We start from the raw sequence: 72,089 nt of genomic DNA on the forward strand, positions 1-72,089 counted from the left end.
TATTGCATTTTACGAAATGCCTAAACAAAAGTATTTGACAGGTGCTGAAAAAATACAAATTTGTTTATATCGTGGCTCAGAAATCTCACCAGCACTTTCTATACAAGAAATAGCAAGAAAAATTGGAAGATCTGACCATGTTGTACGAAACTACATTGCAAAAGGTGACAATTACTGTGTAAAAAAAGCAACAAACGGCAACAAAGTATTAACAAATCGGCAAATTAATCGAATTCGCTTCGAAGCAACCAAAAATAAATTGAATGCAACACAAATAAAGGATAAATTAATATTGCCTGCCACCAATAAACATGTTGCACATATTCTACGTACAACACCAAACGTAAAGTGGAAGAAACCACACCAAAAACCAATGTTAAAAAAACACCATAAAATTGCTAGATTACAGTTTGCTATAAACCATATGCATTGGACTCATGAGTGGCAAAAAGTAATATTTTCAGATGAAAAAAAGTTCAATTTAGATGGTCCGGACTCTTACAGTTGTTATTGGCATGATAAGAGGAATAAATGACCCACAAACAAAACGAAATTATGGAGGAGAAAGTTTAATGGTTTGGTGTGGATTTTCTTATTCAGGAAAATGGACTCTGTGTTGTAGTTTACATAAAATGAACTCGATAAAGTATACACAAATGTATGATGATGTTCTCATAACTTATATGGATGAAAACATGGACGATAATACCATATTTCAGCAAGATAATACTGCAATTCACACATCTAGGCATTCTATGAAATGGTTTAAAGACCACAACATCCCGGTTCTCGAATGGCCAGCTTGTAGCCCGGACTTAAATCCAATCGAGAACGTGTGGGGAATGCTATCAAGAAAAGTTTATGACGCTAAAGCAGCCGGACACCAATTTAAAACTGTTACTGAGTTAAAGTGTAAAATCCTTAAAGCATGGTCCGAGTTGGATCAAACTACACTTCAACGACTAGTGGAGTCAATGAAAGACAAGAATTTTTGAGGTGATTCAGTGCAATGGAGGACATACGCATTACTAATTTCCATCTTTTAATGTCAAAAATATGACTGCGTCTATAGATATATTCCAATTAAAAAATGTACTTTTGTATATCAAACATACTCTCATGTTAATAAAGACACATGGAAAAAATTTTTGTGTGATTTTTATTAGCCCACAACACAAAAATTATTTTGATAATAACTTGCTTGCATATCAGTTGACAATTCATAGAAAAAAATTAAGACAAAGAGAAAAAAATTGATGCGTCTAAACAAATATGCCTCAGTGTAGATTCAATCATATCGAATTTGCTATTCCAGCGAATAGCTATACTCTGTACTAACTTTATTTTAGTTTCATATCGAAGTGTTTCTTGAACTTCTCTTAACTTTTTTTGTACTAACTCCGCTTAAATGCTTAAATGAACCAACAATGTGCCTACAGGATGAAATTACCTTGGCGATTCCCAATTTGCCTTCGTTAATTTTTTCAATTTCTTTAACTTCACATTCTGTAATTTCTTTATTTATTAATTTTCCATTACCGTCGTAATCCTTTACTTCGTAACACTTTGAACCATTTTTTAATTTTTTTACTTTTATATCTCTCGTGTTTAAAAGATCGTTAACCACAAGATTCAAACGATGACCAGCACATGGAATCTTAAGAACATTTTCATCAAATTTATTTACTGCAAAGAAAATGTTTGCACCTGAGTCAGTAACTAGTGCAAAAATCTTATTACTGATTGACCATTCACTGTAGATTTCGTTTAACGTATTAGATAAATATTCAGCTGTTTTCACTTGAGACATAAACATAAGATCCAGGTTTCGGTCAACCAGAATCATATTTTTGTCAATAAAATGACAAGTCACACCGAGGTAGCTGTTTTTACTCAATGATGACCAAACAACACAAGTAATTGTAATGAAATGACATCCCTTCAATTCCAGCATTAAATTTGATCTTAGATTTTCCGTAATTGATGGAATTAATTTTTTGCTCACCGTATTTATGCATGGCATTTTGTAGCTTTTGTTTAACTCACTAACTAAATTTACAAAATCTGGATGACGTACTATCGAAATCGGCTGATTAGTACCAACAATAAAGTTCATCAAAAACTTGTTTAATTTTTTATGACCAGTCTCTTCAAAACTATTTTCATTACCGCTCTCAATATCGGATATATCGTCATCGTTGAGTAAAATTGTTGATTTTTCAGATATTTTTGAATTAATGCAATGATCAATTGATAAACGGGATTGCACTGAACTGGTCGAACTGTTGTAAGGTAGAATCTTATGACATATGCTGCATTTTGTTTGATTCTTTTGGTCTTTTTCAAAATATGTCCAAACGAAGCTTCGTTTTCTTATTCCTTTCTTAATAACGGATTTATTTGTTTTTGACATGTTTATTCAAACTAAAAAGCAAAAGGTTTTTTTACTCGTAGGCATACAACAAATATTAATAAATTAGTATCTTATGTTATTTGTAAATGTGTAACACGTGTTACTTCACTTAGGTTACCGAGCGGTTAAGGAGATTATTATAACATTAGTTACATTTTAGAGTTATGTAACAAAAAGATTGCTAAGATATAAATATAATTGTTTGAAATCGTTGTAAATCTCATCTAAATAACCACTAGAGAGTAATTAGGCGTTTACTTTGCAACAATGATTTCATATACTTGCGTTGGGGGCCCTTAGGGAATTGCACATTATAACTTTTAAACATCATAATTATATTATTTAGAAAAAGCGCACGAACTTTTATGTAAATTCTAAATCTAAGGTTTAAACTTACGTTATGCAAATTTAAAATTAAAAATTGTTTAAATTAGTGTTGCTACCGACATCGACTAAATCGATTAAAAGTCTACTAGTCAAAATTAGTCGACTTGGAAAAATCTAATAGTGGATCTAATCGACTTTGGATTATCTACTAATAGACTAAAAGTCGATTTAGTCGAATAATAGTACTTATACATGCATTTCTAATATCTTTTTATTTAATTGAACATTATAAATCTTTTTAATTTTATTTTGTTTATCAAAAGCAAATATGACTGTTGAATAGAATGTAGTTTTTTTAGAGCCGGAATATAATATGTACCTCCCTTCCTTTCATATTAAATTAAAATATAGTATCTCCCTCAATCCCAACGACCTCTCTCCTAATCCAGAAATCAAAATGACTTTTTCACAATACTAAATTTGGACCTAGCAAAATTTATCCTGCATGGCGTTCATATTGTTTTGCTTCATTAATATTTGAGTTGTATAATTTAAAAATATACAAAACAGACGTAAATTACTTGGTTTCTTTTATTACTCCCCCCCCCCCCCCACCTCACATTTTTCCTCTCCCACCTCACATTTCGACTAAATCGACTTTTAGTCGACTTAGTTGATTTCAAAGAGTGTTAGTCGTTCAAACTATAATTTCAAAATATAATTTGAAAAATTTTAATATAAGTTCAAAAGTGGACTTTGGTTGACTTTTGAAAATATATTAGTCGACGGTCGAACTTTTTAATAACATCACTAGTTTAAACATACTTAAACCAAAAAAAGTGTTGAATTTTATTTTGAATTACAAGTTCAAATTTTTTTTATTTAATATTGAATGAAGATGCTTTTAAGCATCATTATTTAATATTTAATAAGTAAAAACTTGAATAAGTGAATAAGTAAAAATTTAAAAAATTATACGTTCAAAATTTACAATTTAAATTGTAAACAAAAACACTTAAGTAGCTTTTGCTATAGGTAGGTTTTATTCACTTTAAGAGAGCTAATATTTTATATGAAACATTTCACCATGTAGATGTAAGGGGTCATTTGCAAATTACGTCACGCAAAAAACTTTCCAGATCCCCCACCTTCCTTTTCCACAAAATGTCACAAAACATCAACTCCCTATCTTATCCTGAGGTTTCTAATCCCTGCAAAAGAACCGTTGGGGTTCTAATCCCTGCAAAAATATTTCGAAACAAATTTTACAATTTCGAAAGTGAAAAATTGTTTCGGTAATATTTTCAGAATTTCGAAATCAAAATAATATTTCGAATTAAATTTTACAATTTCGAAATGAAAAAATTCATAACAAGACAGACATTACAATCTTATTTGCGGATTTATTGCATCAGCACGTAACTTTAATAAAGAAAACAATCGGGTAGAAACCTCTTTTTGAAGATCTGAAAATACATGGGACAAAAATAAAATAGACAGGTTTGACTTGGTAAACAGAATATTGTTAGCAAGACATTAATAGTTTGAGGACTATGAAACGGAATTCGCAAAGCCAAAACTTTGTCACAAACTGCCCAGCGTTTTCCTTCAATGACCCACTGTTTACATCTAAAAGTTAAACAATAAAAGAATATGTTTTAAAATACTACAATAATAATTGTATAAACCTTTTATGAAAAAAAAAGGTTTTATAAATGAGTTAGCTTGCCTTTTTTCGTTTTTAGGAAAACGAAAAAATGAAATACCTTAGCAGTTTTTTCCACTCTTATTTCCACAGTTTATAGCAGCACAAAATGATGGCATTGTTATAACTAAGATCAAAATTCTTTTTGGTACATACAAAAATAACTATTCGCTACTTAATATTATAAATTCTAAGTTCAGTAGGACAACCTAAAGTGCTTTGCGATAAAAATACAACAAGATATATGAAATTATGTCTGACTGGATAGGCTTTGATTTTTATCTTTGTATTTAATTTTTTCGTTTAAATTTAGCCGCGAAAAAAATACGGCAACGTATGTAAGTTTGCCGCGCAATTCAGGATTACCAATGAATTGTTTTAACTTTGAAAGGGGGACGTAGAGGGGTATGATTTTAAACATAAATAGTTAAGTGATTCTTAATCAATACTTAAAAGTTTTTACAGAATTGGACAAAGACCAGAAATTCAATATTTCTAAGTTTTTTTTTTAATTTGGTCAATTTTGAAAACGATGTGGCAATCTTTACTCTCTGTGACTTTCAAGACAATCCTTTTACACTGAGCTTCTTTTAAGAATAATCTTGCTGCAAATTATCTACAAATTTGCAGCAAGATTATTCTTAAAATAAAACTGGAATCAAAATTACACGGCGATTTTTTTTGATTGATTTTCTCCCACTTGCTATGGTTTACGAGATTTTCGGATACTGATGCAACGAAAACAGTTTATTTTATTTTTACGCGCCAAGTAAATAAATTTTCTCCGAATAACGTATTGAAAAATTCGAAATGGTACCATCTTTTTATCCATGTGAATTTTATCATCCTGAACCATCTTTTTATCCATAAAGTAACCTCCTATCAAACTCGTGGATAGATTCGATCCATGATGCATCTTATGATCTAAAAATTCACACGTGGGTTTATAATGTGTATATCTAGGATTCCAGTTTACAATACATACCTTCTGATGACTAATGTCGTAAATATATATGTGTCTTATTAAAAAACAGTGATTTCTAAGTCTATTTTGCTTAAAACTACTATTTAACTGTAACTTAGACATAAATTTGTAAACTGGAATTTGAGATTCAAATGAAATTTATCTTTATAAGTAATAACATTGATAGTTAAGGAAACCGTCATTTAGTCTATCCAGCTAATTATTTCTAGTTTTTGTACTAGTTTTTTAAATAATTTGAATTTCAATATCTATATAACTTTTAAAGAGCAGATTTTATAAAAAAATGCATGATATATATTTACACTATAATAAAGATTAAAAAAAATAAATACATAAGTTAACATTTATAGCCCTAATTCAATGTTAAAGATGGCAATTTTTTGCAACTTTTCATAAAAATCAAAAAATTGCGGACGTTTTGGACCAAATTTCGTATTTCTTCAAAAAAAGCTTTGGGAATTTTCAAGGCAAAAAAAAATCGCCGTGTTAGGGTGTTTCATATTTTATCAATTTTTGAAATTTAACTCGCGAATCGATTTATAAATTGACCATTTATGTGAGATTAAGAGCAAAAAAAAATTACTTTTAGGGTTCTCGCCAGTTCGATTTTGGGCAAAATTGTTGGGTGCTTTAAACGCCTGGCGGGGACCTTAAAATTTATCCTATAAAACTTTTTATTCTTTTAAATAATATGTATTGAATTGAATATTAATTACATAAAAGGAGCATGTTGAAAAAACTAAGATACGCCTCCGAGTTATAAAATAGATCTTTTTAAAGAAATTTTTTTTTTTTTAACCAATTTTAGAAGAATCTGTAAAATAACTTCTTAATTTTTTCAACATGCTTCTTTTACGTAATTAATATTCAATCCATCATATATAATTTAAAAGAATAAAAAATTTTATAGGATAAATTTTAAGGTCCCAAGGCGTTTAAAACACCTAACATTATTCCCAACAATCGAACTGGCGGGAACCCTAAAAAATATATATATTCTTATTGTATATATTCTTATATTTATATTATATACTTATACTTATATTATATACTTATACTTACAGTGCTGTGCAGTACTTATACTTATTATATACTTATACTTATATATATTCTTACTGTATATAAAAATTGTATATATTCTTTTTGCTCAAACTTATTTTCATATAAAAGGTCAAATTATAAATCAATTCGCAAGTTCAATTTCAAAAATTGATAAAATATGAAACACCCTAATCAACATATTAAAAAAATTAGCCTTAGACAGTAAAAATATTTTGATATTTTTCAGTTTCTATAATTTTATTTCTACCTTGGCTTCTTTAACGGGACGAAATGTAATAATTCAGTGCACTAGAAAGAAATTATTGCAAGTATACTTCCTTAAAGGTTTGAAAATTATTTAGTCATAAAAATTGAGTTTGTTTTTAAAAATTAGTATTTTTAAATTATTTCGCATTTTCAGGCATTTTTGACCACTGTTAAGTGGCCGTAACGAATTTTAGTAATTGGCGGCGCCTCTGATCTATAACAATGCGTTAAACGTCCATCTATTTATGCGTCCTTGATCCGACGCATGTAAAAACATAGCAAAAGTTGATAGATATTATTTTCGAAATTGTCGTTGAATCAGTTTATATTACTCAAAGTTTATTCAATGTATATGGACCAACGATAATCCAATGTTTTCAACGCAATGTTGCGAGTGTAAAATTATAAAATCTTTCGTGAATATTGAAAAATCAAACGACAAGCAAAACAAACGTGATTAATGTTAATTTAATCCATGAATGGATAGAAGTTTTTATTTGCTGCAATTTAGCTTTTACTATCTCTCTTTTCCTTTCTCTATATGTACATATGTATGTATGTATGTATGTATGTATGTATGTATGCATGCATGCATGCATGTATGTATGTATGTATGTATGTATGTATGTATGTATGTATGTATGTATGTATGTATGTATGTATGTATGTATGTATGTATGTATGTATGTATGTATGTATGTATGTATGTATGTATGTATGTATGTATGTATGTATGTATGTATGTATGTATGTATGTATGTATGTATGTATGTATGTATGTATGTATGTATGTATGTATGTATGTATGTATGTATGTATGTATGTATGTATGTATGTATGTATGTATGTATGTATTTATTTATTTATGTATGTATGTATGTATGTATATATATATATATATATATATATATATATATATATATATATATATATATATATATATATATATATATACATACATTTACAACGTTGAATCAACTTAAAATATTACACTTCGCAAACTTAGAATACGGCGTTGTGCCAACATTGGTTTTTTGTATTATTAACATAAAACGCAGCTTGCATAATTATAAAAAAAACATAAAATTTCATTATGTATTTACACATAACAAAACTTGTACAACTATAAACAAAAATAAAGTATAATATACAATTGCAACAAATAACTACATTTTGTCTGGTATGTTAAAAATTCATTGAATTATTTGGAAAAAACATAAGTTTCATGTGTAGAAGTAATATAAAAATATTAATTGCATAATTCACAAATTCACTTTATAATATATAAAGTATTTATAATAGGATCTCTCTATATAACTAAACAAATAATAAATAAAAATATTAAAAACAATTATATAATACATAAATTAAATTCACTTGACAATATTTATAGTATATATTTATAAATAGTTGTTTTACCGTTTAACTATTTTATACTATATGGTTCATAAACACATTTTCTGTTTTTTCTTATTTCGGAAATTATGTTAAATATTAAATATACTACACGAATATATATATATATATATATATATATATATATATATATATATATATATATATATATATATACATATATACATATATACATATATACATATATACATATATATATATATATATATATATATATATATATATATATATATATATATATTATATATATATATATATATATATATATATATAATATTAAAAGTCTAAAACAAGTAAAATTAAGTAATAACTTATATAGCTTTAAAAAAATGTCAAAGTATATAATAACCTAAGTGCAAGTCAATTCACAGAGATATATAAATTTCTCTAGTTTAATGAAAGTATATAATAAATAAGTAAATGATAATTTCTATTTTAAAAGCTTAAACTTGCAAAAAATAAATCAATTTTAAACTCTTTGAAAGCAAGAAGTGTTATATCAGATATATGTTAAAACTGACTTGAAGTTATTCTGCAGTTACAAAGAGTATTTTAATGTATAATATTGCTGAAGATTAAAATTAAGGATAACCATTTCTAAACAAAAAAGAAGTAAAAACAATCAAAATAGACACAAAAAATATCGATAACAATAATAATAATAATAATAATAATGAAAATAATATATTTAAAAGAGAAAAGCATGTCAAAACGGATGCAAACTTTTTAAGCAATAATAAGCAAGATTTGGTCTTAGTGCTATGCACAACCTTGTTTTCCCAACAAAAAAAATTATTTTTGTTACCACAATTTGCATATTTTTATACGAGTAACATTTGTAAACCCTATTGTGAAAAATTAGCTCTCCCCCATTTCAAATGTTCTCCATTATATTTTATCATCACCATCAAAACAACTCAAAAATTCAATTTTTATCATTATTATCTTTTTGCATAATTGTTTACATAATTATGTAGACAATTACGCAAAAAAATAAATAATGATAAAAATTGAATTTTTGAGATGTTTTGATGGTTTTCTCAATATAACATAACGCGACATCCGACTGGTTTTGGTCAGATGCGTCACATTTTAGTTCATGTCTAAGTCCGGCATACAAGCTTCGAACGTTTTGTTCAGGAATTTCTTTCACAGTTGTGTGGTCCACGAGATACAAACTACAATTTGTTTTGAATCAATTTATTTTTACTTAAAATTGATTTACCATTGGTGTTAACGCAATTTTAAATAACCATTATTGAAAACCATGTTAATCATTAACACCTTATGATTTTCGATTTACATTTATCGAAACTAACTTGACTTGCCAATAATTACTAAACTTTACTTATTATTAAACTCAATGTCACTATTTGCTAACCTCCTACTTAGTTACCATACTTCTTACAATAAATAAGCTCTTAATTGTTATAAGAGTTTAACGATAATCTTGCTTTCTGATCCGATGCGATTAAGTATTGAATCTCTCATCTGGGTTAAACTTTGAACGTTTAACTGAACTTTAACATGATACTTCGTTGTCAAACTTTCGGGAAAAAATAATTGTTAGACAAATGAACCTAAAATATCTACAAACAGTTAAATCAACTGATGCATTATTGCTTTAAACTCATTCGATTTGAAAGAATCAGCCACTAAAGATTTTAATATGTATAGGATTAAAAATGTAATTTTTGTATATGTTTTTCCAATAAAATGAAATTTAATGCATATTTATATGAGGAATCTCAACAATAAAGCCAAAGAAATGTCAATCACTTTCAATGCTCTAGTATTCCTAAAGTTTGTTTACTAAAAGTATAATAAATTTTCAATATTTCCTATTGAACAAATCGTTAGATTTAGCAATTTTAAATTTTTCTTGTTTTTATAACTAATTTACTTACTTTATAGAGTGTAACTTTATACTAAATGATACATTCATATTAAAGTCATTGTAAAGTTTGCCAATCTAAATCAATATTCAAACTTATTATTGATTAATATATATATATATATATATATATATATATATATATATATATATATATATATATATATATATATATATATGCACACATAAATAGATAAAAAAACAAGTTACTGATTTTTCTATATGATCTTTAAGGTTTGAAGAAGTAGGATAATACAGGTTAGAATAATCCTGTTGGTATTTCTCATCCAGAAACAAAACTTCCAAATTTAAGTTGATTCCTACAGTAACATAAGCATGCAATCAATTATTTTATTTATAGTATTTATAAATATTTTAAATTCTAAAATACTTTAAAAAAATATTTTTTCACTTAAAAAATAAAATTTAGGGTTTCTTTATTTTCAAGCTCTATCTTTTTTTGACAGTATTCAATACTTTATATTTTTAAAGCATTTAAAAATGTTTTGTTGATGATTTGTCTTTCTATATGCTACAAGCTACATCAGGAACATGGGTGTCAACAGGATTTATTAATATTTCAGATATGAAACATTAATAATACTTTCAGGCATTATGCAAACTCCAAACTTAAGTATACTCACATTTATGTCCAATAAGAACGTCTAGCAAAAATTTGTAGCTATGTCTGGGAACAAAAATATCACAAAATACTTAACCTCCCCTGTCCAAACGTGAGGCTAGTAAGTTAATAAAATGTTAAACTTTATGTTCTTAAACAAAATTTAAACTCAATGGCAGTTTTTAAATCTTATTTAGTAATCTTTTAGTGTTTAAAAGTAAAAATCATTTAAAGTTTTTATATTCTCCAAAATTAGAGAGATGTTCATGTTTTTAACTTTTGAACACTGAAAAAAACTTGGTTGCAATTTATAAATTGCAACCAAGTTTTATAACAAAATTTATAACCCTTGTCAAAGGGTTTAAATTTTGTTTAAGATAGTAAAGTTGACTATTTTATCAACTGAATTTTCTGATGTTTGGGCAAAATGGTTTGGGATATATTTGTTCTAAGGCTTCCATCACAATGGTATTTTGCAATACATTCTCACTTGGCATAAACATAATTAAGTTTAAGTTTGCATAATGCCTGAAAGTGTCTAAATATTTGAAACATCAAAATATCCTATGGGATTATCAGGATGGTTGCATAAATCTACTTTTACCAAATTCATATATGATTGTGTTGTACTATTGTGTTTTAATATAATAATAATCATATAGTGGAATATATTTTAATGTTATTATTATTTTAATGTCATATGGGCAGGTAACGCTAAGATGCTTACTTATTGTGACTATTAGTGAATGCAATGGTGTAATGGTAGAGTGGTATGGTTGGAGACTTAGTATACACAAGTTATGAAAATGAAACCAATCATGTCTCTGTTATTACTGTGCTTTAATAGTTTTTTGAGAATCTTATTCCTCAAAGCTCATTTTAGTTTTAGATGTTAGATGAGAAAAAGTTAAAAAAGACACTTTAGAAAAAAAACTCTGATTTAAAATCCCTACCTAAATGAATAGGATAAACTTTAAATGCTTATTGTTTTAATTATGGTGTCATTATAAAAACATTCATTCATGATCTGCAAAAAAGGTCGACACTGGAAATCATAGAAACTCATGATATAAATAAAATTATAAAGAGCTATTTAAATGTCATCTTGTTAGCCTTAGCTACAGAAGTAAATATTTAACTTGAACAAACTTTATTAAGAATTACAGTAATTCCAAAAATATAAAACCCCTCAGTTCCAACTGCTATTCAGAAATTTAAAATCAAAAAAAATTTTACTTCTGCAACTTTTCCAGAGGCAAGCAGTAGTTTCTGTACTATTTCCATAGCAGGGCGAGCCACCATATTTTGGAGAAGGCTTGGAGCAACTACGAAATTTTGACATTGCACCACCTTCACATGGTTGATTACATAATGACCATTCAGACCACTCAGACCAAAAACCATTTACTATAAAACACATCAAAATTATTAAAATTATCTTGCAAATAAAAAAATAAAAAAAAATAGATAAGGTAATATGCCTACCTGGACAAATGGCATTACTATAACATTCATCTGTGTAATTGCTAATACCAATGCAGGTTTTTCCATTATGTGTTGGAGAAGGGTGATCACAATTTCTGCTAAATGTAGTTATTCCATAACCACAAGTTGTTGAACATGTTGAATTTTTCCAATCACCCCACATCCCATCCACTAAAATTTTATATCTATTATTATTACTGTTTATTGTTGTTTAAATAAATTTTATTTTAATTTAACTTTACAAATGAAATTTATGTTCTCACTTATTAAAAATTTATGTACCTCTTCTCGCTTATTAAAAATTTATTTCATTTCTTAATGTTTACACTGTTGTTCTCTGTATTGTATGTGATTGTAAAAAATTTTAAATTGAGCTTTAAAAAAATAAGTTCTTGCTCATAAAAGAAAAATATCACAATGCATTACGATGCAAGATTTGTTACTCTTTAATAATCTTTGAAGTTTGATGTTTTATAATTCTTCTAATATAAACATTTATCCTATCTTAAGTGGATTTTTAAAGTAGTATTTATAATTGACGCGTGTAATAAAGAAGTTTTTATTAGTAAAATGTGAGTGAAAAATACTTTTTTTAATTAAAGAAATTAGGCTTTTTGTTACTTTACAATTTTCTAAAAATTAAATAAAAAATTAAATTAAAAATTGAATTTTTAAAAATTGTAAATATTGCATAGTGCAAGATGAAACTCCAGAACATATGTTTTCATTGCTTATTTTCTAACATGGAGGCATGAACTAGAAACTGCAGAAATCTTGTGAATCAATACTAAAAGCATTAGTTCAACAATTACTTGGTAATAAATCAAATAACAATATATGCTAAATACATTGTTATTACATAATTAATTATAACAATTCACAACTTCTTGTTTAATATTTTTTCTATAATTTGAATTTTTTGATGTTTAGACATTCTTCCTGATGAACCTACTGATGGCGAAACAATTTGTCGAAGAAAAAAATTAGATAAGTGTTTTTACTACTTTATTGTTGCTCTCTTCTTCTAAGAACATTGCGCACTCTTTTTGTAGAATACATACAATAACATAATTTGTGTATATATATATATATATATATATATATATTTATATATATATATATATATATATATATATATATATATATATATATATATATATATATATATATTGGTTGAAGGTTTGAAATTTTGCATTGATTGGTCAATTAGTCTATAAAGCAGCAATTCTAATAGTACTACCTAATTGCAACTAGTTAGACAAAAAATATTGTGATCTGTACAGGATGTATGTGCATGCACATACATTCATATACAGTCAAATTGAATTTTTAATTTGAGAGTGAACATTTTAAACAAGGAAATCAACTTAGAAAAATTTATAATAATTTTTGGACTAAAGTTCATCAATTTATAACACAGAAATATGGGGTTAGAAAAATGTCATAAAGATATTACACACACAAATATACACAGAGACACACACACACAAACACAAACAAGCAATGTATATATTTGTGTTAATACCTGGACAGCTAACTATATTGCAAGGTTCAATAACAGGATTCGTTAACATGTTTATGAAACTTCTACCTCTAACACCATCTCCACATGTTACAGAACATTCACTCCATTTTGACCATTCTTAAAAGAATCAATAAGTTTAATAACTTTATCAAATTATCGTTACCATTGGTTACCAAATTTTTATGTTATCAATTTAAGTCTTATTAAACTTTAATTTTAAGAAAAATGCAACACACATATTGGAAGAGGTAAGCTTACTTTTATTTGTTAACTTTTTATATTTGGTAAATTTACTTAGGAGAAGCATTTCATTTAACTAAATAGCTGATTTTATGCGGCCCTTGGAATTAGGGTCATCATTCAGCAATGCTGACATAACTGCCAAAATAAAAGTGTTTGAGGTTGGCAAAAAATTGCCAACCTTGTTTCTATGTTTTATGGTTACTCCTATATGTCAAATTTTTTTTGCCAACCTCAAACTGTTAGAGCTCAAACCTTTTTATTTTCTCATTCCATGGGTTGTTTTATGATTTACTTGTAAACTTGTTTACAGAATTAACTTAGTAATTTGATTGTGGTAGTCTATAAATAAAACCAATAAAAATAGTTAAGAGCTTTAATTTTGATTTCACACCAGATAGATTCAATTATAAATATTTAAAACTTTGAACTTAATTTCTAGAGATGGAATGTCTTTGCTTATGTAAATCATTTTTTGTTTGTTTATTGCAATATTGACTCCCATTAGTTTCAGCAACTTTACCAGTAGGAGCTAAATTTCTGGTATTTAGGATTTTCTTTATTTTATTGGCAAATATTAGTTTATTTTCAGTTTTTTTGTAATAAAAGCATTTTTAAAACTACCATTTTGTTTAATTTATTGAACTTTGTAGTAGAAATTATTACTATTTAACTTCAAAGATTTCATTCGTTTTAGAAGCTCTTAAACAATTAATGATTTTTTTTAACACCATTTGTAAATATTTTTGGTGGCATCACCAATTACACCATGAATTACCATGCACTTTTGCTCTTCAAAACAACCATATTTCCATGATTATTAATTTATTTTAAGATTATCAGAAAATTTATTAAAACAGATAAGAAAAACAATAGACCGAAGATTTTATTTCATGGTTATCCAGAGGTTACTGAAAATAAAAGAGTGTTGCCATTAAAGACTGAAAGTAAAAAGAAAAAAAATTTATAATTAAAAACTTTACTATATACACTATATGAATCGATGTATACAAAAACGTTCAAAGTCATAAAAACCATTTTTTCGGGGAAAGAGAAAAAACTTATTAAACCCAAAATTATTACTTTAATAAATTCAAAAAAAATCTGGGTGCTTTTTGACATCTTTAAATATTAGATTTGTTAAAATATATATCAAAATTTGTGATACATATATGTGTTATACATAGTTAAAGTTGTCTGACTTAGAACCTTTTTGTTTACATTTGTTAAGGATAATAACAAAAAGCTTGTCTTTTATATATTTATTCATTTTTTGTACCAAAAACTATTAAAAATCAAAGTTCAAACTATTACACATGTTAAATCACACAATGTATAAAAGGACCGATTACAAAGCCTTTGTCACACACCTCACTGGATATCATGTTCCTCCTCCCCGCCATTCGCCTCGTCGATTGTTGGCCAGTTCATGAGTTCATCATAAAAACCACTGAACTCATCCGGAACATATTGCATTTGCTTCCTAATATCCTGCAGTTTCACTCTTTTTATCGGAACATTACCCAATGGGTAGCACACATTTTGCGGAAACTTGACGATGTGATAGACATCTTGTAAGTTTGGACCATCAGCCCATCAATGAGTGGTCTACAGACAATTACACCTGGAGAAGTCCCGTAAGTGAAGTGCATTAGAGAACTTATTCCAAAACTTATCTTATCCTTAGCAGGAACTTTCTTTCGCCGTGTTTCTTCCGAAATGCAAGATTTTTTTTAGAATGTTGGCCACCACTTTTGAAAATCTATAATATCTTCTGTTGCGACTTCTTCAACAGTAAACTTACCAGTAATACTAGAAGTAATGATAAGTTCAGTTATCTGGTGAACAGTGTACACCCTGTCATACTTTTTCAGTTTTCCCTTTATTACAGCGAAGTCCCGGTCACAAGGTAGGTACGAGTGACCTCTTATCGGTTAGTACTGCTCGATTCGATCAAATCGGCCAGTATCTGTGAGAGCCAAAAAGACTCTGTTTAGTGCATGGTTTCAATTTTGGTCTCCACAGTTATCTGAGTAGACATGGACTTCAGTAAACTGTGGAGGAGCAGACATTAGGTCTGCTCTTCCACAGTTTACTGAAAAGAGCACACTTCATCAGGGCTTTTTCTGGCTGTGCCTTCATGGTACACATAAACATGACCTTTATTGCATTTCACATCGTGAATAGAGAAGAGGTTAACAGATAGTTGTCTGAGGTAAAAAGTTTCCTGGACTGGTATCATCGGTAAAGGGATTTCTGCATGTAGTCAAATGCGATTGCTAAGACATGCGGTTCATTTTGTTTTGTTTCCGGGTTGCTTTCATTTTGGAGTTTGTTGTAAAACTTTTTTGATCGGCATTTGTGCAGCATCAGTTCAGCAGCAGCATTTCTCTTTGCTGCATCACTGAGATGAGGGCTTCGTAATTTTAAATAAGGCTCCTCACAGGTGCAACAAGAGTCTATCTGGGGACGGTCAAATCTTAACGTAAAGTTGTCCTTAAAGTAGCCTAGAAAAAATTTGTAGCTACATTTTGCTTCAGGATGTTTTCCTTTAAACATTGAATACAAAATTTTGACATTTAGTCTAGCATCTAGATAATTTATAGTTTTACCAGCATATTTGCTCTGTTTCACCGGATAACTTTCGATATGTTTTTTTATGAGAAGTCTTACATTGCCCAATCTCATGCGTGCGAAGATCTCGTTGCTCTGGTTTTTTAGACGTTCAGAACATTTCCTCGAGCATCTGAAAGCAAAATATCTCATTAGATTATGCTGATATAAATGTTCGAGGTAGGCCTAAATGCCATAGCAAAACTCTAAAAAATGATGTTTGAGTAATTCGGCTATAATATTTGGCCACTGTTTAAGGTCAATTCACTAGCCTAAATGGAACGATATGGAACGTGTTGGATTAGTTTTGTCTAAAACGTTTTTATGAAAACATGTTGCATGATATGCTATGATAGGCCTAAACAAATTGTTAAAAGGCTAATTGGGTATCGAAATTGCGATACAAATCTCACCTGCAATCAGTTCCAACAGTAGTAGCAGGTACAGTTCTTCCTTTGTAGTCAATGTACTCTTTACCTTTCACTCTAGCTTCTTTAACAACATTCCTTTTCCACATAGCCTCATTTTTAACCTTTCTTCCACTGCTAGTACTAGGTTCTTCATCCATTATAAGTCTTTTTGATTAAAACAACGAGATGAATTGTAATAATTACAATTCATAACGCAATTTAATTAGTAAATTGCGTGGGAGAAACCCTGTACAGCGGATTTGACTGACGTAGTTTCCTTGTGGAAATATAAATATAGTCTAAACGGTTTTTTATGAGCATATTTGAGGTGTTTTTTAAAGTATAAGTTGAACGAGGAATTTTTGTAGAGGCAGTTTTTTTAATGAATAAAAAAGATCTGAAATTGAAACATTTTGTTCACTGCGAGAAAACTACATGAATAATAAAATAAGCCCAAATAACCTCAAACTCGTAACCAAAACAAAACAAAAATTGGATTAAAAACATCTGAAAGCTACCAGCAGAACACAGCTGGTTTTCTCAGTGCTGCCAACAAAAACCTTATAAGTCACTGACCTAGAACCTTTTAGTTTGCAGACAATATTTCAGCTCTCAATTTAACGTGTACGGAGAGGTCTGACTTAGAATGTTTTACTATACAATCGTGGAACTGTCTTCAAAGAACAAATTTTCATCAAAAAGTCAAATATTAAAAAAATGACCTTGAACGTTTTTGTATACATTGATTCATATGTAGAGAGAACAAAGAGAAGACTAGCATGCCAGACTTTATTGTGAACCATACATAAAAAAAAACAAGAGCCTTTGCCTCACTAATGTACAATAGTAAACTTTTATATTTATATTGTTATATAAAAATAGTTATAATGTATAAGATATAAGATTATAATGTTATAATGAATTAAGAAGGTTTTCAAACTTAAGATCAAATATTAAAAGTTTGTAAATTCAAAGACTTTGTTAATAATAGTAAAAAAACTGGGTGATAGATAGAAAGGTCAGAGCAATCTTTAGATTTTTTTCAGGCAGACAGGAACACAAGATTTAGTTAAGCACTTGTTAAATAGAGAATAATAAAGTGTGAAAAAAAGATAATAAAAGACAAAATGTTAGACAAGCTTTCATTAATGCTATAACCAAAGGTTTTCTGAAAGTCTATGAAACCTAACTTTTGAGCATTGGAAAATACCTTTCTAAATCATTTTCTTGCAATGATCAAAAGCTGTTCGTTCCCAAGGAAGTTTTCCTGGTGAAAAGAAAAAAAAAAAAAAAGTCAGCCTAAAAGTGGTCGTAAGAAACGCAATGATAAGGTGTCATAAAAGAAGTACAAGAGAAGTTTTAGTGAAATCATAATTTGTCTTGAACCATGTAAAGAAGTATATATAGAAATTGAGGACAATCTTGAGTCAGGGGTAAAAAACAAATCAAGAAGTAAAGATTTTTGTATATTTTAATTTGTATTTAAAAAAATATACAAATAACCATCAAGTCTTTGCCTGGAAAACTTTATAACTCAATAGACAAATAAACTCAATATAATGAACACAAGTTCAAGATAAGTATTTTCATCTCGACACCATTTTTGGCCTATACAAAACCAAGAGTTTGTACTCAACAATGTCATACTAGATTACCTGTTACTACTAGCTAGTTGATCTTGATGATCTTGGTCCTAACCTTACTTTTATTTATCTATGTAATAGCATGTCAAGTAAGTAAAAATAACTTTTTTATCTAATGTGTAATACTTTTAAAAATATAAACAAAAATTTTACTAGTATATATTTACCATATTAGTTTAAAAAGACACTTTCTCAAAAGCTGACAATAACCCATTGAGGTTGGTCCATTTTAAGTTTTTTTTTTTATCAGAGTGATTTAAAAATACTAAATACCTAAAACTACTAATTTAGGACAATTTTTAAATCCCTCACAAAACATTAGAAGTTAAAGCAACACATTGTGCAAGTGTTGTGCAACATTTCTACAGATTAGTTGTTATTGTTTCTCTGTGGGGCTCACACAATGTCTTTATTAATCGCTTAGGAATAATTATACAACGTTTGATTGATTTACAACTATTTGTACTTATACCATAAAAGATTTGTTTTAAACATCAAAGATGTTACATAACATAAATCAGTTTAGTTACTCTCATTCAAATACTTTTCAAACATTTTATTTCAGTACTTTTATTCCAAAGCATTTTATATTACAAAATTACAATAAAGGAAGTCATTAACTCTTTCTCAGAATTCTTTTGAGATAATTGGTTTTTAAATACAAGCTATAACATTAAAAAGTTTTACATTACAAGCCACTGCAGTTTATTATATCGAGTTTTTATTGTTTTTTATCCTAAATGGTAATCCTAATGTAATTATCCTAAATGTAATACTGAAGTATTACAAAGTTTATATACAAATGTTACTAACCCTGTAAGCATTAAAGGCTTCAACCTTGTATTAAAAGATGGCAGATAACCAAAAAATATCATTTTAGTAAGGTGATTAATTGTAAATTAGTATTTATCATAACTAATCTTTGCGGGGTACAAATAGTTGTAAATTAACTAACTTTTAAAGGATTATTTTTCAGTATTTTAAAAAGATATTGTATTACCCTTAATGAGAAAGAAAAATATTAATCGTCAAATAACGCTCCACAATGCATGGGCAACTATCTACACAACTTTCCAATGTCTTGTAAGGATCAAAAATTTATTCCAAATTCTTAAGAATTATTTTAGATTGGCATCATCAATTAGATCAAATCTCATTAATGGTAAAACCTCCCCAAAAATTTTAAAATTGATCACCCTAATCAAACATAACTGACACAAGTTTTGGATTGCAACAAAATGCCTTTTAAAATTAATAAGTACAATATTATATAATAAAATCTTCACATGTACTCTTAGCTATTGCTAAAGTTTCTCTGAAAATATCAAAAATATTGTATAATAAACTGTAAAATTTGTAAAGTCTAAACTAAAAATAGTCATATGAATATAAAATGTAAACAAACAAAATTATATTAAATGTGTAATTCCAACTAAGACAGAGCTTAATAAGGTTTATAATGGATTGAGTGAAAGTGTTGGTAACAATGGTCAATAAATCTCACTATTTAAAAAGTATGATGTCTGCCATCTTATCAAGCTTGATTTGAGATTTAAAAAACAAATTTAAAAAAATAAGGGTAACAGTATTTAACCTGGGTATTTATATAACTCTAGCTTAATATTATTTAATTTTATAAAAATCACATTCAAATGTATATAAATTACATTCAAATGTATAAAAATACTTTAGATATAATAACTATAGGTATTTTCATACACATACAAATTTTTTTTACCAAAACAATCCTGTATTTCAATGCTGTTGCTAGAGCGACACTCTATAACATTAAACATAGAGTTACATTTCCTTGTTCTAGTCATAAAGCCGTGGCCATTTGAAATATTACAATTTGACCAGTCACCCCATAGCATCCAAGAAACTAAAGTAAAAAATAAATAAACACTAACAACTATTTTTTTACAAAAACTAATTTTTTTGCTAAGGATCAGAAATGAATGAATATTCAGTTTTAAAAAAACCCATTTTCTATTGCACTGGTAAATCATTTTTTAGAAATTTCTTAACAGATCCACAACACTTTAACAATATTTTCACAATTACTATTGCTATCCCAACATCATCATCATCATCATCATCATCATCATCATCATCATCATCATCATCATCATCATCATCATCATCATCATCATCATCATCATCATCATCATCATCATCATCATCATCATCATCATCATCATCATCAACATCATCATCAACATCATCATCATCATCATCATCATCATCATCATCATCATCATCATCATCATCATCATCATCATCATCATCATCATCAGCCTTGAAGAAAGTAAAAACCTGTAGTTAGTAAAAGGATATAACTCAATATTATGTTAGTATATGTTATTGGAAAATATTTATTACCCTTGAATGTTTTATTTAAACAACACTTGATTACTTCATCAATATTGCCTAAACAATAAAATATCTAATTGATATTTCAATTAAAAAGAAGGGAACAGTTATTATTATATTTACAATTAAGAATTTAACTTTTTAGTTTTGAAACAAGTAGCTAACAACCATATACTAACAAATCAATAAATAAGAAATTAAACAGCTACTAATTAAAACTAACTAACATGATATTTTGGAAAACAATTTTAGCATTGGCTGCCATATTAGCCATAGTTAACAAGGTATTGCAATAAAAATAAATTGCTAAGACAATTTTTAAATATGTCAACAATAAATGATGTTCAGTTTTGAGAGCTAATGAGAATCAAATAGTATTATTAGGCTTTATTTATTTCCAGGATTAATTTGGTTCAGAAGAGACTGGTGATGATGCTGAAAATGAAAGTCAGGCTGTTTGTTTATCTACAATAAACATGCTAAAAAGTTAAAAAGTTAAATAACTGAGTTTTACTTGGATTAAAATTTTCCAGGAACTTGTTGTGGTTCCTTCTTAGCTATTAAAGTTTTGTTTTTTTAAGTTTTATTAAAAATTTAAATGCACAGAGAAATGTAATCATTTTTTTAAAAAAGGAGACAGAACAAAAAAATATCTTTACTTTCCTTCTCCAATGCTTGCATTTGTGGAATCACACTATAGTTTTTAAAAATAGTATTTAAAATTTTAAAGTAATTCAAATTGTTTTTAATAATATTATTATGACATCATGTCTTGTTGAGACAAATAATTTGAAAATTAATGTTGATTTTGCATAAGAACTGATTTAAAAATCAGTAATATTTTTTATACTCATAATATTAAAATGAAAAAATTGAGATCAAGTTAACACCCATTTCTTGAGTGATATTTTTTGAGTTTAAGTTATAATACAAATAATGGTTTAATTTTTTCTAATTAATTTATCATCAATAACAAGATCTAAACGTTTTTTAAAAGTACTGAAGAATATAACTCTAAACATGAAAAATTTGAGTTAGAGGCCAGAAAAAAAGATCTCAAAGAGAAAAGAGCTTAAAGTTTCATTTTTCTCTTTAATTTAAAAAAAGACAATATAGAAAAGTTTTATTCAAACATCATTTTTATTGAAGATAATTGAAATTGCATAAATGAAAACAGTGTAACTTTTAAAGCGAATTTTTAGAGAAAATAAATTTGATTATGCTCATAACTTAATCAAATTTGTGACAAACTCATAAGTTGTCACTTATTCTGATTTGCCAAAAATAATTCAGCTACAGAAAAAGCTTGCTCAGACTTAACACTTGTTAAAGAGATGGATATGTATCTAGTGAAATCAACAAAAGTTCAAGAGCTTTTATCCAGGTTTATAGATAAACTATCATATTTTAAAAAAACTGAATTTGATGTTTGAACTACAGCACTTCTTTTTAGCTTAAAGAATTATTTCCTTAAAACTTGAAACTTCCTTAAGTGAAAATATATTTTTGTCAAAATTTTTTGTCACACGTGAATAAATTATAAGCCATCTAGATTTTTTGGGAAGAGTTAGAACTAAAAGTTTTAGGTAGATTTTGAAGGTTTATTAAAAACACTTCGCCCTCTTAAATGTCAAACAAGTATTCTAGATTAGAAAGATATTTGTAAAAGCTCAAAGTCTACTGCTTTCAACTTGCCATTGTCTACTGCTTTCAACTTGCCATTGAAAAAAACAACAAGAAGTGCTACAATTTTTTTAGCTTTTAAAGAGCTTCTGCTGCTAATTTTCTAGACATTTCTATTTTATAGATTATAGAAACAAGTCAAATAAAATATTTATTCATCATCACTGCAAATCAATTATAACAAAATTCTTTTTAATACTTTTCTGATTGAATTTTTGTCTTTTGGAAACTGTTGACAAGGTGAAAACTAGTGAGTGAAACCTTTTTTCTGTTATATTTTTTATTTTACTCATGGAGATATTCGTTTTCAACTGGGATATTTAAAAAATTGACTATTTTCTAATTTTTATGACAACAGATTTCTTTTTTGTCATAAGATTGCAGTTTCATTTTTGAAGTTGAATTGTCTTTATCCATAGCCTTTAGAACGCTGACTTTAGAGTTCATTCTCCAATTTTTTCCAGATTCCAATTTTAGATTTTCTGACAAACATTAAAAGTTATGATCAATAGTATTACTTATTATTACCAACATCATTTTACCAGTAAATTGATGATAATGCATTTAAATAATAAAACAAATTTACAGACTGGTAAATTTTCTGTAACAACTCAACTTAATTCTAATAGGATATTGCAGTATTTAATAAAAAAAAGTAAAATGTAAAAAGTAATGTTAAAATAAATTTACTTTTTATAAAATTTACACAAAAAGTTTAAATCAGCCATTTATAATCTATTATAGAAACTTTATTAATAAAAATATTGAAATATTTACTGGAAGTTTGAAGGTACCGTTAAACAATATTTGCAAACATATTGTCAAAATAACATAATCCTATAAAATTCAACTTTTTCTTATCTAAAAAATTGAACTGTGAAAAAACGGTTATATATGAAGGTTTATATGAATTAAAACTATTTTAAATGATCTCAAGTTATACAACCAAAATAATTCATATTTTACCTGTGAAGGTCTCACTAAAACAACAATTGTTTGTTTCAATGTTTTTGCCAGAACATTGCATCACAGAATTTAAAACATTGCATTTTCTTGTTCTATTCATAATCCCAATACCATATGAAATGTTACAGTGTGACCAATTGCTCCAATGTGACCAATATGCTAAAGATAATACAACTCACTCTGTATTATTCATTCATGATTATTTGACCCATTTAGTAATCAATAGTTATTTAAACACCAAAACTTTTTAAATACTACTTTCATTTTTATTTAAATGTAGATAAGTGACATATACATGAATCTTACAACAATAGCAAATAAAAAAATAAACTTAATATTATACATAATAATGGAACAAACCATTTCTTTTGCTGTAAATTGATAAATTTTTTATTGTTGCATAAAAACATTCTGAAACGTTATAACAATTAAAGAAAGTAGTCACATTGACATCAATAAAAACTTTTGGTTGAGAATTGATAGCTGAAGTCAAAACAACTCCATTTACAACTATTGCTGTAATGAAAGCGTTGTCATTCTCATTAAATAACTGAGATACTTTGATTGCATTCCAAGTATATTTTGATATTGATATATTTCTTATGAAGATTTCATCATTTAGTAGAGCTGCTACTATAAAAGTACCCTCCCAACTATAAAAACTCATTACATTATCGTCTAAACTCAGAAAATACCCTGATTTATTGATAAATATTTCAAATGATACCACAAGTTCTTCATAAAAAAAATTTAGCCTTGTGTTTGTGAAACCTGTGACCTCATCAAAAACAATTGAATCTAAAAAAAGATTTTTTTAAACGAATTTTCAAAATTAAACACAACCAATATCATAATCAGTACAGTACTTAACACAAAAAATTAACACAACAACATCAAAAACAAAGAAATAAATAAAATAAAAACAGATAAAAATTTTGTTTCAAAACATAATTAAAAAAAAAAAACACAATAGTTATGTAATTAATTTGCATAATAATACACAGTAAGTTCTGAACTTAAAGGTATATGAATTTTTAGTAGTTTTGTAAAGCAGGTTGAATAAGAACAGCTCCAGTAATAAAAAAATTGACCCATTCCAAAAAGTTTAAAAAAAATTAAAAAAAACATCAAAGAAAAGCAAAAAACTTTAAATAAACTCATTAAGTTTACTTCATGAGTCATTAACCTTTTTGATTTATTTATTTTTGGATTTAGGGACAGTTTTGGACATTAGCCTGCAAAATCCATTTCTTCCATTTATACTTCACAAAATGCTATAACTTAAAAAATTGCTCAACTTAGAACAACTTAGAACAACAAGCTAAAAAATATAACATATATATTAACTGTATATATTAAGAGCATTAAACTTATTTAAAATTAAAAAATTTTCTCCTAAATAAAAAAAAGATATAAAAATAAAATTGTAAAGAACAGCATTCTTTATAATACTGATTAACATTAGCTAACTTTTTTACTTTCTTGAGAGTTAAGAACTTGTTTAATCACTGATTTGATTCCATTGAAAATCCATCAGTAGTAAGAAGTAAAATGTTTAAAATTTCCTTCCCTGCCAATGATGTTTTGCAAATTAAGTAAGTCTTATCTTTAGACCGTTTGATCTTAAGTTTAAACTACTATACTACAGCTGCAAAGCATGATTCCGGTGAATTTATAAAAAAAAATTACCATAACATTCTTTTACATCTAAATAGTTAGCAGAACAACACTCATTTGACAGATTGCAATACCGAAATCTGTTAATAAAACCTTTGCCATATGATTCATTACAACTTGACCAGGCACTCCATTCTCCCCATGAAACTAAAGTGCAAAAAAAACATTAAAATCATCATCAACACATTATATTTAAAGGAAGACTTAATAATCTTAACACTACAGTCTTTAGACTAACCATCAATAAGGGCTACAGATATTAAATCACTAAACTCCTGAATTTGATTAAAACTTTAAAACCAAGGAAAATCTACTAGATGTTAACAAAAAATAGTTTTTGCTGAACACCTGATTGGAAAAATTTTGCTGACAAGATTAAAAAATTTTGTAAAAGTTTGAAGAAGGAAATAATAAATGTGTTTCTTTCTTCAAACTGGTTAACAAAATTTTTAAAGGTTATTAGTCTAGACTAATAACCTTTTTTTTTTTAGATTATTCACCTCCCCAAGGCCCGAGGGGGGCCACTGCAGTCGAGGAGGCTACTCATTTTTTTGTATTTTTTTATTTTATTATTTTTTAGTTGTTATTCGTGGTGCAACCCTCTATCAACTCTTTAACTCCGAAAAACAAACCTTGCTGAGCAAGGCCACTGCACGGAGAAACTAAGTTGAGCGCGGTATTTCCAACTTATAAAGCAATAAAAAAATAATGACCTATTAAACATAATAGATTGTTTAAAAAAATATAACCATCCAGTAGAGAAATGTCAATATTTCTAATAATATCATCAAAAAAATAGCTGCATGGTTTATTATAAAAGAAAACCGAATCTACACTCCGGAAGAGTATAACTAAATTATCTCTGCTGCAAAAACTGGGGAACTAAAAGTAACAAGAATCAGTTCAGATGAAATCTTCAATTTCAAGATTTCATGACAACTACAAAAAGAAAAGCTGTCAGTAAATAAGGATTCAACATACTTGGTCCTAAAGTAATAACAGTTATTTTGCTCTGAGTATGTTGATAGTCTAGAAAGTTACACTTTTAAAAGTCACTTCAGAAAAGCTACAGGAGACCTGTGCTAACTACAACAAAAACAGTGTCAAATTTTATTATTGACGCTAAAGTGTCAATAATTTGTTTGAGATACTTAAAGAAAGAGTTTTGAATAAAGAGGTCATTATCACTGATTTTTTGTATTTATTCAGTTCAAGTTCAAAGAAATAAATCCGAAATCTGTTTATTTTACTAACTAAACCTTTTAGGAAATACTTTGTTTCTCATATGGATATAAATCAAAGTAGTATTGTACATAGATCGCATAAGTTTTACAGATTTTTAGGTAAAAATATCAGCTTACCAAGTTAAAAGAAATAGTAGATAAGTATAATACCAAATTGAATAAATAGTAGATAAGTTTAATACCAAATAGAGTAAAAGTATAATACCAAATAGAAATAAAAAACACAACAAATGAAATAAAAAAATCAATAAAAAAATCAGTAAAAATTAAAAAAATTTACATACAAAAAAAAAAAAAGTTAGTTTAAATTATTTTAGGTTAATACTAATAATAAACTAAGCTTTAAAGGAAATGCTTACCACTCAAACACTATTGCATTGATAGAAGCTTTAAAAAACTATAAATTGTATCAGTGAGGAAACTCTAAATTTATCAAAGATTTTAGAGCATGAAGGGGCAGATACAGTAAAGAGATATTGAATGATGATTCATGGAAAAGTGTGTTTGGTTGATGGAATAAATAAGGATAGCTCAATTGAGCAGCAACCTTGATAACTCTTTTACAAAAAAAAAAAAAAGGAAATGCAACTTTACAACAATGAGAAAGTGGCTTGGCAGCTCGAGTAGTTCCAACTACATTTACAATACATTTTTGGATCCTGTGTAGAAGGCACTTAATAAATTTAAAATAATGAAATGATCTGAAATTTAAACCGGCCATTCAAGTAACTCAATATGCTTTGGGATAAAAAAAACTGTGCTGTCTTTAACGTATTCTTAGGGTTGTTGTCTTGTCGGAGGATGAATTGTTTCCAAGATCGCAATTTTTTAGTTAAGTCTAGAAGATCTTTATTGACAATGTTAACATAAACCTCAGAGGCCATAATTCCATCAATAAACTCCAGCTTTCCTGCTGCTTCCAAGTCAGCAATCCTCAGACTATAATATTGCCTCCACCAAATTTTACTGTTCCTGCAACTGAGTGTGAATGCTTCAACTTTTTTTATCCATACTTTTTGAGCTCCATCTGACTTCAAAAGATTAAACTTTGACAGTCCACAAAAGCCTTGATAATTCTTTTTAACAACTTATTGATAATTTTGATAATTCTTTGATAATCCTCCTTGATAATTCTTTGATAATTCTCCACAGAAGCAAATCTTCAGTCTTGATGGGTTTTTAAAACAAAATGGGTTCTTGCGTGAAACTCTTGCTTTAAATCCACTAAAAGTACTATTCGTTAAGCAAATAGTTTATACTTAACATTCAAAACAATTAAAACACTTAGTATTATTAAGTGTACATTATAATTGTTAAAAAAAAAAGTGAAACTTCACTATATACAGTAATACAAAATTATTAATATAAATTAATAAAATTAATTTACTATTTTTCCTTTTCTATAATAATTAATATTGGTAATAATTATAAATTACGATATTAAAATAAAATAATTTGAAAAACAACAAAGGAAAAATAATAGTTCGAAATCAATAAGAAAAAAGCAAATAAATATTAAAAAAATACCGTGATCAGGGCAAGATACTATTTGAGTACTGTTCCTCATACAATTTATCCATTGATTTCTGTTGCATTGGCGAATCCTACTTGTGATACATAATGTATTACAGAATAACCATTCACTCCATTGAGACCAAAATACTAAACAAGGAAATTAATTTATGAAAAAAAAGAATTTTTTTTATCCTTATAAACGAAAAATGTATATATCCCTATAAATGAAAAATATAGATATAAAGCCTATGACTTTAACTTTTCAAAGTTCATAAAACTTTTTTTAAATTTTAATTATACACCAAATAATAAATCCATTAAATTTTTTACAAAACATAAACAAATCTTGTCAAAACATAAATCAGTGCACTAGCAAATTGATTCCATAAAAAAAAAAAACAGTAGATTCTGACAAGTTGAACAACAAATAATGCATATTGCTTAATTGCTTTTTTTTAAAAATTTTTGTATATTAGTTCTTATATATAATAATAAAGATTCTTATATATACTTTTACATTCTTATATATATTCTTACACAACTATATATAGTTTACATTCTTATATAACAATAAACTTATTTTGTTGTTATTTCATATATTGTACAAAAAAAAAATCAGTTGTTAATATAAAACATTTACAGTTGGATCTGTAATAAATCTGTTTATTGAACTTAATTTCAAGTATTTCAAGTATTTATTTTAATTTTTAACTATATATTATTTGAAGTTAATTACTACCCACTCAAAATATTTTGAGGTATTATTGATAAAGAAAACACTAATTAATGTAACTTTAAAACAAGGTTTGCTTTAGTCTTTAACAGACAGAATTTGTTTATCCAAAGTAAACCCATCACAGGATTGATGGGTTTACTTTGGACAAAGTACCTTTTTTTTAAAAAAAAGGTACAAAAAAAAATCTTATTTCGTAAACTTTCTTTATGCTAGTCTCAAAAAATATCACAGCTAGTCAATCAAAAGATGTGTTAAAAAAACAAATGTTTACTTTTTAAAAGACAGACAAAGTGGGACAGACAGTAGGGCTATTAATAACAAAATTGGATAATTATCAACTAATTGGTCAACTAAGTAAATAAAGGTAAATGAAGGTAAATAAAAACAGGTAAACTGTTTATATATTTTGTTGTCATAAATTTGACTTAAGAACTAAATTAAGTCAAACATTTACTAAACTAAACACTAAATTCAATAGATAAGTTAAACTGCAACAATATATATCAGATTGACCACAATTTATTAACTTTTTTATAAATATTTATTTATAACTTTTATTATAAACAAATTATAATAATAGTTATGCCATCTTATCAAGAGGAGGCAAACTGAAGGTTTTACAACAACGAATATGTTGAACTGTCTTTAAAAAATCCAAATAAAGCAAAAGCTGCCCATTTTAAACTGAAAATTAAATATGACAAATCTTCAAGAACAAAATACTTTATTTTGGTACTGTGCTTATAGTTTTCTAAAGACATTTAGAATAGCTATTACAAATAACACTTTATTTTGGAGCCAACCTTTATAATTAGGGTAGGCATTCGGCAATACCGACCTAACTGCTGACCTTAAGTATTTGAGGTCGGCAAAAATTTGCTGACCTCATTTTTCTGTTTTATAGTCAAACCTTTGTTTTACATTTTTTCTGCCAACCTCACACAGATTAAGGTTGGCAAATTCATGAATGACCTTATTTTTCTTAATTCCGAGGGCTGTGGAGCTGTGATGTAATATATTCAATATAATATTATAGCACAGCTCTAAAATAGAGTATTATTTGTAATATCTTTTTAGTAGTGATGCAAATTATAATTCTGTTATTAAGGTATTTCGCTTGGAGTCACATGTTTCATTCACACATTGCAACTCTCAATAAATGATGCAATAATTTTCCAACAGTCTTTACAAACAATCGTTATAATTAACAGAAATATAGTTATATAGCACTTATTTGAAAATTTTAAACAAAGAAACAAGTCAAAAAGGATTAAACATAATACCTACAAAATTATTTCTCTTTATGATTGTCAAAAACTGGCCTACCAAATAATGATTTAAATGGAATCTTTTTAATTGTTGAACAATTTAGCAAGTCAATTAAGATGAAATTTACATTATACCTAACTTTAAAAACTTAATTTTCCAATACCCAGAATGCAGTTAAAGCTTGAAAAGAATTACGTGGACAAATATAAGAGTATGTAAGTATTAAGAAACAGGCTTATATAGCACTAAACTCAGGCATTTTCAAATAATTTAAATCTAGCAGGATACAATTTTCAAGCTCTACTGAGGACTGAGATGCTCAGTTATAAAGTTTGACAAAAACTAAAACTGTTTTATCTCTAAGTGGAGTTTAATAAAGTAGTTTTGTGCATCACATTTGTTAGTAAAAGAACTGATACAGAAAGAGACAAATGGTTTAATATATGTAAATTGTCAAAATCTCTCTTCAAACTGTTTTTGAAGCACTTGAAAGTGCTTATAAATAATGACACATTTAATTAATTGTTAACAAATATTCTTTGTGTGTGGGAATACACAAAAACTTGATTTAAAGATGTGATAACAAACTAACTTTGCTTTTAATGAGTTTTTCTTTCAAGCAAATGACAAAAGTTTAAAGAAATGAAAATTCTAAATTTAAAAAATCTAATTTTTCCTTTATACCTTTGCGTGAACCTAAATCCACCTTGAGTGAACCTAAATCCACCAGTCAACAAGAACCAGTAAGCTTTTCATAATTTTTATTTTACCATTTATGAATGCTTTTTTTTTATGTTCAAGTTCATAAATCTTGTAAGAGCTTTGATTATACTGAGCATTTAGTAATATACTGCACAATCTAACATACTGCATAACAGTAACATACTGCACAGTCTAACACAACTGTTACACATCAAGTCTAACATATCTGTTAGACAAGTTCAACATACCTGTTAGATATTTTTAACATACTTGTCAGATTTTTAACATAAGTCTAACATATCTGTTATACTTAATGATTAACATATCTGTTAGGCATTATATTTAACAGATATGTTAGACACTAAGTCTAACATATCTGTTGACTTGTACAACTGTAACAAAAACCAGTCACATATTTCCAAGTAAGTCTTTAACTGAGTTTGCATGCTTGTTAAAATTGCATTTATTTTTGTTGCTGCGTTATTTGACAAATTTGAAATTTTGTTTTGCTGACATTCTCACATTTGCAAAAAAGTTACTCAAACAAACAGTACCAGTCAGAAAAACCCAATTTTATAAAAGTTTTGGTTGACTTTTTTCTTTTTCCAGAATTAAATAATTTTTATCAAAAGTGGTCTAAAATGTTTGAGTATTTTAGTATGGTTTTTTATCTTTTTAATTAACAAAACAGTATAATTCTTCCTAGACAGTGGCTATAATCTAGTATGTAACAAAGATAATTGTTGTAAAAGCTCTGTTGTAACAAAGATAATTGTTGTAAAAGCTCTGTTGTAAAAGATTGCTCTCTGCAATCTTTTACAACAGAGCATCATCTATCATTTAAAAATACATTACTATGAGAACACTCCTTGTTTGAAGTTTTTCCATCCATTCTTTTAAATCAGATATTAGTGCGACACATTCGATTGCAATAAATTATTGTAGGGAATAATTTAAAGACAGAGAGTATGTACGTGGTTTAACTATATCTTGTACCTTAATCTGTGTGAGGTTGGCAGAAAAAATGTAAAACAAAGGTTTGACTATAAAACAGAAAAATGAGGTCAGCAAATTTTTGCCGACCTCAAATACTTAAGGTCAGCAGTTAGGTCGGTATTGCCGAATGCCTACCCTAATTATAAAGGTTGGCTCCAAAATAAAGTGTTATTTGTAATAGCTATTCTAAATGTCTTTAGAAAACTATAAGCACAGTACCAAAATAAAGTATTTTGTTCTTGAAGATTTGTCATATTTAATTTTCAGTTTAAAATGGGCAGCTTTTGCTTTATTTGGATTTTTTAAAGACAGTTCAACATATTCGTTGTTGTAAAACCTTCAGTTTGCCTCCTCTTGATAAGATGGCATAACTATTATTATAATTTGTTTATAATAAAAGTTATAAATAAATATTTATAAAAAAGTTAATAAATTGTGGTCAATCTGATATATATTGTTGCAGTTTAACTTATCTATTGAATTTAGTGTTTAGTTTAGTAAATGTTTGACTTAATTTAGTTCTTAAGTCAAATTTATGACAACAAAATATATAAACAGTTTACCTGTTTTTATTTACCTTCATTTACCTTTATTTACTTAGTTGACCAATTAGTTGATAATTATCCAATTTTGTTATTAATAGCCCTACTGTCTGTCCCACTTTGTCTGTCTTTTAAAAAGTAAACATTTGTTTTTTTAACACATCTTTTGATTGACTAGCTGTGATATTTTTTGAGACTAGCATAAAGAAAGTTTACGAAATAAGATTTTTTTTTGTACCTTTTTTTTAAAAAAAAGGTACTTTGTCCAAAGTAAACCCATCAATCCTGTGATGGGTTTACTTTGGATAAACAAATTCTGTCTGTTAAAGACTAAAGCAAACCTTGTTTTAAAGTTACATTAATTAGTGTTTTCTTTATCAATAATACCTCAAAATATTTTGAGTGGGTAGTAATTAACTTCAAATAATATATAGTTAAAAATTAAAATAAATACTTGAAATACTTGAAATTAAGTTCAATAAACAGATTTATTACAGATCCAACTGTAAATGTTTTATATTAACAACTGATTTTTTTTTTGTACAATATATGAAATAACAACAAAATAAGTTTATTGTTATATAAGAATGTAAACTATATATAGTTGTGTAAGAATATATATAAGAATGTAAAAGTATATATAAGAATCTTTATTATTATATATAAGAACTAATATACAAAAATTTTTAAAAAAAAGCAATTAAGCAATATGCATTATTTGTTGTTCAACTTGTCAGAATCTACTGTTTTTTTTTTTTATGGAATCAATTTGCTAGTGCACTGATTTATGTTTTGACAAGATTTGTTTATGTTTTGTAAAAAATTTAATGGATTTATTATTTGGTGTATAAATGATCAATACAGATATACGGATGATTAAAGAGGTTTTATGCGTTATTGTTTGCATTTACTACTTGTTAGACCTCTCTTATCCGTCTTCTTTTTCACAACTGATGGGCCTTTTCCAAGAGATGTTACTAAATGAATGTTTCGAAAAAAAATCAAAGAAGACTTACTCTTATATTACATGTATAAACAGTTAACTTAATTTTATATAAAATATTTCATTTTATATTTCATTTTTTTTATGCCTAAAAATTAAGGGGTATAAAGCTTTTTTTGAAATAATAAACTAAAATAATAAACTGATTTCATAAATTTTTGATAATTCACACGTCGTTAAAAATATGACACTTAATCCTTGGTTTAAGCGGTTACATAAAATAACCAGACTTATTAGTAGACCATTGATCTAAAATTATTTTTACAAGGTATATTTATAATGTTTATTTTACAATTATATTAAAATGTCATCGGATGTATTAAAAATATTTTATAAGATATATTTTATGCCTTACTAGTAATAATTGCATTGAAAGAACTCATAATGTAAAATAGATAAATTAACTGCTATTAATTATATATTTATAAATAATGTATTAATGATTAGTTTAGATCTATATAACGGCATATTATGCCGTTAGCTTGGTTTTTGAATATAACACCAAATATAACACCATTGGATAACGATATAACAGCATGTTGCTGTTATTTATATTTAAATAACAGCATTTTGCTGTTATTTATAAAAATATAACAGCATAAGTGAAAAAAATAACAGCATAATAACACCATAATGATAAAAGATAACGCCATTTATGCTGTTATATTTTTGTTAAATATAACAGCATAATTTTATAGTGTGTACATCTAATATTTAACAACTTAAACTACCTGATCCTAAATAATTGAAACCATAGGCCAATAAAATTGAATTCAAAACAATAATTTTAGTCATTCGTTTTAAACTGATTTAAATCTATATAACGGCTTAAAATAAGTTAAATTTTATTTTCTGACTCAATCAACTTAAATCAAAATAATAGAATTAATGTAATCTTAATATTCAAATATTTGGTTTTTAAAAGAAAAGCTCATTACTTCCAATAAGGAAATAAATGATTTTGTCTGCATTTTCATGAAAGAAAAAAATATATATATATTTTTTTTTTTTAACTTACTATGAAATGTCCGAAAAAAATTTTTATGATATAATCCTGACTCATTGAAATATTATTAAAAATCATGGGAAACAATTTTTTAACAAAAAATAATGTAAAAAAAAGAGCTATAGTGCAAATTATAAGTAATTGGTTGTTGATTTTTAAATGCAAGACATTTTCCTTGAAGTGATGACAGCTGAATATGATTAGGGAGTTATCTTTGACAAAAAAATTTGAGCAAACTAACTAAAAGAACAAAGAGTAATAAAGATTAGAACATTGTGGATTAACCAGAGTAAACATTACAATTTGCCCCGAAAGAACAATCAAAAAATGAGATGGCTCATGTTTATCAAGGTATTTAGTTTAAAATTACTAATTTTTATTTAACAAAATTATGATGACAGTGTCTGTAAAAGCTACAGTAATTTAGATAAACCAAGGTAGTATAAATTTAAAACTTGTGCTTACTAAAAAAAGTATTTTGGTAGAATGTTAAGAAAATTTTATACAAAAATTATATAAATTAAATATAATTATTCTTTCAGTTGGTTAAATTCTTTTAATTCTTAAACACTTGCGCTTTACTATGAATTGTAAAGTAATATTATATGCATGCATCATCAAATACTGTTAAAGTAAATTTGTAAATTCTTGCTTCTAATAATATAATTTATTTTTGCTAACATTAGTTTTTATTTTTTTATTTTTGTTTAGCCAATTAAGCATGTATTTGAGAAGTGTTCTTATTTTATAAAATTTCCTACTGGTTTGTATAAACCAGTAGGAAATTTTTATTTCCTACTGGTTTATACAAACTTTTTTTCCTTATTTAATTTAAATAATTGCTGATCCAGATTGAACAGTCTTAGACAACTTTTCTAATTTTCAGTCTACCAAAATCTTTCTGAGCAGTTGCAGATGTAACAGGAAGATTTAAGTAAATTTAATAAAGTGTAAACAATTTATTAAGACCTGGTGCTATCTGTTTTTCAGTCGAGAGTGGAAATGCGCCTATCATTTAAAACTCATATGTCAACGATGGAGAGAATCATGCATATTCATCTTTGAAAGTATTATACTCTTCCACTATTTCTTCAATATTTACGTTGTTTATGTAAATTTCACAAAAAGTTGTAATAAATTTGTATTTTATTTATAAAATTTTGAAGAGTCAAGATAACAAAAAAGTGTATCCAAATCATTGTAGTAGGATTCAAATTAAGTCAAATTAACTAAGTTAAGAATGAGTTTATTTTGAGTATACTTTATCCGCTAACAAAACAAGTTATACATACCAAGACTAAAACAGCTAAAAAGTTCATTTTATTTTAAATACATTACCAATGCTCTGGATTTCCTACATTTTTAATTATTTCTTTTATTTTATTATTGCTATTTTTAAAGGACATTAAACTTGCATGAATACGTGTATGTACTTGCCCTAAATGATATAAAAAGTGTTTTACAAGTTGTTACTACGGTAACCATTTTAAACATGTTATTCTATTGCGGGAAAGATGAATAAATTTACATGAAAAACGTTTTAAATGAGCTCAATTATTAATTTAACTATTTTTTTTTTAATTTAAAAATCAGTCAGTTATTTTGGTGGACGGTTTTGTAGTCCACCTCTTCTTAAAGATGATTACAACATTTTTAAAACATTTTTTAATAATTAAAAAAATGACTATTTGCGTAACTAGGGTATGGCAGGCATGGCACGTGCTCAAAAAAGAGAAAATAATTTTTTTTTTCTTTGATATAGATATAAATATGCGGATTAATTACTGCATAGAAAAAAAATATCCACCACCCAAGGTAAGATTAATAATCAAGTCAATTACTTTATTATGAGGTTATTGTTGTGAAATTTATAGATCATGTACTTCTTAAAGAATACACCCTAATATTTTACCCTGAGTAAAACATGGTAAAATGAAATAGCGGGTAGAATCAATTATGACAATATTTATTTCTTTGCTCTTAGTTAATTATTGGATAATCTATTTGAAAATATTTTTAAATCACGTCGTAGAGAATACTTTTCTGAGTAAAATGATATTAAGTTTTATTTTTGATGGAAAAAAGTCATAAATTTTTTAAGTTTTCGTATGCGTAAAAAGATTTTTTTATTATTTTTAAAAATGAACTTAAAACTCTCAAAAGTTAAATTTGATATTATTGAACTTGAAAAGTTTTCTGGTATAACTTTTTACAGAAAAAAAGCTATGAGTAAAAAACGGTAACGGAGAAATGTGGGGTTGGATGAAATACGCTAATAATATTATAAGTGAAGCAAAAGCTCACTTTTTAAATGCGGCTTTTTTTAATTAAATCTCCAACTATAAATTTTTTGAATTGAAAATATTTTTTCTATGGAATTTTTCTGAATTTAAATGAATGACTTTTAATGACTCCTTTAATTAAATGATTCTATAATGAATGAATGAAATACGTTAGTTACACTCTTGTTAAATGCGGTCTTTATTAATTAATTAAGTCTTAAGTGACCAAGCTATCTAAACCAAGCAACTAGTCCAACGAAAATATTAGCTGCAAATTAATTTAAGTGTAAAATGTGCAGAAAATTTTTAGGCGAAGTCAAAATATGGAATGGTATCAGTGTGAAAATTCAAATCTCAAACATGCATACCAAAGCGATACGTAAAAGGCGATGAGTTTTATTGTACAAAAAACTGCCGCACAACTGAAAACTCAACTTAACCTCTAGTACCTCTAAACGACTCAACATCACAAGAATAAAAAAGTTTATTTAATCTGATTGATTTTTTAATTGTTATTATTGATTTTTATTTTAATTATTATCATTGATTGCTTTTTGTGTTTTTTTAAGCAAGTGTTATTTTAATTATACATATATTTGCGTATTTCATACTCCCCGAATGTCAGTGCAGAATGGAATAATTTTTTTTTTAATGAAATAAAGTTTCATAAAAAACTTAAAAAAAAAAAATTGTTTGATTTTTATATATTTAAATACAGCTCTCTTTATATTTAATCTCAGCTCTAAAAACATACTCTCTACAACTTCAAAAAAAAAAAAAAAAAAAAAATAAGTATTTAAAATCCTTATCTATTCCCATTTTACTCTGCATTTTAATCATATTTTGTCTTTATTCATATTTTATATTATTTTTTATATTATAATAACATTTATATTATATTTTATTTTATATTATTTAATATAAAATAAAATATAATATAAATCTAAACTAAACAAGTATATTTAGAACCTAAACTAAACAAGTATATTTATAATGAAAATATTGCTAATTTTTAATTTTAAAAAGTGAAGTTTCTGTTAGGAATTAAAAACACGTATTCCTAATTCCGAACGTACATATCAAATCTCAAAAAAAAAGCATTCAATTTAAAATAGTAAATAATTTATACTAGCGTAGTAAATAATTTATACTAGCGTAGTAAATAATTTATACTAGCGTAGGCCTCTAGCTTTGAATTTATTAAAAGAGATTTTCAAAATTTAAAATTACTTTTGTATTTTAATGTAAATGATTTACATTGTGTTGTGTTGGTACAGAGTGTGCATTATTTATCTATTAGATCCTAACAGTACAACTACGGTTGCAATCTTCAAGCAAATACTGATTTATTTGGAAGTAGCAACCCTAGCTGTACTGTGCAGATTTGATTATTATTAAAAAGCTATTATGACAAAATTGTAGTATTCAAAAAATATTGTTTTTAAACAATATTTTTTTCAAGATACAAAACTTAAAACAAATAAAAGTTATTCACACTCCTTGCACGCAAATTTAGTTGTTTCGTGATAATTGATAATACAAAGAATACACGACCAGTTAGAACTTTTTTCGCATGCAACCCATTTGCTGCTTGTAGCTTCGTCCCAAAGGCTTCCGAAGGAAATACAAAGACAATTGATATGGATGGGATTACAGCTGGCGGCAGGAAGACACTCAATATTTTGAATTGTAGACAACTTCGTTGTTTCGTTATATTTCTTTGTTGTTTCTTATATTTCAGATAATCTTTTTAATTCAAAATTAATGTGAGATGTATGGCCGTCTAAAAATAGAACTTTAGATCCTTGAAGTTTGTTTGCGTGAAATAAAAAAATTGAACAAAACTATTCGATGAAATTTTTGCTTTCCATTCAACCTCATTTGCTGGTAGAATAATAAACATCAGAAGCATGAATATATTGTATAAATTAGCAATATTTTAAGACGGAAGACCCATAGTTTATAATTTATAAAATTTTTCCAATTTTTAAAGAGCTTCTATCACCTTGTTTTCAATAATAGTATATATCTATATATCTATTTATCTATATATCTATATATCTATATATATATATATATATCTATATATCTATATATATCTATATATCTTTTTTTTTTTTTTTTTTTGTTCTTTTTATTTATTCAAAATTAGTTTTACAATATTAGAATGAATAAAATACGTATAATCAGAATTACAATTTTGTTAACGTTACAACAAGAACGCGGATACTCGCAGAAGATCATAAGATCTTGTCATCGAGAACCGCCTAAACAGATTTAAAATAATAAATAATCCTTTAATAATTCATAGACAAATATTCACACATAAATACAAATATAATTATTTATACATATTTAAACATACAAACATGTAAATAAATATACTTACACATCAATATATATATATACACATACAAATAATACGCACAAATACACATACATATATACGTATATATATATATATATATATATATATATATATATATATATATATATATACGTATATATATATATATATATATATATATATATATATATATATATATATATATATATATATATATATATATATATATATAAGTTAAGATAAAAGATTTCGTATATATAAATTACGATAAAATATTTCCTAAGAGTATTAATAAAAAACAAAACAAACTTAAAAATATATCAGAATGTTTTCAACTGAGAAAAGAACTTCTTTCAATTTTCTTTTAAATAAGAAAAAGTTCCATTCATGAGAGAAATCAAAAAGTTTTAACACTATTTTGTTCCATAAAAATGCTCCTCTAAATGAAATACAAAATTTACCAAAATTAGTTTTGAAAACTGGTTGAAGAATAAAATTTTCATTACGCAAATTGTATTTATTTTTAACTTTTAAAGAATCTAAATTGTGAAAAGAAATTGGAGATGTGCGAGACTTACATTTAAACATAAAACACAATACATTAAAAATATTAAGTTGATATATATTAAGAATATTCATTTCGTTTAAAAGAGGCTTAGCATGATAAAATCGATGTTTAAAATTAATAAGTTGTGCAACATGTTTCTGTTGGCGATAAAGTGGTTCTAATTTAGTTTTACTTACACTACTTCAAGCCGCATTAGCATAGTTTAGATGGCAATGAATAAAAGAGTGGTAAAGCTGAATTAAAGTATGTTTATTTAGCATGCTTCTTATTTTAAATAGTATTCCTATACTTTTGGAAATTTTAGAGTAAAAGTTTTCTATGTGTTTTTTCCTTCAACCAGTCAGATTTTCATCAATAAAAACCCCTAAAAAATTTGTAGCCGTTACTCTTTTAATTTGAATGTCATCTATAAAAAGAGCAGGCAATTCACTTGGTAGAAGATGTTTTTTGTAGTATGGATGAAAAAGAGACCATTTTGTTTTTTCAATGTTAAGAGAAAGCTTATTTAATTTAAACCATTCTGAAATTTTAATTAATTCTATGTTCATACTTTGAAATAGGGTAATTATGTAACTATGAGATAGAAAAAAATTCGTGTCATCAGCAAACATAGTTGTCATTAAATTAGATGCTTCATAAAGATCGTTTATGTAAATGAGAAATAGGAGAGGTCCTAGGACAGACCCTTGAGGAACTCCGCATGTTACATCTAACAAGTTTGATTTCGATGATACGTCATAGTGGACAAATTGCTTTCTATTTCTTAAATAACTTTTTAAAAGCTTCAAAACATTGCTAGAGATTCCATATTATTTAAGTTTTTTAAAAAGAATTTTATGATCTATCGTATCAAAGGCTTTAGACAAGTCATTAAAAATGCCTAAAGTAAATTTGGAACTTTCAAATGATTCAGTAATATATTGTGTTATTTGGAGTATAGCGTGTTAAGTAGAGTTATTTTTTTAAAACCCATATTGATTTTTGTATAGGATATTATTTTGAGAAAGATGATTAAAAATTTTATTATAAAGATTTCTCTCTATAATCTTTGAGAAAACAGAGAGAACAGATATTGAACGGTAATTACTGACATTAAGTAAATCTCCACCTTTAAATATTGGTGAAACTCTAGCTATTTTTAATTCATCAGGAAAAATTCCTTGTTGAATTGAACATTTAAATATTTTAAAAAGGATATTTTTTATGATATCATATGAATCAATGACAATGTTTCCATTGATATCATCAGGACCGACTGCTCTATTTAACTTTAGCATTTGAAAAGCTCTATCAAATTCATCAAAAGACAATTCAAAAGAATTTAGATAAGATATTAAAGGAAAACTACATCTGTTTATTGTTATCTATATGTATATGTATATATATATCTATATATCTATATATATCTATATATATATATATATATATATATTAATAGTATTTGTGCATGGAGCTAGAGAGTAGCATTATAACATTGAAATTTTAACATCAAATGTTTATACCAGGGTCGGCAACCTGTTTGCAAGCAGCAGGTTGCCGATTCTGGTAAACATTTAAAGAATGTAGATTATGTACTTACATAAATCTTAATTTGTTTTTACATCAGGCCAATAAACATAAACTTTGAAAAACAATACTGTTACGAGTAAACATCTCGCGTGTGCTCATTTAGTTCTGTATGTGTCAGGTATCTTTAAAGCACAACACGGTTTAAAAAAAGTAGAATATAGAAAATGTCATTAAAATACTAAAGGTTGTGTGAGTATATAACGCAAGACTACAAACGCTGCCTAATTTTCTTCTTTTTAAGTTTAGTTTATTTCATTTTAGTGGTCAATAATTTAGACTATTGAAATAGACTTTTGAAAAATTATAAATGCTCGCTATGTTTAAATTACCAACGAAGATGTGCTGTATCAGGCACCTCTATACTAACAGTCTTAAGATACTTTTTTACATCTGCGACACAATTACCATACTTTAAGAACAAAATAGAATTCTTGAAAATGTTTATTTCCAGTTATCGTTTAAAAATTCTCTTTTAACTAATTTAAATGCTCACCTAGTCGATTTTTGAAAATGTTGACGGAAGTTGCGTCAATTACTATTTGCGGCAACGTATTCCACTGCAACACAACACGGTTTGTGAAGAATTTCTCTCTTGGCATGCAATTGAGCACTCTTTGCCGTGCAAGTCTTTGATTATGACCACGCATAATATACTTTGACGACGAAGGACGATTGAACAATACGTGAAAGTTTATTTCATCATTTTTGCATGAACTTGAATATTAAAATGAAATCACCTCTTATTCTTCCTTCTTCAAGCGTCCAAAGACCTAACATGACTTTTCACTGCTCGGCGGTGCAATACTTAATCTCAAAAATAGTTTTTATAGCTCGGTTTTGAACTCTTTCTAACTCTTCTATGTCTGCCCGTTGGTAAGATGATTACGCATGGATAGCGTACTCTAGGTGAGGAAGAACATACGTGGTGTACATTTATTTCCACACTGAAAAACTACGGCTGCGAAAAAATTTTTCAGCCTCTCTAAGGAGTGGTTAGCATTCATCGGAGCTGCTAAAACTTGAGAATTACATTTAAGATCATTTGAGATAAGAATTCCAAGATCTCTCTTTCTTTTTTTTTTTTTTTTTTATATCTATTTTTTGCCGAATAAAAATATAAATACAACCAATATTTCCAATATACAGATAACCGGGGCAAGAAGAAAACACAGTTTGTCTTATTGCCAAGCCCCGAGATTGGTTCCGTAAAAAATAAATAGTTTCGTATAGAGTATATAAATGTTACCAATATATATAAAATAAGACTTTATTTTTAAAAAGATAAAACAAAAACAAAAAGTTACAGGGTCATAAAGAATTTTTTTATTTTTTTTTTTATTTTTAAATTTTTTTAATTAAAAAAAAATTTCTTTAAAGTAATAAAATAATCAATAAAAAGTAAAATAACAAATTTTTAGAAATAAATATTAAATAAGTAAGTATATAAGGGTTAATATAAATTTGCACTAAGTAAAACTTGCAATAAAAAAAAAAAATAAAAAAAAAAAGGTTTTTCACAACTTCTTTTTTTTTTTTTAATTAAGATTAAATACTAAAATTATTAATAAAACACAGAATCGAGAAGAAATTGAACCTTTCCAATTAAAAAATATGTATAAATTTATATGTATTTAAGCATGCTTCAACCAAATCCATAAAAGGGTTGACAAAGATAAACTTTAAACTAAATCGGAAAAACTTATCTGTGCCACCCGAAAAAGTCAAGCACTCCATCACTAACTAGGAGCATTTGCGTAATTCAGATAACTATGAACAAAGGAGAAATATAACAATTTTAAACTAGTTTGATTTAAAAATGGCCTTGCTTTATAAAGTAGGCCAATATTTCTTAAGATTTTACTTCAAAGATAATGTATATGATTTGTCTAAATAACGTTTTCGTCAAGGAGTACTCCTAAAAATTTTAATGATTGTTCTCTTTTTATAAATTGACTGCCAATATAAGTTTTGGAAGTTTTAAAGGGATTTGATCGCGTTCATGAAAGCCATGGAAAAAGAATACTTTGTTTTATCTAAATTAATTGATTATTTATTTGCACTAAGTCATTCTGTGAGTTTTATGAGTTCCATGTTAACTGAATTAAACAACATTTTAATATCGTGACGAGCGTGAAACAAATTTGTATCATCCGCAAACAAAATAGTGTCTTGTAACTTACAAGATTTGCTTAAATTATTAATATAAATTAAAAATAAGAGTGGTCCTAAAATTGACCCTTGTGGAACACCACATTTTATATTCATATGATCAGTTTTTTTGCCTGAAAAATGCCTGAAAAATATTTTGAACAAAATGAATAATTGCTTGATCTGTGGAGTGATTTTTTTTAAATCCAAATTGCTTGTTATAAAGAATATTGTTATTTTCTAGAAAGGTAAATAGTCTTTGATACATAATGTATTCTAATAGTTTTGAAAGGCATGGTAGTATTGAGATCGGTCTGTAATTGGAAATGCTGGTATCATCTCCAGATTTAAAGACTGGTACCATCCTTGCAAGTTTAATTTTATCAGGAAAGATTCCTTGTTCAAGAGACAAAGTAAAAATATGCATGAGCGGAGATTCTAAATAAGAAATTTTATTATTACATTACTGCAAACATCGTCAACGCCTAGACCTTTGTTTGGTTTTAAATTAGCAGACCTTTGTTAAATTAGCTAGACCTTTGTTTGGTTTTAAATTAGGCAGCATTTAATAATTCTTTTTCAGTTAATTTATTATTTTCCTTTATGGTATTATTAGCGGTTGGGTATGATTTAAAATCAGATTTATTAAGTTTTATTTTTGATGCTAAATTTACGCCTGAATTAACAAATGCACGATTAAACGATTGAGCAATTAAAGATTCATTAACAATTTCGCAGTTATTTATAATGAGTTTTTTCGGAAGACTGTTACCATTTATACATTTTTTAACTAATGACGTCATTTATTAAACGACATGTTTTTTGTGAATTGTTTTTAAATTTTATTAACTGGTTAGTATAGTACGATTTTTTTTTAAACTTTTCTCTAAATGGTAACTTTAATTGCAAGTGGCAGGCCATTTGATACTGACATGTAATAGTCTCGTTTCGATACCTTTTTACTCGGCCAGTATGCATAACTAGTAACAAAGTAAGTATGCATGACTAGTAATGAAGTAACTAAACTTATTTAAAAAGTAACGTTGTTGACGCCAACTTTTCTTAACCTCCCCCCTCCCCCTAGTCAAAAATTGTCAAAAATTACCAAACTTCCCCCCTCCCCCTACTTTTTGACGTAATTAATTGACAGCTCTATATATATATATATATATATATATATATATATATATATATATATATATTATAAAACACATCTTAGAAACGTTTTCTTCTTGTTGTTTATGTGGATAATTAATTACTGGTGATGAAATTTCAAGTACCAAGTGATATATGGAATCTGCCATAAAACGAGCTGCATGTTATGCACCAGGCTGATAAATTTTAAAATCTTTTAACTTATCAGAGTTGATGTTAAAATAAAAAGCAAGATATTCTATAAGATGCTTGTAATCATCCCTTAGCATTTTGTGTTATTCAGAGAAAACTATATTAAACTCTTTGCTTCAAAATATAAATTGTATATACCTGAACCAAAAGTGAGTGAATTCTCAGAAAACCTTTTAAATTTATGTTTAGCATGAGGAGAAGAAACTAATGGCAAAAATTCCTACCATCTCTTCTTAAAGTTGAAATAAAGTATATTATTTGGGCCTTTGCTTTTAATCCCACTTATTGCTTTGTGCACATGAGTAATGTGCGGTTCGTAAATATGATGTCGACACATTAACCAAAGCAGTGGTTTCTTTAAAATTCTTGTTAAAATCATAACTGTTCCTTCCAATCTGCCTGTATATGTAGCAATAGTATTACTACAAACTGCAAAATCCTTGTCGGGTACTTTAAAATACTCCAATAGATTTTGTACAACTAAAACCTGATCAAGTGCTTTTCCAGTCTTACTTTGTACAACTCCAAGAAGAAGATCATCTTTATGCCTAAATTCTGGGCTTGTAACAGAAACAGCAATTTGATTGCGGTCAATTTTCTGCTTCAGTTTTACTTCCATATGGCTAACTACTTTACCATCAAATGGAGGCAACTTTTTTACCTCTTAATTCATCTTTATAAATTTCTCGTATTTCAATACCTTTGCGTGTTACAGTTTCAAAGCGTTTCTTCCTCACAGTCTCTCTATTTAATTTTAAATCTTTCATTTCTATACCGTAGTTGCATGTGCTTGTTTTTCTTTATTCATATTAGATATTTGGATTTCATTGGAATTGTATTCTTTCTGCTTCGAACTCGTATCTTTAGAATCTAGATAAAATATAAACTATAAAGGAGTTTTTTTACAAAGGCTTGATAAGGACATAAACAATTTAATAAAGCAAATAAATACCTGATTCTAAACATATCCTTTCTTTATTGCAATCTAGTTCCACCTCGAGATCATAATCAGCTGAAAGACACTTATTGACTTCAAGGCATACAGCAAAATCTTCTTCAATTTCCATTATGGGTTCAAAAGAGCTGTCAACATTTTCTTCCTGTATTTTTCATATTTAACATATCTCTCCATTCTTCTTTCAACTCTTGCTTCTAATTTCTTATCGCTAATGTGACTAATGAACTAAACTCTTTCATTCCTCTAATCTTCAATGAATGAAAGATCTTCCATTATACTTTCTTTGTTTCTAGGCATATCGATACTCTGACGGATTAGTTCTTCTATGTTTGCTTTTCCAATATCAAAAAGACCTTTCATTATACCGTAAAAAAAATTGCTTATAGCTTTATATTAACATACTCTACACATTAAATCTTAGTATAAAATATTATTATACAGATCTAGATATATTTCAAAATAATGTTATATATCTTCACTTGAAACTCTATAATTTCTTGTTCTCTGATATATATCTTCCAAGTTAGTTTTTATTGTTTTACCATAAGCTGCCACTTTTTGTGAAGTTTTACAAATTGTTCAAGAATTTTTGATTAAGAAACTAAATAATTGCCAAATCCGCAGAGTTTCTAGAGGTTTACTATTTTTTGGAGGAGAAAAAAATATTCATTTTCTCGTTGACATCTAGGGTTTTCTTTGCATACCATATCAAAACTTTTGCCAGTTGCCCATGCAAAGTTTGTCTTTAAGCTTTTAAATCGATTTGACCTAGAACTAATAAGATATTGGTAATGTCATAAAACTGCTTCATTAGTGGGGAGCTGATAAGGTGGCAATTCAGAAATAGGTGATTTAAGTAGATACAATGGTCTTCTGACATTTGTATTTAAGATATATAAAGAATTGTTTTTTATTTTTTTTGCTTTTCCGATCCTCATCTGCAAATGCAATATTTAATTAGTTTTCTAAAATCATAAATGTGCAGGAAATATTTATTTTATTAGTTCATAACAAAGAATAATTGAGTTTAATGTTAACAAAAAGTAAAAAAAAATAGAAAAAATGCAAATATCATAAAAATCAATTTTTACATAAAGCACTTAGAGTGGTCAAAAAAAACATTCCCGGACCTTTTTAAGTTCGTAATGAGACGGAGAACAGCTTTAAACGTAGTGGTAATTTTTGAAAAAAAAAAATTAAAAAATCGTCACTCTAATATATATATATATATATATATATATATATATATATATATATATATATATATATATATATATATATATATATATATATATATATATATATATATATATATATATATATATATATATATACAGTGGCGGATTACGCACACGAGGAACCTGAGGTCAATAATTCTGCGGGGCCCTTATAAAGTAAATTAGTTTAATACTTGGATGTTGCTATATTTGTCGTTATTTTTATCCATGGTGCATCGTTTATTTTAGACTACATTGTTATATAGAACTCCAAAATTCTTAGGTTTCCTTTGACATCATTTTTCTCGCTTTTTTTATAGTAAATGTTTCTACCACTTCATCGAAATTTATTTAATTCAAAATTTCACGCTCAATTGACATCAGTGACAGATTGTTTAATCTATTATTTAATCTATTGAATTTTTAGATAGACGGAAAAATGAACCGTTTTATCTTTTACATCTACCACGCGCTCCAAAACTGATTTCCAAAAATTTGTTTGGCTCTTAACTCCTTCTTCATGAATAATATCAACCCTTCTAGCCAATCGCGATTGCTCTATGTAAGTCAGAGTTGCTGGTATGTGGCACGGACTCTTCTCATGCATTTCAATGGCGGGTTTGGTATTCTTCCAATCATTGAACCCATAACATAAATCTGTTTGTGTAGATGAGAGAAGCTTACAAATAAAACGGTATATCTTTCCATTTGTTGAGGAATAACAAAGCCAGGTACGGTTGGATTTGTTGTTAGTTAGAGGATGTATCCGTGTGAATAATGCAAATGAACAATAACGAATCCGATTTGGATTATCATATACCCGTTTTGACTTTCAAAATTATCGGTTATGTTTTGACTTTCAGCACTTCCTTTCCTGATGAAGCACTCTTGCACATTTTTAAAAACACTTTCATTGATGCAAAATTGTCAATAATTTTATTAAAGATAATTTTAAAAGGCATTTCATGTACATTAGATAACATGACCAAATTAGATAAGCGTTCTTGTCTCATCGATCAATTTTATCTTTTAGAAACTCCTTTCACAACTATCCAGCTAGCACACATACTTTGATAAAACGTTAGAATAATATTATGCGTTGCGGTGGCCCAACATCGACCACCAATTTTGTATTTATATCATTTTGGTTACCAATGCAACGTCGCCAACAACTAAAAAACAACGTTGGTACAACGTTGTGTTTTAAGTGGGTATTGCGTAATATTTTACGTTGGTTCAACTTTGTAATTTAAGTTGGTACATCGTTGTATTTTAACGTTATATTTTACATTTGCTCAACGATATATTTAACTTTTATCGGTATTAAATTTATTTGTTTTATGTTTTAGTTTGTGTATATACACAATGCATATAATACATTTACGCACATATATATACTTATACATATATTTCATATATATGTACTTAAACATATATTTCATCCATCTTGATGAACCAACATTTATCTAGAATTTATAACTGGTATTGTGATTTATCCTCCTCCGGCTAATTGCCATATAGAGGCCGCATTACCAAATCCCACAAAGACTAGTTCAGCTCTTAAAAGAGCGTCATAACCCGCTCACAGACCGAGAGTAAGGTGAGTTTGGGAAGAACAAAGATATATTAAAGTAAAAGACAGAAGTAGTCGAGTTAGAAAGATAGCATAGAGAAAGCGGACAGGAATTGCCTACGATGTTAGAAGGTGCAATATGTACTGTTAATTAGGTTACCTAATTAATATACGCCAACAAAGACTTGATTAAAGTTAGCTTCCTCAACCTTTTTTTTTTTTTATTATTGTTTTTTTTTATAACAAAATAATAAATATTTACAATTTTTTTTAAAATTACATTAACTCAGGTTTTACAATATATAGCTTTTACAAATGTTCATATATATATACATTTTCTATTTTTTATTTATTTTATTACATAATTTTTTATGTTTTTTATTTTATATTTTTTTGTGTTTTTTGTTTTTTATTTTCCAGTCGTGGTGCGGATAGAAATTATGAGAGGAGAATATTCAGCATAGGTAAAAGGAGGAATTTGAAAGTTAAACATAGGTTAAAGGAGGTTTTTCAAATAAAAGAACGAGTTTTTTGTCATAACACATAAAGAATTACAGGACTTTTACACAAACTTTACGTTACGAACACTAAGAAAAAACACTTATATGTTAAAACAATATTTCATAATATATGGGCTCGCAGTGATTTTCTAATCATATTTAACAACAACTTTGTTGTATAACATAAAAAATTTCCAGAGAAAAGGAAATCTTTACTAAACATACAAAGAGCCGTTGTTTTTTTTTTTAGCTCATATGTTTAGTTTCAGATTTCAATTCTCTACTTGATAGAAAACGTTTTTAATACAAAAATATTGACAGAAAATGTCCGCAGTGTTTCTACGGACATGATAGTTATATTTTAAAGTAATAATATTCCTGATGTTCCTGATTATTACCCTGATCACTGCCATTGGGTCAAATTTTGTCATACTATACATGTGGTGGCATCTACTGTTCCATATTGCGCTCATGGTGGTTTGAGTGAGTGTCAACAGCAGCTGCAAAGTGGGGTTTTTCTCCAATAAATTCGCTGTTTCAATCGAGAAAATCGAATTTATTGGAAAGAAATTGTTTTGGGGTGTCAAGGAGTTATATACATGTTTAAAATACTCCCAAATTTCAACAGATGGAGGCCAGTAGGCAAAGATGTGGATGTTGTCCTTGATTTTACCACAAGTTTTGCATTTGTTATTTTTGACGATCTGTTGCCTTGTGCTTTTGGCTAGCAAGGCCGCAGAAGGTAAACTGTTGGGTAAAAAACGAAAGAGGATATTTTGAGTCGGTCCAGATGCGTCGGAGGTGAAGTTTTTTTTTCAAATTTGGGTCCACGACATTGTTGTTTTTGTTAAACTGTTCCAGAAAAGTTCTGCTGGCACGACTGTCTTTTTGTTTTTTGCCAATTCTAAGTAAATGTTTTTTGTTGTTTTTAGAAGGACTTCAGAGAGGGACCCGTTTTTGCCTAATATTTCTATTGTTGTTTTGTAGTACTGAGACATTTTGTTGTCCCAGTGTTTTGGAAAATTGTTTTGTTTTATAAAGTTCCAGGTTTGGTTTTGGTTCGTAAATTTTATAAGTGAACTCGCCAACCAATACTTTGAAAAGTAGTAATAATCGTGAACTTTTTCCTCTTCGCATTCTTTCAGTTGAAAGAGTGTTTTTAGGCAAAGGGCAAGACTTTGCTCCTTCAGTGATAAAATTCCGAGACCCCCGCTTTTGACAGGTAAAAAAAGTGTCTCTCTCTTGACCTGATTGAAATTGGTCTTTTGCCACAGGTTTTTGAAAATAGTTCTGTGCAGACGTTCTATTACCTATTCGGGAACAGGCAGAGCGTTTGCCGGAAACCACACTTTTGACATTGCTAACGTATTTATCAACATAGTCTTTCCCCTAAGTGACAAAGTACGTAGTCCCAGAAACTTGAGTCTTTTCTCTATTTTGTTTAGAGTTACTAGCCAGTTGAAATTGGTAGTATCGCTGGGGTAAAAAGTAACACCTAATATTTTAAAACTGGTGTTGTTGTTCCACTCTATGTCGTCCAATTCTGGGTACATTTTAGGATCAAAACCCCCAAGAGCTAGACCCTTGTTTTTGAGGCGTTAATCACTAAACCACTTTCAAACAGTTTTACTTTTTCAACAAATGTTTGCTGTTCAAGCTGAGCTTCAGTTGAAATTTTAACAGCAGATATAATAGCATTTTGGCCAGTACTATCCTTTAGTACTTGAAGCTTTTCCAGTGATACATCAACAGACTTTATAGCAATGGAAAAATCAAGTGTTTTTCCTTGAAGAATTTTATAAAAGAAAAAGTAAAAATTTCTTTGAAGAGATATTAAGTCACAATTGTTTCAAATGACTGAAATCGGGTTAAAAGACCTTGTGTTTCACTTCGAATATTCATTTTAAACTCTATGTCATTTGAAATTTGTTCAAGGTAATTGATTACTGCAGGGTATAGTGTCAGCAGTCGGCCTGTAGTATTTTGTAAGGAACTGAAACGAACACTGTGGGTAGCAACCAGTTCAAGAAACTTATTCACATCCTCAAGAAGAGATTTGCATTTCTTAAATATATTATTTTGTTTCCTTGACTTTCTGTATAGGAAAGTCTTTAATTTCTGCACATCGCCAAGCTTGTTTTCTGTTCCACAAAGGTTAACTGAAACAACAGAAGGTTTTGCACAAGCTTTCATAACCAAATTTGTTCAATGAGATCCACAATAAATATTTATTGCAATGGGAGAACACTGCTTCAAGTGTGTTGCAACTCCTTTGTTTATTCCTTGCATATTGCTCGCACCATCAAAAGACATACCTACACACTTTTGATCATCTATCAGTAGTTGTTTCAGTTTCAACCATTGAAATCAGATGTTCCTTTACAACGGCCTCTTCTGCAGCAAGCGTAACATAACGTAATACAATAAAAGTTTGCTCACAGAGTGTAACATCATTGGTGCCATCAGCTGATGGTGAAAAGAATAGTTATTTACTGAGTTATTTACCTCTTCTAAAATATCCTTCTTAACTATCTGTGTCATAGTATGAATTAGCTTGTTTTGTGTATAATTAAAAAGTTCCGTAATTCTCGCACCGTTTCCAGCAGATTAGTACTGCAAATATTTGAAAGTTTTTCATTAAGCACCTTATCATACTGAGAAAATATAACAAATTTAGAAATTTATCTACACCACATTGAAAGAATTCACTTTTATCAGAGTCATTGTAAAATTTGGCTTCCTCATTTCTACGTAAAGAAATAATGTGATCAAATACCGAATAACTGGTATTAAGTATGTAGTTTCTCCGCTTCTTTACGTTTTTTGTTCAGATGTCTCATGTTTTCAATATTTAATATTTTATCAATTGTGGAGTCTGATAATGCATTAACCATAGCTTCAGCAGCATTTCGATGGTTTTTCTGGGTGCAATGCTTTGTTATGATGTGAATTAAGTTTGACCAATTATCAACCCCATCACGTAAAGAACTTATGTCCTCTCTTGATCCAAAGCATACACAAACAATGCAAAAAAAAATTTCTAGTGATAGAGAGAGCCATGACCTTTTCTGCCCAATTTCAATGTCATTAACTTTAACTGATTCAGTGTAATATTTAGATAACCTTGAATGTTTTGTTGGCTGATTTGGCCTTAATACAATAAATTGCTTTTTATCAATCATCTTTGCGTTTTTCGACTCTAGAAAATCAGCTGGATCATTTTCATTGACTTTAACAACGTTGTTTGGTTGCTTCTGATAATCTTTTCTGATCAAGTTAGGTCAGCCGCTGCAGTTACAGGCACTTCATAATTACCCATTTCTACATTTACTCTTTCAGTTTCAGTAATGTTACAGTTTCTGAATATTTCTGAATATTGTAGTTCTGCTCTTTTATCTGCTGGAATTATGACATCTTGATTATTTTCTGTTTTTGTACAGATGATTGGTCACTAATCTCTGTTATTGGCTCTCTTTCAATAATAGGCTTACTTGTGATATTCAAAATGGATGTTGATGTTAATTCTACATTCTCTGTTGCTGTAAGAGATGTCCCAGCTTTTCTCTGTATTTGTGGCACTTGCATTGACGCGAAACATGCCGCTAACTTTAATTGTTTTGGATGTCCTATGATAGAAACCAGGGCATTGGTTTCTTTCGTTTGAGTTATAACTACTATAGGTCCATAGAACTTATAAATAGTAGTAGTATTTATAAATTCCATGGGCTGATAGCAAGTGGAGTGGAGCATATGGACTAATAGGGAGTGGAGTGGAGCATGTGGGTTGATAGGGAGTGGAGTGGAGCATATGGGCTGATAGGGAGTGGAGTGGAGCATATGGGCTGATAGGGAGTGGAGTGGAGCATATTGAGTAGTAGTGAAAAGTAATAACAAAAATTTGTTAAACAATTTTATTTATCAAACATATATTAACCATACTTATCGATGCAAAGTAAATGAATTCATGCATTTTATTTATTTATTGTTTTGAACTTTCCAATAACAATTTTATCTTTTTTCTGTTGATGGGATGGTTAACTTTATCAGAAAATGAGGAGAATATTGCTTATTCGTTCGTCACTACTTCTTGTTTTTGGTATTCTTTTCGTTTAGTAATACGTCTGCGTCTACCTTCTTCTGTTTCAGCCGCCCTTGCCTTAACAAATCGTTCTCTTCGTTTTTTTAACCGAGATGCTCGTTGTTTAGCTGATTCTTTTGTTCTAGCTCGAAATTTCCGTTTTCTCTCTCTCGAGAGATCGAGAGAGAGAAAACGGAATCGATTAATTTCAGTTTCCAGCTTTCTTTTTTATATTTAGCTTTCTTCGTTATATTTCTACGTTGCTTATATTTTTATATTATTTTTTTTTTTACTTATTTACTTTAAAAACTTTAGCTATTATTAAAGTATTGAAGCATTACTTACTTTTAAGTATAAGTAAAGTATTAAAGCATTACTTACTTTTTTACAGTATAAAATCTATCAATTTCCGGTAAACAATGTTTTCTGTTATTATTATTCAACAGTGATTTTATTTTTTTACGCTAAACAAAGTTTTTTGTTTTTTGTTTGTTTTAATTACTTCTCTTAACAATTTTTTTTATTTTCGTCAAACTAAAGTTTAGCGTATTTCTTTTATGATTACTGCTGACCTAGTGCTTTTTTTGCGTGGACAACAAACAAACCAACAAACAAACCGACGTGAAAGCAAGTTAAGTAAAATGTTGTAAAAAATGCCCTAATAGAAACCTATAGAACTAAACTAATTTTTTCTATTTGAGGATTGGGGGCCCAGTTTCTTTTCGGGGGCCCAGTTTTCTGAGCCAGAATTACGGCCCAGTACAAGTCCTCGAACCCTCGTACTGGGCCACCACGTCCCTGATACATACATGCATACATACATACATACACACATACATACATACATACATACATACATACATACATACATACATACATACATACATACATACATACATACATACATACATACATACATACATACATACATACATACATACATACATACATACATACATACATACATATATACATATATGTCACACATACGTTTATACACATACACACATAAATCCATACACATTCACATACATACAAACTTATCGGGGAAAGTTGTCTAACTTCTAGGTGTGACCCAAGAGCATGAACAGCGTCTTTTCTGGAACTCCACCAGGTTTTGCCATATGTAATATAAAATGAACTTACAGTGGATGTAAAATCTGTCAACTACAATTGAACTTGCAATTGAAATATAGTCCAACAATTTTATTCTATATTAAATAATAATTTGTTATAATTATATTAATTTTTAAAAATAAATAATATCTTTAAAATAACTTTTACAATCGCAACTTTTATAATAAAATGAATCGATTTTTATAATAAAATTAATCAATTACCAATTTAATTGCAAAAAAATAATTAAGTAGCAGTTTCGTTCTTTTGTAGAGAAAAAAAGAACTTCTAAAATTTTTTTTTAAATTCGATCTGCAATCATTGTTTTATATACTTACATATAAACATAATATCTTTTAAATTTATGACATAAAATTCTTTGTTTTTTTCAATTAAAAAAATTAAAACCATATATATTAGTGTTATCTACTTCGACTAATAGTCGACTATAATGATTTAATCGACAATAGACTTCCTACTAATCGATTAAAAGTCAATTTAGGTGAGTGAAAATCATAAAATCTTTTATCTTTTCATTCGATTTAACTTTCCAATCATTTATTTTTGTTTGTTCGTTTAAAAACAAAAGAGATGGTCGCGTTGGTTTGACAAGGTTCTAACTCATCCGTGAGTAATTTTGAGTAAATTAATGTCAAAATTTCCTACCATAAAAATTTATTAGTATCAATGAATAATTATAGTATCAATGGATAATATTTTTCACTCATGATCACAAGCATTTGCCTTTAGTATCACTATTTTTAACTAAAAATATACTTCACTCTTCATTGAAAAATAAATATTCACAAAATGCAGTGAGAACCTTGTCATAGTGAAATAGTCATATCTTCATCATGACAAGGTTCTAACTGCGGTTATAACGGTAGTTAGAAACTTATAGCTACTTTAAAATTTGTAATTGAAGTAGTTAACTACTTTTAAACTTTGTATTTGAAAAAGTAGTATAATAAACGGTAATTACCATATTAGGGTAATTACCGTTTGAACTTGCCGATGGACCTGCGTACGTACTCTATATTCATAAAGTACGTACACAGGTATGGGGGAGGAAGGGTTTCCCAAAAGCGTACGAATGCGAAGGGGGGTGGGGAGGGATGTTAAAGACCGTAAGTACGTATGCAGAGAGACGCAAAAGAAAACACAGCCCTATATTGTGCAAGTTTAAATCTTTGGTTTAACATTTGAAACTCTAAAAGTTGATGTGCTAGTGCCAGCGTTTTTTATCAGTTAGGTTTTTTCATTAAATTTAACATTGGCACAAGTTACAGATTCATTTCAATCATGTGTAGATTTTGAGGGGCGCAGCAGTCAGACAAAGTAACTAGGTTGCTCATGTCGCTTTTCCTCTGCCACAACATCCAGCATCTCGCCCTAGGCACTAAGAAAATGCTTTCCAGTATTTTCCAACATTGATTCGGTCCATAATATGGTATAATATGCTGCCAATTTTATTGCACTTTGATTTTTCTTAGATTATTTCTTATAAATAGTTTTATTTCCAACATTACCAAATTAGTTTACAGTACTTTTAAAAGTCTTTTAAAATCATTTTAAAAATCTTTTTTATTTATAACACAGCCTTGTGTTTTTTATTTATTTATTTATAACACAGCCTGCTTTTTAACATTGCTAATAAACGTCTTATTACAAATTGTTCAGTTTTTTTAATACTACAAATGTATATGATGTAGTATATTAAAATTATATTATTTTGTTAATCAACTATATTTAAAATTATACATTATTAACAGACTGTTACGGTTATAGGCGATAGAATTCGAGGGGAATTGAAAATTTGTCCGACTTAGTAAAAGTCCGACTCATCCAGGGTCCGAGTTAACGGGGTTCTACTGTACTTTCTTTACTGTATTTTTACATCAACGTCAAACTAGAACACTATGCGTTGATATTGATACTAATGTGTTTATATGATTTTTGATGAGCATGAAATTCTCTATTGTAATATATTAACTAAAAATTTTTTTTGGAACAGTCTGCAGTTAGGGTCTACCTTAACCTGTTAGTTGGAACCAAACTAAATATTAGTAAACTAAACCTGCAGATAGAACTATGGCACATTGGTAGTTTGATTATTTTACGCTAGATCGCAACAAATTTTACTTTACTTTTTTGTAATGATACAAATAGTCCTATAAAGTTATAATTTCAATTTCAGAAAAAATGTCAGTCAGAACATTGTCAAACAAACGCGACAAAATGTCTCGGATTGTGGTTTTGCCGTTTTCCGAATATTTGGCTTGATGCTCGGCCGAAGCACTAAATATTCGGCTGCCGAATTTTTGATGACATTCATCTATTTTAAGGGTTCCTACCTGGTTCATTGAAGTGTATACATATTGATACCTATATATATTGATTGTGTATTTTCTCTGGTGTTTTATTAAGGCTAAAACCTAAAAAAAATAAAAGCTATAAAGGTTTTTTTAAATAAACATTTAACATTATGGAGTATTTAAATGTCAACACCAAATGCAATTTCATAAGATTAAAATTGAAAATTTTCAAATTGGAGGGAAACTTTAATGATTGATTTCTCTTATGCTGACGGCAATAAGAAAAAGCAAAGTCTTTGTTAAAAAATTTAAATCGGAAAGTATAGTAATGGCTTTGTTGGACCAAGGTTTCAAGGTGAAAGCGGGAGTATTGGTATTTGGGGCTGCTTTATTTTTAACGGATGAGGTGCGTATAACATATTTAGAGACGCTAGAAAACTCCATGATTCAATTAGTGGACATGCTCATTGATCGAAAAGAATGGTTGCAATTTTAACAAGATTTAGCGCCTGTCCACCCAGCTCGTACAATTAAAAACGCGGATAAAAGAAAACAAAGTAGATTTTTTGCACTGGCTAGCTCGATCACCAGTTATTTTTGTTGCATTATTTTTTTATATATTGCAGTTTTTTTATTGATATTTTTTGTAATTATGTTCAATAACGTTTTTTTTTTGTTATACTTTTATGCTTAAGTCATCCAAGATGCAAGATTTGTTTAAAAAAGATTATTCTTGCAATTAAAAAAAATTTGTTCAATATCTCAATATTTTATGGTAGTTTAAATATGCTTTAAGCAAATTTAAACTACCATAAAATTTTTGAAGGCACTGTAACGGGTGATGCGGAAGTTATCGGACAAATCCTAATTTCATTATTTGAGCATAATAATTAGTTTGTGTGGTTTTATGCGTAGGCATAAACGTTCTATAAAGTATAAACTTTATTATTTGAAACACAATTATTTAAAATGAGGTTAAATGCAGCTGAACGAGAATCTTTTCAAAAGCGACCTAAATAAACCTTGTACTTCGACCTAAATAAACCTAATATAAAAAAAAAAAAAATCGTAAATCATTTTGAAAAGAAAAGATTTGCTCGAAGTACAATATATGATAACCTAAAAAGACTTCAAACTGTTCAATCGTTTTCTGATAGAAAGCACCCTGGTCGTCCGACATCCTGTACTAGAGAAAAGAAAGCCGAATTAACGAGACTTGTCAACAATCGAAACGGGGTCAGTCAGAGAAAAATAGGTATTATATTCGGTGTAAATCAATCGACAATTGGTCGTCAGTTAAAAAAAATGAATATTAAATATAGAAAACGTGAAAAGACTCCAAAATACACTATAGAACAACAAATAAAGGCAAAGAAAAGAATCAGGAAACTAGTTAACCAACTCTATAACACAAAATCGCCTTTAGTCATCGATGACGAAAAATACTTTTGTTTTGCAGGGGACAACATGCCTGGAAATTCTGGATACTACACAAAAAACAAAAAGACATGCCCAGAAAGTGTTCGTTTTATAGGAAAAAAGAAATTTCCGAAAAAAATATTAATGTAGATAGCCATATCTGACCGTGGTATGTCCGAGCCATTGTTTCGCACTCCCAAGGCTGTAGCGATCAATTCATCAATCTATATTAATGAATGTTTAGAAAAACGACTTCTTCCATTTATTCACAAGTATCATGGAGACTTTAACTATTTATTTTGGCCAGATTTAGCAAGTTCTCATTATTCTAAAGATTCTCTAAATTGGATTGACCAATATGTCTATTACGTTGATAAAGAATCCAATCCCCCAAATGTGCCTCAAGCACGACCAATTGAAAATTTTTGGGAACATTTGGCACAGAAGGTTTACGAGGGAGATTGTCAAGCTTCAACAGAGCAAGTTTTGATTAATCGCATTAAACTAAAACTTCAAGAAATTGATTTAAAATTTTTACAGTCGCATATGAAAGGCGTCAGAGCAAAATTTAGATCAATTGCAGATGGTGGTGTTTTTTCATATAAAAAATAATATATTTTTATTAAAAGATAAATGCTTTATTTAAAAAAAACATAATAGTAGTTTGTTTTTTTATTTATGAATAAGTTATTGACGTTTTTATTTTGTCCGATAACTTCCGCATCACTCGTTATAGGGTTTAATAGAAACTGAATATTGTTTTAAAATGGATTAAGTTCGTCACATTTAAAAGCCATAATAATTTTATTTTCATTTGTTTGTCATTTTATACTTACCACTGCTGCTCTGAGGAGTCTTATTTTATTTATAGATCATTAAAATTAATTGTATTATATTATTTTGTATATGATATTATATTTAGGTTACAATTAAAGGCAAAATAATGTCAATTGTGAAATTTTTTTTTTTTTAATGATTTTTTTCCTTTTATAGATATTATCGAAAGGTCCATTGCATTCGGACTTAAAATCAGGCATAACAAAGTTGGCTTATTTTTTCAATTTATGTGAAAAAAATGTATATTATTAACAAGGTTACAACAATGTTTAAAAAACACATGCACACTATATATGTTTTTTGAACCATATTGTGTATTTCATATACAATGGAATAAAAGAAAACCTTATATTTTTGATAAAAAAACAATCTTTTTGACATTCCTCTAAAAGTGTTCTAATTTTATAATTTATGAATATTTTTCGACTAAAAGTATTCTGTTTTCATAAATAAATAAAATAACGTTCTATTTTTATAATTTAGTATAAAAATAGAACGTTATAAAAGAACGAGTATTAAAGAACGATTTATTTGTTTTGAACCAGGAAACGACTCAACTGGAAAAGGATTATCAACGAAAATAGATAGTATATTAAAAAATGAGAAACTAGATATAGGAAACTGTAGAGGACAAGGTTACCATAATGGTTCTAACATAAAAGGTATACATAAAGGTGTGCAAGCACTTATTTTGCAAAAAAGTTTAAAAACAATATATACGCCTTGCGGAAATCATAATTTAAATTTGGTTATTGGAGATATTGTAAAATCATCTACCTTAGCAATTTCATTTTTTGGAGCCTTACAAAGGCTGAATAACATTTTTGCATATTCTGTGCAACGCTGGGATATATTGAAAGTTTATGTCAAGCAACTTACTCCAAAACCATTGTCAGAAACAAGATGGGAACGCCGTCTGGAAAGCGTAAAGTCTGTAAGATTTATACTACAAACTACAGAAAATTGTGGTATTATATACCACAATTTTCTCTAGTTTTAAGCCATCTACTTGAACATACCAGAGACGTAAAAATAATATCGGAAATCGAAGCAATCGGAAATATACTTTGTTCTTTTGAATTTATATTAAGTGTGGTAATTTGGCATGCAATATTTGTTAAAAATTAATCTATTTGAGTTATATCCAAATTTCGTTTCTGCGCTTAAAACTATACTAACATTGCCAATTACAGTCGCTTCAGCAGAGAGATCTTTTCCAAGATTAAAGTTAATAAAAAGTTATTTGAGGTCTACCAAAAGGCAACAAATATTTACATCATTAGCAATTTTTTCAATAAAATCAGAAATAGTCGAAAAACTAAGTTACGTCATCATCTCCGGTTTTGCCATGAAGCACGCAAGGAGATGTAGAATTCTTTCTATTTATATTTTATTTTATTTATATTTTTTCAGTTCTATTTTTTGTTATTTGATTTATTAAAGAAAATTTTGATGCCTGAAATGTTAGTTTATTTATTTATAATATTTTAGTGACTTATAATTATACTATTTTTAGTGCCATTATTCAATGTGTACTAAAATATAATTCGCATGTAAATAATATGTGTAAAAAATCATATATGTATATATATGTACTATAATAATATTAAGGCCTCGCAAGGTTATCCTGCACCGGGCCCCGCATTTGTTCGGACCGGCCCTGGTTCTATTTTAGACGTCTGTGTGTTTACTAGAGTAAAACAAGATATTTTCTAGATTGGTGTAAGATATAGTGTTGTTTTCAGTATTTGCAATAATCATTTAGATCTAGAGATTGAACAAAATCCAAGAAATAAGTAATCCAGTGCTATTACTCATTGTTCATAATTTTTTCATGAAAACCCCCTGAAATGTGGTAAAAGTCAAAAAATAAAAACGATTTTTCCTTCTTGTTACATTCATGTGTACAGTTTTAGGCCTTTTTCGGTAAAAAGTTTGACGTTTTTTACAAAAAATATCAAAACTTTAAAATTGTTTTTATAACCTGTAAGAAAAATTGGAAAATTTATTTAATATTGTTTATATTATGTTAAAGGAGCTCTTTAAGAACTTATGCACAAATCTTTTTTGAATCTTTCTTAGAGTTTAGAATATGTCTTGTCATGAAGATCACAGAGTACTTTCAACGCACTCGCATTTGGCCTCTATTTATCAGCAAAAAATTGCTCTTGTCCGACCACATGACGGTAGGCCATTGTTCTGGTATTCAGTGCTTATGCTTATATGCAAGTGAAATTTTTTTTATAACCATAACAACCATAAGCAATGTTTTTTGTGTTAAAATTGAAGCCTAACATGAACTGTTCTAACAGACACTTCAAAGTAATGAGAGGTTCAATTTTTTAAACTTTACAGATGAAATGCCAGACGTTCTTTCTAAATATGAAACTATCAATTCTATATGATATGCTTAAAAAAAAAGCTTTTCATCAATTTCAGGACTGATGACAAAAGCGTTTGTATATGGCAAAAAAATTGAACCTGTTAACTCAATTAAATATCTTGGTATAAAAATTGATTCAAACCATTCCTTTTTATCCCACTGTAAAGACTTTGCAATGAAACTAAGTAGATCTAATGGCATGTTAGCCAAAGTTAGCCATTATGTTAATCTTGAGACACTCTTGAACATATATCATGCTATTTGTGGCTCACATCTTAGACATGCATGCCAAGTATGGGGGCAGTTCCATTAACAAGCTCTAATTAGGTTATCTCACCTCTAAAACAAGGCTTTAAAAATTATTTATTTTCAGAACATTAAATTGAATCCTAATGCGCTTTACCTAACTTCTAAATTATTAAAACTATGTGATTATATTCAACTTTTAAACTGTCAATTTGTCTGGAACCACCAACATAATAACCTACCTTTAACTTTCATCAATTTCTTTTTCGAAAGTGCCAATACTCGTTATCACCTTCGTTTCAATAACAATTTGAATCTATCTGTCTCTAAACACTGCTCTCATAAATACGGGCATAAATCTATAAAATATCAAAGCATCAAAACTTGGAACAACCTTCCTTATAAACTGAAAGCTTTCAATTTATTCTCAACCTTTAAAACCACTTTATTCTACTTTTTATTAAAAAAATATAGTTAATATTTATAATTTCTATAATCAACTTTTGTTGTCTTTAGTATTGATTTTTTTTTAATTTCTATTATATATTTTGCTGTCATTACTATAGCTTATCGTTTTTTTTATTAATATTTACATTACTATTATTAACTACTTTTAACTATTATTACAAGTATTAATATTGTTGTTATTATTATTATTGTTGTTGTTATTATTGTTATTATTATTATTATTATTATTATTATTATTATTATTATTATTATTATTATTATTATTAATAACATCGTTATTTTTATGTTATAAAGTTCATTATTGTTATTATATATTGTGAAAATTAGCATTATAGTTATTTTAATTAGATATTAATAACATTACAATGTGTTTACTTTATATTAGTTAAATTACTATTTGTAAACATCCTAAAATGTAAAATCTTATTTCAGAAATAAATGATTGATTGATTGATTCAGGATAAGTCACTGCAATACTTTCAAAAGCTCTCTGAAAACATGTCAAAGGATACTGAAATGGTACTTGAAAAAAAAGGGCAGATAATTTAATAATACCTTTAAAAAATTACCATTTGTGGCTTATTACCCCCTAAATCTTGATTTTTTAGAAAAAATAATCCTGAAGGTTCTACAAATTTTTGAAAAATAGTTGGAAATTAAAGATATTTATTAATACAATAATTGTATCAAAGTTAAAATTTTTTCGTACTTTATTTAAATAAATATTTTATTTTTTAGATGCATCTCACTTTTCAAGTCACAACATAATCTTGTCGGACAAATATCGTCTATCAAATATTATCAAATATAGGACTAATTGTCGTCTATCTAACAACACCGCTCAAGTCATTTTTGCTGACTTAGGGGTCGTCCATAAATTACGTCACGCAGTTTTTGACATTTTTTGATCCCCTTCCCACCCCCACCTCCTCCCTCGTAACGCATCCGTAACACTTTATTGACCCCCACTTACCAATATTACGCAACAATTTTGTATCCCCTCCCTAAAAATGTTTTTTTAGGGAGGAGGTGGGGGTGTAAGACTTTACAAAATACAAAACGATTTTAAGTATAATAATTTTTATAATTCTCTGAGCTTCTTCGAATTAATTAATTAGTACTTTACAATCTGTTTCATTTTTTTTTTACCCCAATAGTTCCGTGTAAAAATGTATAAATTAACATCGCTATCCCAAACATAATACCAATTTTAAAAATCTATTCTTCCAATATATAATACATGCAAAATGTTATATATATAATATACAATAAATAATAATATATTATCAATGCAAAAGTACTGTTTTATGAATACAATTTTCCTTCATCTAGCAACGTTAGCGTGGTCGAGTGAATTCTGCCTCCGGCTAGTAAACCAAGGGTATCATCAGGTTCGTTTTTTGGTATCGAAATTATTATTTTGTAGTTAGTGCACAAAGATTGTTTTTATGTTGCTGCACACTTTTGTGCACTAACTAAATAAAGTTCTGCACTTGAGCCATATAAATTCAAAGCGCAGAACGTGCACTGCACATACAGCCGTGACATTCTGTTAACAGGCTGTAACTACTCCATTAACGGAGTCTACACATCGACTAAGTAAGATTTAGGCATAGTTGATTTTACAATCAACATGTAGATACATCAACTGAGGGTTTTGGTTTGGTCAGATCTTCTCTAAAAAAAATACATGTTACGTCACAAAATTGAGACCCCCCTCCCTCCTCCTTGTAACAAATCGTGACAAAATCGCCTCCCCCCTCCTCCTTCTCCCTTATGCGTGACATAATTTTTAGACGAATCCTTAACAGAAAAGAAAAAACACTGCATTCTTCTTTAGTTTCAAGAGTAAATAAATTATTTTCAGTTTAAGATCTGGCCTTTGATTGATTGAATCGTATTAAATTTGACATTAGTTTACTCGCGGGAAAAGTAGCTTTATCAAAGAACATTCTAAAGTCAAAATGATCAAATTTCGACTTCAGCGGTACGTGACGAAATAACATTAAATATCCGACAAGTATCAAATATTTGATATTTGTCGGCTATTGACTATTTTATAAATTAATGATATTATTTAAAAAAAAATGAGTATATCTACCGTTTTTGTTGGTGGTTTTGGCAGTACTATTTTGTTGTTTGAACTTCATATTGATTCTTTAGAAATAAAGGATTCAAGACTTTTTTATAAAGAAACATTTCAGTCGGAAAGTTGTCCATCTTTTTTAGAGACTTTTGACAATAAAATTTATTCTGTAAACGAAGTGAGTTTTTGAAAATTTGTTAACATCAGTTAAAGGTTTTACTTTTTTACTACTACTAATACTACTAAAATTTAATTTTGCCCATAACTTATCCGATTCATTAATTTATGTTATTATTTTTATGTATTATTGCGTAAAAATATTTAATGCTGCATAGTAACTTTATTAATAAGATCATGTAAGAGTATTTATTTCTTCAGAGATTGGTTTGACTCTAGAAACGCTTTTAAAAAAATGGTTTTTACTGCTACAATTTTAAATGGAGTTATAATATTTTTTTAAAACATTTTTTTCTAGAATAGATAATAACTTTACAATTTATATCACTTATTCAGATGATGAGCGCTATTTTTTTTATGTTTAGAAACTGTCTATTGATAAAACTATGATAATAAAACTGTAGCTAAATGCTTGTTTACAATTTTATTATCTATAATAATCAAGAGACTATTGTTATGTCTTTTTTTAAAATAAAATTGGAATTATTCAAGAATGGCTGGGTTTAATAATAAGTTTAAATTTAACTTTTTTGTCCTGAGTTTGAAAACAGTTTATTATTTATCAAAAAATTAAATATTAAAATAAGTTTCAACGTATTAGCTAAATACCAGTCTTAATAATTGCACTTAGGGGTCTCAGGCTGGGTACTTACATAGTTTGAAAATATACTTTTGTTAAAAAGATTATTGTGTTTTTTTTATCTTGCTGTTGGTGAAGTGACTAGTGCAAGTTGTTAGTATAATTTGTTTGTTTTCAAAATGCACTTCTCAGCACTTTGTAAATAATTATGAAAAAACTTCGATAACAGAAATATTAAAAGCAATAAAATTTTATAAATTAAAAAAAATTAAGATAATAATAATAATAACAATTCTAACAGTTCAAAAGGCAATAAAAATGTAAGCAGTGTGTATTTGTCTTTGTCTCTTGTCTAATCTTTTATCACTAATGTAAGTAATTGTGTGTTTGTCTTTGTAAAAATGATAAAAATTGTTTACTGTAAAAACTGATTTATAGTCATATTTCTGTCTGTTCAAACATTACTTTGCAACAACAGCTTATGCCTTTGTTAGGTTTATTTTTAATTGAAATTGATTATAAGTTGTTTGTTATACAGAATGGAATATAGTATACTTTTCATTAAATTGACTTCTGATAAATTCTTAAATAGTTTATTCCTTAATAAAATGAATGTTTTTCTATATTTAGGTTGATTATTTTGATGGTAAAAAATCTGGTGGTCTAACATATTTTGAAATTACTGATTCTGGAACACTTAACAAAGTTCAAGAACATTGTTCAGGCGGTTTAAGTCCATGCCATTTAGCATATAGCCATGATAAAAACTGTATTTATGTTGCGAACTATGCATCAGGTCACTTTGCTGTGTTTGAAGTTGACAAAGATGGTAGTTTAGGAAGCTCATTGTACAATAAATATTTTGATACTGGAAGTGGATGTAATACTGAAAGGCAAGCCTCGAGTCATCCTCACGGAGTTTACATAAAAGACAATTATGTTTATGTAGTTGATCTTGGTGCAGACAGGATTTGGTGTTTTAATCATGAAAATGAGTCATTGAGTTTGAGTCCTTTGTGTATTTTAGCTCCTTCTGGTTCTGGACCCAGACATATGGTTTTTCACAAAATTTATAGTTTAGCATTTGTGTTGACAGAACTATCTAATGAAATTTTAGTTTATTCATATGCATCTGAGACTGGTAACTTGAAATTAATTTCCTCATATCCTTTTATATCAGATGCCAGTCAGAATGATAATGGTGACCTAGAAGAAAACTTTGGTTCAGAAATACTCATTCATCCAAATGGAGAGTTTTTATATATAAGTAACCGTGTTCATGGAGCCATAATATCTTATAAGATATTAGATTCAGAAGGTAGTTTAAAAAAGATTCAGCATTACTTTACTGCTGGAACATGGCCTCGTCATTTTGCAATTCATCCTAGTGGAAAAGTTATTCTGTGCGCTGATCAGTTTAAGGACATAGTTGAAGTTATTGCTGTGAATGCATCAACTGGAATGCTAGAAAAAATTGAAATAGTGGAATGTAAAAACCAACCTTCATGCATTGTGTTTAAAAAATGTTAACAGATATGTTGTTTCATATTTCATTGATATATAAAATGTTAGGGGGATTTACTTACTAATTTTTATATGTTTTCTTATTTTTTTGTTGCAAAAATTTTTTATTCTTACAAAATTTATGAATTTCATAAAACACATAAAATTATATGCGCACTTTTTTATATAATAAATAGATTCTTATGTTTAAGACATTTTGAGGCTTAAATGTTTTTTGAATGTTTCTTTGTAAAATATGCTTTTTAGATGATTATAAATATCTTGATAGAAATAAAATATATAAAGAAAAACACAGTTCACAGTTCTTTACAATCTTTTGTTAAACACAGTTTACAAGTTTACAATCTTTAGTTTGTTAAAAATACAATATTGCATCAAGTGTATTTCTTAATACTAAAGTCAATACAGTTTGCATGTTGTTAAAGAGGTTTTCCAAGCTTTATACTTTTTTAATGTCCCCTGAGATGGGTATAGATATATTTTTAATGTCCCCTGATATATATATATATATATATATATATATATATATATATATATATATATATATATATATATATATATATATATATATATATATATATATATATATATATATATATATATATATACATTTATATATATGTACAGTAAACTGGGGTAAGAGTAAACGGTTTAGCTTCAAATATTTTTTAAAGAAAAAATATTTTATGTTTTTTTTTTTTTTTTTTTTTTTTTTTTAAAGATAATTTTTTAAATTTTTTAAAATTAAGAAAAAATATTTTGAAAATCTTTAAAAAAATCGATTTTTATGAAGAAAAAAAAACGTTTACTTCTCCCCTTATAATTGGGGAAAAGTAAACTAGTTAATTTTTAATAACAACTTTTCAGATATTAAGAAAATCGAAACTAAATAAGGATATTAGGAAAATCAAGCAAAATTAATTAAACATAAAATAAAAACTAATCTTATTAGAAGTTAAGTTTACAAAAACTATTTTAATCAAATATATGAAAAAAACTTAATTAAAAAAAGTAGTTGTTTCATCGGCAGAAGCAGGTTCGCGGAATTTTTTCATGCAACAAAACTCTTCACCAATTTTTTTTTTTGGTAAGCACGATAGACAAACCTAAGACATGCAACTAAAAGCTTCACATTGGTACCACATTTTATTTTGAATTGGCAATGCTTCTTCCCAAACTCTGCGACACTTTGTGCACCTCTTGACGTCTTTGTCTTGTCTCGGTTTTTTTGAACGTTGCACTTGCTGAGTTTCATATGAAGCTGCACTAAAGTGAATTTTGCGTTTCTTTAATTGCTTTAACTTTCGGTCTCATCGTCTTGCTTTAGTTTCTCGAGCACCTCAGATGTACTTAGACACTGGCCTTCAACTCTTGGAATGCTAACTCTTTTGGTTTTTCTTTTTGCGTGTCAATATGGTGGCGCTGTAAAACATTTTTCAAATTGCCTTCAAGTCTTTCTGTGAAGTGTTGCAACATTTGATATGTGTTAGCGGGAGTCACTTGTGTTGTTGTTAAATTTTAAAGTTTTTTTTTTTTTTTTTTTTTTTTAATTCACCTCCCCAAGGCGCAGAGGGCCACTACAGACGATGAGGCTACTTAATTGTGGTTATAACCCTCTCTCAACTCTATAACTCCGAAACACGAAACTTGACAAACAAGGCCGCTGCGCGGAGAAACAAGTTGAGCGCGGTACTACCAGGGACGTGGTGGGGATCGAAGTCTGAACCTTTCGCTTATGAAGCGAGCGCTTTACCACTACCGCGTTAGCGAATCGTTGGAGTTTGGTGCTGACTGATGTTAGATGATGAGATAGGCTTGCTATATTATATATTTATAATGCAGCAATAGAAAAAAAATGATTGAGGTAATGAAATAGTAATAGCGATAAAATTGAAAAGTTGAACGTTATTCGGACCCTGGGTTTCTGGAACCCAGGGGGTCCGAACCGTCTAGAAACAAGAGGTCCTAAAAAAGTGTTCAGAATGCTTAAAAAAAAAAGGGTTCTTGAAACCACGGGTTCCAGAACCCTTCCAAGTTCTCTACAAATCGAGGTTCTTAGAAAAAAGTTCCCAAACTCTTATGTTTAAAAAGGGTTTTAATCTAGAACTCCTAGAATATTTTTCAAGTTCCGGGTTTTAAAACCCCTCAATTCTGGGGTGTTCAGGGTTCGAAACCCCATTTAAGGGTCTAATCCCAGTAAATTGCTATGATTATAAAAACAAAGTAGTGCTATCAAGTTAAATTATTGAAGATACTATAAATGATGCTTTATACACCTAATTGATGTAAATTAAAAACAATAACGGTTCTAAGATTGAGACTTGATGAGCCCCCAAATAATAAGAATATTTGACTCCTTGTTAATTACTAACTACTTTCTATTATTCTGATTTTACCTATTTATATATTGTCCTTCGATACTATAATGTTATAATTTTGATTGTAAATTATCGTGGTCAACTGTATCAAATGCCTTTAAAAATTCTATAAATACTCCCAGTACAGCTCTCATTTATCAACAAAAAAAAAAAAAAATTGAAAACCAAATTGATTTTTATATAAAAGTTTGTTCTACTTCAAGTAATTATAAATTCGATGGTAGATTACTTTTTCATAAACTTTAGAAAACACTGGTAGAAGAGAAATTTTTTTAGAAGGGAAAACAAAAGAACGGTAGTTAGATATATTATTACAATCACCATTTTTGTGAATAGGGTTGACTTTGACAACTTTTAACATATCAGGAAAAGTACTGTGTTCAAAAGAAAATGATATTAAATGAAATAAGGGTTTTCTTAGACATTCAATGATGTTTATTTCTACATTACTAGTAAGTCATTTTCTTCAAATAAATTCGTCAAAGTAAAGTCATTTTCTCCAATATATTCGTCAAACTTTTTATTTCATCATCACCAAGTACCCTCAACTGTTTATTAAGCATCTAATTAAGAGGTATTTTCAAAGTTGATTCAATTAAAATAATTATTTTATGGGAAGCCTGGCGCGGTTAGGAAAAAAATTATAAATTATTTTTATTATAACTATTGTCTACAGCTCCTAGAAGCAAACCTAAACTTATCAGTAACCAGTGCTTCAAACCTCGGACCTCCAGATCTGACAAGGAAAAAGAGGAAAAAAACGGAAAAAAATGCCGTGACGTAATTTATGGACAACTCATTTAGTTTAATCATTTAGTTTACAAGCTAATAATTTAAATGAAATTATTTAATTTATTAAACTCTAATGGCGGTGAAGTGCAAATGGTTGCAAATTTAAGTAGCTTTTCTTTTTTTTTTGTAGTAATACCAAATGGAAAAATTTTACCGATTTTGGGGCTCTTATAAGGTGTTTTTTTTTTTTTTGGGAGCGGGGGGGGGGGGGGAGATCACAGACGGCATTGTTAACAAATATTATTTCTAAAAATAACATTTAACAACATAAAATATAAAATACTAATAAAAAAAACGTTTTATAAATATTTTATTCATTCAGTCGGAATCATGTGTATATATTGCGACACCAAACCTAACCATATTGAATTGGGGGAAAACAGCCTATTCTTTCATCCGCGATCTTAAGAAGACGTACTTTTAAAAAGCGCTATGTCCTACAATTACTTTGAAACTTTATCAAAAGAAGCAGCGGAAAGGTATCAGCAAAAAATAAATATTTTAGGTGATTCTACTTTATTTTTACATACTCTGTTTAAATAAAGTAATGCATTAATTGCTATTAAGATATACTTTTTTGCTTTTGCAAATCTAAAAGTTTTCAAAGTGATGATACAACGGCTGGTTGTGATTCATGCAATAACTAGTTTCATCTTAAATGTTTATCTTTGAAATCAGCACCTAAATCTACTGTACAGCGGAGAAAATAGAATTAGCCTCACTTGTATTTTTCGTTCTAATTTAACAAAAATGACAATGAAACAATTATTAAATCTACCTATTTCTTATTATTTTCTACTACAATTGAAAAGTTTATAAATTGGTATATTTAATTAATTACAAGTGGAAAAAAAAATTAAAAGTATTCAATTTGTGGAGAAAATAGAATTACGTTATATACAAGAAAATACAAAAAATATTTTGTTTTACGCTCATTTTAATATTTAATATTGCTTCTTGAATTTTTAATGACTTCAAATATGCGACTTGACATATTTGAGATATTTCATTCCAAGCTTCTCTTATACGAGTTTTCAGCTCCAATGCGGATTCATATTGCTAACCATTTTCATAAACCTTTCTAGAAAGTATTCACTATAGATTTTCAATTGGGTTAAGACCTGGACTGCATGCGGTCCATTGCATTACGTGAATATTTTACTCTCTAAACCAAGCTTTTGTAATCTTTGAGTTTTGGATAGTAGCATTTTCGTCTTAAAAAGTGAAACTTTCACCCATCAATTCTTCGCCATGTTCAAGAAAACTAATTTTTAATAAGTCAATGTAGTCCTGTGAATTCATTTTTGTTGAAATCCATGACAACGGTTGTTTTCCAGCAAAGGAAAAAATCCCCAAACCATAATAGTTCCACCACCAAAGTTACGACTCATTCGAGTTTCTTTTTCTATTTAAAGGTTGCGCCAGTAATATTGATAGCCATCAGGACCATCTAGATTAAACGTTTTTTCATCACTAAAGAAAACTTGATGGCACTCTTCCTGTGAAGACATGTGTTCTTTTGCAAATTGTAATCTAACTTCTTTTTGACGAACAGCAAGTTTTGGTCTTGGTTTACGCCTTTCCGAACTGTGTTTGGATCTTCATGTAAGATTTGTCTCACACAATGAACAGTTACAGGTAAATGTAAATCAACACAAATTTTGAGAAGTAGCCATGTGTGAGTAGCAGCACGACGTACAATAACTCGTTTAGTATTATCAGTTTTACCTTTGCCACCAGCTTCTTGATAAGCTCCATAATTAACGCCAATCTTGAAGTAATTATGAACCACTTTTGTAGATCTTTTATTTTTCTATGTAATTTCCCGATTATATGAGTCTGTATCTTTACATGCTTCGATTACTGCTAATACTTCATTCGTTAAACGCTTACCACGTCCCATTTCAAATTCAGGTATCAAAAACCAAATGTTAAAAACTTTATGAGCCATGATTTCACAGTCTTTGTTTAACTTACAAATAATAATAAATATAAATGCGTATCACTAGATCAAAATATATAAGTAAACAGAAAATAATTTTTGATGAGGCTAGTTCTATTTGCTACCGCAAATATTAAGTATTATACATTTTATGGTTTTATCAAATGTACCGCAATTTAATTATGCGATGTTATAATCTAAAAAGTTGTTGTTTATAAAAATAATTATATAAATGTGAATACGAAAGATGCACCGCACAAATTTGCTAAGAGATTTACAAAATATTGGGTCAGTACATGGTGAGGCTAATTTTATTTTCTCCAATGTATGGTATTGAAGGTGACTGCAAATACCAAAAAAAGTTCCCACATACAAAAAAAGTAATTTATGTATTTTTGATTTTTAAATAGATTTATTAGTTTTTTAAACAATGTATTACATTATGGAATTTTTTTTTAGCCTTTTACACAATAATGGTGTACAGTTGAGAAATCATAAAAAAAATCGGCTTTGTCAGTTAAAGGAATATTTTTTTTTTTTAATAGAATAAATTGCAACGGTTCATATATATTTTATTGTATTTTTGATGATATAATAAACTTATATTTTATTAAAAAAACTGTAAATAAATTATATTTAAGGCAACTTTCAACAAAATCAGAGGTAAAAAGGGCAAGTTTGAAAAAATTCAAAACAATGTTTCTTGATTAATTTTAGTTAAACCTCAAAAACTTTTTGTTTATAGCTTCATTACATTATTTTCATTCATTTCTACTAAAAGAATGAAAAAATAATTAAAATATCAAAAACGGGACATAATACTTAAAAAAATCACAAATTTATACATAAGAAAAAAACAGGTGTTGTGTTACAAAAATAGATAAAACTATTCTTAGTTGATCATTTTAGTACATCTGAAATCTTAATGATTAAGGAACGTA

The 72,089-nt window shown here is 27.9% G+C and overlaps 3 protein-coding genes across 3 annotated transcripts; 1 reads left to right on the plus strand and 2 right to left on the minus strand.

Annotated features, from left to right (window-relative positions):
• Positions 1-1,351: 1,351 nt before the first annotated feature.
• LOC136089842 (uncharacterized) lies at positions 1,352-2,413 on the minus strand. Its single transcript, XM_065815932.1, has one exon. It carries the CDS (start codon positions 2,411-2,413, stop codon positions 1,352-1,354), a length of 1,062 nt encoding a protein of 353 aa, XP_065672004.1.
• Positions 2,414-8,620: 6,207 nt separating this feature from the next.
• On the minus strand, positions 8,621-35,714 carry LOC100203479 (uncharacterized). The gene is made up of 13 exons (XM_065815196.1): positions 35,591-35,714; positions 28,057-28,191; positions 25,298-25,432; positions 23,969-24,406; positions 23,609-23,767; positions 20,969-21,016; positions 20,325-20,468; positions 13,681-13,797; positions 12,156-12,326; positions 11,907-12,077; positions 10,259-10,368; positions 10,062-10,126; positions 8,621-8,751 (listed from the first exon to the last, which is right to left on the minus strand). Exons 2-13 carry the CDS (start codon positions 28,094-28,096, stop codon positions 8,736-8,738), a joined length of 1,614 nt encoding a protein of 537 aa, XP_065671268.1. The 5' UTR covers positions 28,097-28,191; positions 35,591-35,714; the 3' UTR covers positions 8,621-8,735.
• Positions 35,715-63,692: 27,978 nt separating this feature from the next.
• On the plus strand, positions 63,693-66,330 carry LOC100207074 (6-phosphogluconolactonase). Its single transcript, XM_065816402.1, has 2 exons — positions 63,693-63,933; positions 65,143-66,330. The coding sequence occupies exons 1-2, from the start codon at positions 63,757-63,759 to the stop codon at positions 66,040-66,042; spliced, it is 1,077 nt and encodes a 358-aa protein (XP_065672474.1). The 5' UTR covers positions 63,693-63,756; the 3' UTR covers positions 66,043-66,330.
• Positions 66,331-72,089: the final 5,759 nt, after the last annotated feature.

Source organism: Hydra vulgaris, chromosome 13 (genome assembly GCF_038396675.1).
Source record: "Hydra vulgaris chromosome 13, alternate assembly HydraT2T_AEP".
In the NCBI taxonomy this organism is placed as follows: domain Eukaryota; kingdom Metazoa; phylum Cnidaria; class Hydrozoa; order Anthoathecata; family Hydridae; genus Hydra; species Hydra vulgaris.

What these genes read in the sequence shown, in the direction of transcription:
- LOC136089842 (XM_065815932.1), bottom strand. Translation starts at nt 2,413, where the DNA reads ATGTCAAAAACAAATAAATCCGTTATTAAGAAAGGAATAAGAAAACGA.
- LOC100203479 (XM_065815196.1), bottom strand. Translation starts at nt 28,096, where the DNA reads ATGAGGAACAGTACTCAAATAGTATCTTGCCCTGATCACG. An exon ending in AGTATCTTGCCCTGATCACG is followed by an intron (nt 25,433 to 28,056) that starts GTATTTTTTTAA and finishes TTTGCACTTTAG; the next exon opens with TTTCATGGGGAGAATGGAGT. An exon ending in AAGATCATATAGAAAAATCA is followed by an intron (nt 10,127 to 10,258) that starts GTAACTTGTTTT and finishes ATATTGATTTAG; the next exon opens with ATTGGCAAACTTTACAATGA.
- LOC100207074 (XM_065816402.1), top strand. Translation starts at nt 63,757, where the DNA reads ATGAGTATATCTACCGTTTTTGTTGGTGGTTTTGGCAGTACTATTTTG. An exon ending in AAATTTATTCTGTAAACGAA is followed by an intron (nt 63,934 to 65,142) that starts GTGAGTTTTTGA and finishes TTCTATATTTAG; the next exon opens with GTTGATTATTTTGATGGTAA.